Raw genomic sequence first — 68126 nt, forward strand, 5'->3', positions numbered from 1 at the left:
CAGGAATCTTGGTGGGCATGCCAAGCATCAGAGCGGGGGTCCCACGTGTCATGACAGGGTCCCAGGGATCAGAGTGGGGGTCTGAGAGGTCATGGTGGGCATCCAGGGATCAGGGCAGGGGTCCCAGGGGTCATGGTGAGTATCCCAAGGGTCATGGTGGGCATCCCAGGGGTCATGGTGGGAGTCCCAGGGGTCACGGTGGGCATCCCAGGGGTCATGGTTGGAGTCCCAGGGGTCATAGTGGGGGTCCCAAGGATCAGTTTAGGGGTCCCCGGAGTCATGATTGGGTCTTGGGGGTCATGGTGGGCATGCCAGGGATCGGGGCAGGGGTCCCAGGGGTCATGGTGGGGGTCCCAGGGGTCATGGTGGGGGGCACAGTGGGGGGCTCAGAGGGGCCCAGGGGTCATGGTGGGGGTCCCAGGGATTAGAGTGGGGGTCCCAGGGGTCATGGTGGGCATCCCAAGGGTCTTGGTGGGGACACAAGGATCAGAGTGGGGGTCCCACAGGTCATGGTGGGCATCCCAGGGGTCAGGGTGGGGGTCCTAGAAGTCATGGTGAGGTCCCAGGGGTCAGGGTGGGGGTCCCAGGGGTCATGGTGGGGGTCCCAGGGATCAGGGCAGGGGTCCCAGGGGTCATGGTGGGGGTCCCAAGGGTCATGGTGGGGGTCCCAGGGGTCATGGTGGGAGTCCCAGGGGTCACGGTGGGCATCCCAAGGGTCATGGTGGGAGTCCCAGGGGTCATGGTGGGGGTCCCAAGGATCAGTTTAGGGGTCCCCGGAGTCATGATTGGGTCTTGGGGGTCATGGTGGGGGTCCCAGGGATCAGGGCAGGGGTCCCAGGAGTCATGATTGGATCTCAGGGGTCACGGTGGGCATGCCAGGGATCAGAGTGGGGGTCTGAGAGGTCATGGTGGGCATTCCAGCAATCGGAGTTGGGGGCCCAGAGGGGCCCTGGGGTCATGGTGGGGGTCCCAGGGATTAGAGTGGGGGTCCCAGGAATCTTGGTGGCATGCCAAGCATCAGAGCGGGGGTCCCACGTGTCATGACAGGGTCCCAGGGATCAGAGTGGGGGTCTGAGAGGTCATGGTGGGCATCCCAGGGATCAGGGCAGGGGTCCCAGGGGTCATGGTGAGTATCCCAAGGGTCATGGTGGGCATCCCAGGGGTCATGGTGGGAGTCCCAGGGGTCACGGTGGGCATCCCAGGGGTCATGGTGGGAGTCCCCAGGGGTCATAGTGGGGGTCCCAAGGATCAGTTTAGGGGTCCCCGGAGTCATGATTGGGTCTTGGGGGTCATGGTGGGCATGCCAGGGATCGGGGCAGGGGTCCCAGGGGTCATGGTGGGGGTCCCAGGGGTCATGGTGGGGGTCCCAGGGATCAGGGCAGGGGTCCCAGGGGTCATGGTGGGGGTCCCAGGGGTCATGGTGGGCATCCCAAGGGTCTTGGTGGGGACACAAGGATCAGAGTGGGGGTCCCACAGGTCATGGTGGGCATCCCAGGGGTCAGGGTGGGGGTCCCAGAAGTCATGGTGAGGTCCCAGGGGTCATGGTGGGGGTCCCAGGGATCAGGGCAGGGGTCCCAGGGGTCACGGTGGGGGTCCCAAGGGTCATGGTGGGGGTCCCAGGGGTCATGGTGAGTATCCCAAGGGTCATGGTGGGCATCCCAGGGGTCATGGTGGGAGTCCCAGGGGTCATGGTGGGGGTCCCAAGGATCAGTTTAGGGGTCCCCGGAGTCATGATTGGGTCTCGGGGGTCATGGTGTGGTCAATGAGGTCAGAGTGGGAGTCCCAGGGGTCATGGTGGGGGGCACAGGGGGCTGTGAGTGGGAGTCCCAGGGATCAGAGTGGGGGTCCCAGAAGTCATGGTGAGGTCCCACGGGTCACGGTGGGTATCCCAAGGGTCATGGTGGGGGTCCCAGGGGTCATGGTGAGGTCCCAGGGGTCACGGTGGGTATCCCAAGGGTCATGGTGGGGGTCCCAGAGGTCATGGTGGGGGTCCCAGGGGTCATGGTGAGGTCCCAGGGGTCAGGGTGGGGGTCCCAGAGGTCATGGGAGGGTCCCCCAGGAGGCCCAGAGGTCCAGGGGCAGAGGTTCAGGGTCCTGGGGGGGTTTGAGAGGTCATGGGGGGTCCCGGGGGCCAGTCCCAAAGTGGCAGAGTCAGCCTGGGGTCACAATGGGGGTCCCGGGGGGTCCCAGGCCCTGGGGGGGTCCGGGGGGGGTCACACAGAGGGGGTCTCACGAGGGGGGGGGGAGGGGCAGGGCCCTCACCTCCTCCTGGTCCAGCATTTGCTGCTTGAGCTTCTCCATGATCTGACTCTGCTGGTTGATCTCGTCATCCTGGGGGGACAGGGGGGGACAGGGGTCACCGGGGGGCTGGGGGGAACTGGGGGGATCTGAGGGGAACTGGGGGGAAACTGAGGGGAGCTGGGAACCGCCAGGAGGAAACTGGGGGAACTGGGGGGAACTGGGAACTGCCAGGGGGAACTGGGGGAACTGGGCAGAACTGGGAACTGCCAGGAGGGAACTGGGGGGCACTGGGAGCTGCCAAGGGGGATCTGGGGGCAACTGGGGGAACTGGGGGGCACTGGGAGCTGCCAGGAGGGAACTGGGCAGAACTGGGAACTGCCAGGGGGAACTGGGGGGAAGTGGGGGGCACTGGGAGCTGCCAGGTGGGAACTGGGCAGAACTGGGAACTGCCAGGGGGAACTGGGAGCTGCCAGGGGGAAATTAGGGGGAACTGGGAGGAACTGGGGGCAACTGGGGGGCACTGGGAGCTAACAGGGGCTCCCAGTCCCGCCACGCTGAGGCTCTGGGGGCTGCTGGGCACACTGGGATGTCCCCGGGTGTCCTGGGGCTCTCAGGGCTGTTGGGGGTCCCTGTCATGTCTGGGGGGTCCCTGGCAGCTCCGGGGGGCCCCCTCTGTGCCGGGGGTCCCCACCTTGTCGTCCAGCTGCTTGTAGAGCTTGCGGATCTCCTCCTCGTACTTGTGGCGCTCCTCGTCCGAGATGTGGATGACGATGGAGGAGCTGTTGTCGTTCAGGGGGGGCTCCTCGGGGGCGCCCCCCGGGCCCTCGCCCGGCCCCGTGCCCGCCTCGGCCTCGCTCAGCTGCTCGGTCTCGGGCACGGCCTCGCCTGGGCAGGGGGGGCACGGCCTCAGAGACCCCCTCGAGGGATGGGGTACCCCCCGATTTTGGGGTGCCCTTCAGGAGTGAGGTACTCCCGATCTCGGGGTGTCCCAGGGGTGAGGGTCCCCCCAGTCTCGGGGTGCCCTAAGGGTGGGGATACCCCAGGATCTCGGGGTGTCCCTGGGGTGGGGTCTCCCCGATTGTGGGGTGTCCCAGGGCTGGGGGCACCCCCGATCTCCGGGTATCTCTGGGGTGGGGTCCCTGTTCCGGATCTCGGGGTGTGCCCAGGGTGGGGGAGCCCCCGAATCTCGGGGTGTCCCCAGGGCTGGGGACCCCATTCCGGATCTCGGGGTGCCCCAGGGGTTGGGGTCCCCTCCCAGCTCAGCCTCCTTCAATGAAGGACGTGGCCTCGAGGTCTCCACTGGGGGCTTTTGGGGTCCCCTTCCCACATCTGGGGTCCCTCCCCATGGCTGGGGTTCCTCACCAGACTTGGGGTCCCCTCCCCGCAGTTGGGGTCCCCTCCAGTATTTGGGGGCCCTTCCCACATCTGGGGTCCCCTCCCTGCCCAGACTTGGGATCCCCTTCCCACAATTGGGGTCCCTCTCCCTTTGGGGTCCCCCCACATCTCCTGATGGCCCTCCCGGTCCCAGGGTGCCCCCCCATGGGGGGCTGGGGGCCAGTGGGGTGCCCCAGGGTCCCCCCCAGATGTCGGGCTGTCCCCGCAATCTCGGGGTGCCTCCCCAGCTCTCGGGGTGCCCCAGGGTCCCCCCCAGATGTCGGGCTGTCCCCGCAATCTCGGGGTGCCTCCCCAGCTCTCGGGGTGCTCCAGGGTCCCCCATAGCTCTCGGGGTGCCCCCAATCTCGGGGTCCACGCCCAGATGTCGGGGTGCCCCGGAGTCCCCCCCAGATGTGGGGGTCCTCCCCCAGCTCTCGGGGTCCCCCCAGATCTCTGGTTGCCCCCAATCTCAGGGTCCCCCCCCAGGCTCGGGGTGCCCCCAGTCTCGGGGTGCCCCCAATCTCGGGTTGCCACGGAGTGCCCCCAGCTCTCGGGGTCCCCCCCAGTTTCGGGGTTCCCCCAATCTCGGAATGCTCCCTCAGCTCTCGAGGTGCCCCCAGTCTCGTGGCGCCCCCATTTTCGGGTCCCCCCATTTTCGGGTGCCCCCCCAGCTCTCGGGGTCTCCCCAATCTCGGGGTGCCCCCCAATCTCGGTGCCCCCCTATTTTTGAGGGTGCCCCCATTTTGGGGGTGCCCCCATTTTCGGGGTGCTCTCCATTTTTGGGGTGCCCCCATTTTCGGGGTGCCCCCATTTTTGGGGTGCCCCCATTTTCGGTGCCCCCCCATTTTGGGGGTGCCCCCATTTTGGGGGTGCCCCCATTTTTGGGGTGCCCCCATTTTCGGTGCCCCCCCATTTACAGGGTGCCCCAATTTTTGGGGGTGCCCCCATTTTCGCGGTGCCCCCATTTTTGGGGTGCCCTCCATTTTGGGGGTGCCCGCATTTTCGGTGCCCCCCCATTTTCGGGGTGCCCTCCATTTTGGGGGTGCCCTCATTTTCGGGGTGCCTCCATTTTCGGTGCCCCCCCATTTTCGGAGTTCCCCCATTTTCGGTGCCCCCCCATTTTCGGGGTTCCCCCATTTTTGGAGATGCCCCCATTTTCGGGGTTCCCCCATTTTCAGGGTGCCCTCCATTTTCGGGGTGCCCCCATTTTCAGGGTGCCCCCATTTTCGGGGTGCCCTCCATTTTGGGGGTGCCCCCATTTTCGGTGCCCCCCCATTTTAGGGGTTCCCCCATTTTTGGGGTGCCCCCATTTTTGGGCTGCCCTCACTTTCGGTGCCCCCCCATTTTGGGGTGCCCCCATTTTGGGGGTGCCCTCACCGCTCCTCCAGCGGCTCAGCTCCGCCTCCAGCCGGGCCAGGCTCTCTCTCAGCGCTTTGTTCTTCTCCTTCTCCTTCTCGAATTTCTTCTTCCACTGCTCGGCCGTGAGCTCCAGGTTCACCGAGGCCGTGTTCTTGATGGTCTTGGCCCTGCGGGCACCCCAAAGCTGGCACCCCCAAACTCGCACCCCAAAACTGGCACCCCAAACTGGCACCCCAAACTGGTACCCCAAAACTGGCACCCCAAAACTGACACCCCAAACTGGCACCCCCAAACTGGCACCCTAAAACTGGCACCCCAAACTGGCACCCCAAAACTGGCATCCCAAAACTGGCATCCCAAAACCGGTACCCCCAAACTGGTACCCCAAAACTGGCACCCCAAAACTGGTACCCCAAAAGTGGCACCCCAAAACTGGCACCCCAAACTGGCAACCCTAAACTCGCACCCCAAAACAGGCACCCCAAAGCTGGCACCCCAAAACTGGCACCCCAAAACTGGTACCCCAAAACTGGCACCCCAAACTGGCAACCCTAAACTCGCACCCCAAAACAGGCACCCCAAAGCTGGCACCCCAAAGCTGGCACCCCAAAACTGGCACCCCAAAACTGGTACCCCAAAACTGGCACCCCAAACTGGCAACCCTAAACTCGCACCCCAAAACAGGCACCCCAAAGCTGGCACCCCCAAACTGGCACCTCCAAACTGGCACCCCAAAACTGGCACCCCAAACTGGCACCCCAAAACTGGTACCCCAAAGCTGGTACCCCAAACTGGCACCCCACAACTGGTACCCCCAAAACTGGCGCCCCCAAACTGGCACCCCTAAACTCGCACCCCAAACTGGCACCCCAAAACTGGCACCTCAAAACTGGTACCCCTAAACTCGCACCCCCAAACTCGCACCCCAAAACTGGCACCCCAAAACTGGTACCTCAAACTGGCACCCCAAACTCGGACCCCCAAACTCGCACCCCCAAACTGGTACCCCCAAAACTGGTACCTCAAACTGGCACCCCAAAACTGGCACCCCAAACTGGCACCCCCAAAACTGGCACCCCAAAACTGGTACCTCAACTGGCACCCCAAAACTGGCACCCCCAAACTGGCACCCCCAAACTGGTACCCCCAAACTGGTACCCCAAACTGGCGCCCCCAAACTCGCACCCCAAAACTGGCACCCGGATCCTCTCACCAGGGCACCCCCAAACTGGCACCCCAAACTGGAACTCGGCTGCCGAAACTGGCACCCCCAAATTGGCACCCCCAAACTGGCAGCCTCTACTCCTCCTCACATGGCACCCCAAAACTGGCACCCCAAAACTGGCACCCCCAACCTCGCACCCCAAAACTGGCACCCAGATCCTCTCACCAGGGCACCCCCAAACTGGAACCCGGCTGCCGAAACTGGCATCCCCAAACTGGCACCCCCAAACTGGCACCCTCTACTCCTCACCTGGCACCCAGAAATGGGCACCCCTGCTCCCGAAACTGGCACCCCCAAACTGGCAGCCCGAAATGGGCACCCCCTGCCCCCTCAGCTGGCACCCCCAAACTGGCACCCCCAAACTGGCACCCCCTGCCCCCCTTCACTCCAGGGGGGTCCCCTGCCCTCCCTCCCTCCCCTCCCAGCTCTGGGGACCCCAGCGCAGCCCCTGGGGGTGCAGGGGGCACTCGGGGGGCACTGGGTGAATTTGGGGTGCACTGGGGGCAGCCAAGGTGTGGCTGGGACACCATGGGTGAAGTTGGGGTGCGCTGGGGGCCGTAGGGGTGTGGCTGAGATTCCGTGGGTGAATTTGGGGTGCAGCAGGCGCTGTTGGGGTGCACTGTGTGAATTTGGGGTGTAGCAGGCACTGTTGGGGTGCCCTGTGTGAATTTGGGGTGCAGGGGGGCACTTGGGGGGCACTGGGAGCAGTTGAGATGCGGCTGGGACACCCTGGGTGAAGTTGGGGTGCACTGGGGGCCGTGGGGGTGTGGCTGAGATTCCATGGGTGAATTTGGGGTGCAGCAGGCGCTGTTGGGGTGCACTGTGTGAATTTGGGGTGCAGGGGGGCACTTGGGGGGCACTGGGGGCAGTTGAGATGCGGCTGGGACACCACGGGTGAAGTTGGGGTGCACTGGGGGCTGTTGGGGTGCAGCAGGCTCGGTTGGGGTGCACTGGGTGAATTCGGGGTGCATCAAGGCGCTGTTGGGGCGCACTGGGAGCAGCTGGGGTGCGCTGGTACACCATGGGTGAAATTGGGGTGCCCTGGGAGCAGTGGGGGTGCCCTGAGTGTAGTTGGGGTGCAGCAGGTGCTGCTGGGGTGCAGTGGGTGAGGTTGGGGTGCACTGAGTGTAGTTGGGGTGCAGCAGGCGCTGCTGGGGTGCAGTGGGTGAGGTTGGGGGTGCACCGGCTGAATTCGGGGACAGCCAGGGTTTGTCTGGGACTCCGTGGGTGAAGTTGGGGTGCAGTGGGCGCTGTTGGGGTGCACTGGGGGCAGTCGGGGTGCACTGGGTGTAGTTGAGGTGCACTGTGTGAATTCGGGGGGCAGCAGGCACTGTCAGGGTGTACTGGGGGCAGGTGGGGTGCAATGGTACACTGTGGGTGAATTTGGGGTGCAGCGGGCACAGTTGGGGCGCGCTGTGTGAATTTGGGGTGCAGCGGGCACTGTTGGGGCGCACTGTGTGAATTTGGGGTGCGCTGGGCGCTGTTGGGGTGCGCTGTGTGAATTTGGGGTGCAGTGGGCACGGTTGGGGCGCGCTGTGTGAATTTGGGGTGCAGCAGGCACGGTTGGGGCGCGCTGTGTGAATTTGGGGTGCGCTGGGCGCTGTTGGGGTGCGCTGCCCCCCATGGGTGCCCCGAGGGGGTCTCGGGGGCTCTCGGGGTGCTCTGCGCAGGAGCGGGGGGCGGTGGCTCCATGGGGACACCCGGGGGGGGGGTGCGGTTGAACACCCCCATTCCGGGGGGAGCTCGGGGGGCTCTGGGAGGGCTCGGAGGGCAGCAGGGGGGCTCGGGGGACACCCCCATTCCGGGGGCTCAGGGGAACTCGGGGGGCTCGGGGGATACCCCCATTAAAGGGGGCTCCGGGGGGCTCGAGGTGGCTCTGGGGGTCTCGGGGGGCTCAGGGGGGGTCTCTGGGGGGGCTCGGGGTGTCTCGATGGGCAGTGTGGGGGTCTCTGGGGGGGCTCGGGGTGACTCGGGGGGCAGCGTGGGGGTCTCTGGGGGGCTCGGGGTGACCGGGGGGCTCAGGGGGGCTCTCTGGGGGGGGTCGGGGTGACTCGGGGGGCAGTGTGGGGGCCTGCGGTTGGACACCCCCATTCCTGGGGGGCTCGGGGGTCACAGGGGGGGTCTCAGGGGGGGTCTCTGGGGGTGGCTCGGGGGTGTCGGCCCCCCCCCGGCGCACCTCTGGCCGAACATGAGCGTGGATTTGGTCTCCTGGTCGTTGTAGCTGGACGGGGAGCAGCAGATGAACATGGTGGTGCGGCAGTTCCCGCCCAGCGAGTCCTGCAGGATCCGCGTCATCTTGCTGTCGCGATAGGGCACGTAGGCCTTCTGCGGGGGGAGGGGCGGCCTCAGCACCGGGACCACCGCGGGACCGGGGGACACGGGGGAGGGACACGGGGGACAGCGGGTGGGCAGGGGACTCGGGGGACGGGGGGCAGGGGGCTCGAGTTGGGGACATATGGGGACAGCGGGCTCAGGGAGACACGGGGGGACACGAGGGGACAGGGGACACACACGGGAGTGGGACACGGGGGGACAGCGGGTGGGCAGGGGGCTCGGGTTGGGGACACACAGGGGGACAGGGTATCAGGGACACGCGGGAGTGGGACACGGGGGGCGGGGGCTCAGGGACAGACACGGGGGTCTCGGTGGGGGACAGCGAGGGGGGACACGGGGGGACACACGGGAGTGGGACACGGGGGACAAAGGGCTCGGGGGAATACGGGAGGACATGGGGGGAGCAGGGGGCTCAGGAGGACACGGGGGACAGAGGGACAGGGGGCGGGGTTGGGGACATATGGGGACAGCGGGCTCAGGGACACACACGGGGGACAAGGGGCGCGGGTTGGGGACAAACAGGGGGCAAGGGCTCAGGGGGACACATGGGAGTGGGACGGGGGGGACAAGGGGCGCGGGTTGGGGACACATGGGGACAGAGAGACACACACAGGGGGGACAGGGGACACACACAGGGGGGACAGGGGCTCGGGTTGGCGACACAGGGGGTCGGGGGTGTCCCCCTGCAGGGGGCTCAGCAGGGTGGGACACACGGGGGGGCTCAGGGGGGTCTCCCCACCCCAGGACCCCCGAGGGGGCTCAGCAGGAGCGCCCCTTCCCCAGACCCGGGGGGGAGGGGAAGGATGGGGGGGCTGGGCAAGGCTCTCCCAGGACCCCGGGCTGGGGGACCCCCGAGGGGCTCGGGGGGGGCTCCGGGGGTCTCACCGTGCCCTCGGCCAGCGCAGAGATGACGTTGCCCAGCGCCGACAGGGATTTGTTGATGTTTTTGGCCTCGTCCAGCACGGCCCCCTCAGCGCCCGTCTTGCTCACCTGGGAAAGGGGGGTGGGGGGGGATGGCTCAGGGACCCCCCGTGTGCCCCCCGACCCCAGGGACCCCTCACAGGGATGGCCCCAGAGCCCAACCCAAGGGTCCCACCAGGCAGGAGACCCCCCCAGTGCCAACACCCCGCACCCAGAGACCCCCACCCTGACTGACGGTCCTGAAACCCCAATGGGCCCAAACCCCAAAAACCCCAAATCCCATTGACCCCAAACCCCAATGGCCACAATCCCCAAAAACCCCAAATCCCATTGACCCCAAACCCCAAAAACCCAAACCCCAATGGCCCCAATGGCCCCAATGGCCCCAAAAAACCTCAATGGCCCCAAACCCCAAAAACCCAAATCCCATTGACCCAAACCCCAATGGCCCCAAACCCCAAAAACCCCAAACCCCATTGACCCCAAACCCCAATGGCCACAACACCAAAAACCCCAAACCCCAATGGCCCCAAAAACCCTCAATGGCCCCAAACCCCAAAAAACCCCAAACCCCAACAGCCCCAAAAAAACCCCAATGGCCCCAAAAATCCCACTGACCCCAAACCCCAATGGCACCAGAAATGGCCCCAATAGCCCCAAAAATCCCATTGACCCCAAACCCCAATGGCCACAACACCCAAAAACCCCAAACCCCAATGGCCCCAATGGCCCCAAAAACCCTCAATGGCCCCAAACCCCAAAAACCTCAAACCCCAACAGCCCCAAAGAACCCCAATGGCCCCAAAAATCCCACTGACCCCAAACCCCAATAGCCCCAAAAATGGCCCAAATAGCCCCAAAAGCCCCATTGACCCCGAAACCCCAACATGAAGAACCCAAATGACCCAAAAATGGCCCCCAAAAACCTCAATGGCCCCAAACCCCAATGGCTCCAAAAAACCCCAATGGCCCCAAACCCCGATGGCCCTAAAAAAATCCATTGAGCCCCAAAAATGGCCCCAATGGCCCCCCAAAACCCACTGTCCCCCCAAGACCCCCGCCCTCCCAGTGTCCCACAGAGCGCCAAAGTCCCCCCAAGACCCCCCAGGCCCCCACCCTCCAATCACCCCCCCAAACCCCAAGATCCCCCCAAACTCCATGGACCCCTGCAAAATGTTCTCACCCCCCCAATGCCCCCCAAAATGCCCCCCAAAATGTCATGAAGGCCCCCAAGCTCCACCCACCAGGGGGGACACCCCCACAGTGCCCCCCCAGTCCATCCCCCCTTCCCCCTGCACCCCCGGCTCTGCATTTCTGCAACTCTGGGGTCCCCCCACATTTGGGGTGCCTCCACATTTGGGGTGCCCCACTTTTGAGGTGTCCCCCACTTTGGAATCCCCGCATTTGGTTTTCCCCCACCCCTGGAGTGCCCCCACCTATGGGGTCCCAACATTTGGGGTACCCCATCTTTGGGGTGCCCCCACCCCTGGTGCCCTCACATTTGTAGTCCACCCACCCCTGGGGTCCTCCAGCCTTGAAATCCCCCAAATTTGGGGCCCCCACCTTTGGGGTGCCCACTTTTGGGCTTCCCCTACATTTGAGGTGCCCTCTTTTGGGGTGCCCCACTTTTGGAGTCCCCCACATTTTGTTTCCTCCCCTTTGGGGTGCCCCACTTTTGGGGTGCCCCCAGCCCTGGGGTGCCCCACTTTTGGGGTCCCCCAGCCCTGAGGTCCCCCACATTTGGGGTACCCCACCATTGGGGTGCCCACACATTTGGGGTACCGGCCCCTGGCGACCCCCACCTTCTCGCTCCCCCCACATTTGGGGTCCCCACCCCTGATGTCCCCCGATTTTGGGGTGCCCCCACTTTTGGGGTCCCTCCCACCTTCTCGCTCCCCCCACATTTGGAGTCCCCACCCCTGATGTCCTCCCCTTTTGGGGTGCCCCCACTTTTGGGGTCCCTCCCACCTTTAGGGTGCCCCCACTTTTGGGGTCCCTATCTTTGGAGTGCCCCCACTTTTTGGGGTCCCCCACTTTTTGGGTCCCCACATTTAGGGCGCCTCCCTTTGGGGTTCCCCACCTTTGGGGTGCCCTCCTACTTTCGGGGTTCCCGTTTTTTGTGCCCGCACCTTCTCGCTGCCCGCCAGGTCCACCAGGTAGAGTTTCCCGCTCAGTTTCTGCTCCGTCTCCACGTTCTCCTGCTTGATGTGGATGAGGAAGATGCTGTGGCTGCGGGAGCTGTGCTCGTTCATGTCTGCGGGCACAGGGGGCACGGGTGTGGGCACGGGGCTGGCACTGCCCCCCGAAACGGGCACCGGGACCCCGCAGTGCCCCCCTGCACCCCGAAACAGCTCCGGGACCCCGCAGTGCCCCCCTGCACCCCAAACGGACACCGAGAGCTGTGCTCGTTCATGTCTGCGGGCACAGGGGGGGCACGGGTGTGGGCACGGGGCTGGCACTGCCCCCCGAAACAGCCCCGGGGCTGGCACTGCACCTCAAAACAGCATCGGGACCCCCGCAGTGCCCCCTGCACCCCGAAACAGCTCCGGGACCCCGCAATGCCCCCCTGCGCCACCCGGAGACCCCGCAGTGTCCCCCTGCACCCCATCCCCCCCGCCATGTTCCTCCATATCCCTCCATGTCCCCCCATGCCCCCCATGTCCTCCGTGCTCCCCATGTCCCCCATGTCCTCAGTGTCCCCTATATCCCCCATGACGTCCCCGTGTCCCCCCAGTGTCCCCACGCCCCCCATGTCCCCCGTGTCCCTCCCCTGTCCCCATGTCCCTCCATGCAGCCGTGCCTCCCGTGCCCCCAGTGTCCCCATGTCCTCATGTTCTCCCATGTCCCCAGTGTCCTCAGTGTCCCCATGCCCCCCATGTCCCCCTTGTCCCTCCGCTGTCCCCGTGTCCTCATATCCCCAGGGTTCCCCATGTCCCCAGTGTCCCCGCATGTCCCCATCCCCCCATATCCCCCCATATCTCCATGTGCCCCTTGTCCCTCCCCTGTCCTATCCCCTGTGCCCCTCATGTCCCCCATGCCCCCTATGTCCCCCCTGTGCCCTCCATGCCCTCAGTGTCCCCCGTCTCCCTCAGTGTCCCCCATGTCCCCCATGATGTCCCCTATGCCCCCCACGTCCCCCGTGCCCCCGTGATGTCCCCATGTCCCTGTGTCCTGCAGTGTCCCTGGTGTCCCCAGTGTCCCCCATATCCCTCCATGTCCCCCTGCCTCCCCTGCCCCCCGTGTCCCCCTTGTCCATCCCCTGTCCCCAATGTCCTCGGTGTCCCCATGTCCCCCCATGTCGCCATATCCCCCCATGCTCTCCAGTGTCCCCCATGTCCCTAATGTCCCCGTCTCCCCCATGTCCCCAGTGTCCCCAGTGTCCCCCCATGTCCCCCCTGTCTTCAGTGTCCCCATATCCCCCACGATGTCCCCATGTCCCCCACGCCCCCAGTGCCCCCATGTCCCCCACGCCCCCCCACGCCCAGCGTGTCCCCGCAGTGTCCCCTGGTGTTGCTCACCGGTGACAGCCATGGATGTCCCAGTGCCACCCCGTGTACCCCCTCTGTGTGCCCCATATTCCCCGTGCCCCCCGCGCCCCCGGTTTCCCCTGTGCCCCCCACTGTCCCCCGCGGTGTCGCCGGTGTCGCTCACTGGTGACAGCCACGTGCCGGTTGGATTTCCCCTCATCGATCACGTCCAGGATCTCCTCGGGGCTGGACACGAAGCGCTCCGTGCAGCCCTGGGGGGGGGGGGGGTGACTGGGGGGGCTCGGGGAGACCCCAGCCCATCCCCCACCCCCGGAGCGACCCCCGCCCCTCCCCCCTCCCCGATGTGCCCCCCCAGGACCCCTCCCCCCCCTCACCTTGACGTAGGGGACCCGGTTCTTGTCCTCGTGCACCGACAGGTTGGTCTTGGTCACTGCGGGGACACGGGGGGTGGGGTCACAAAGTGCTCCCAGTAACCTCCCAGTAACCTCCCAGTGCTTCCCAGTGCCTCCCAGTAACCACTCAGTGCTTCCCAGTAACCTCCCAGTGCTTCCCAGTGCCTCCCAGTAACCACCCAGTGCCTCCCAGTAACCACCCAGTGCTCCCAGTAACCTCCCAGTGCTTCCCAGTAACCACCCAGTGCTCCCAGTAACCACTCAGTGCTTCCCAGTAACCACCCAGTGCCTCCCAGTAACCACTCAGTGCTTCCCAGTAACCACTCAGTGCTCCCAGTAACCTCCCAGTGCTTCCCAGTGCCTCCAGTAACCACTCAGTGCTTCCCAGTAACCACCCAGTGCCTCCCAGTAACCACTCAGTGCTTCCCAGTAACCACTCAGTGCTCCCAGTAACCTCCCAGTGCTTCCCAGTGCCTCCCAGTAACCACCCAGTGCCTTCCAGTAACCACCCAGTGCTCCCAGTAACCTCCCAGTAACCACCCAGTGCTTCCCAGTAACCACCCAGCGCTTCCCAGTAACCTCCCAGTGCTCCCAGTAACCTCCCAGTAACCACTCAGTGCTTCCCAGTAACCTCCCAGTGCCCCCAGTGCCCCCCACTCACTGTCCAGCAGGTCCCGGATCTTGTCCAGGTAAATCTCAAAGTAGGAAACCTGGGGGGGGGGGGGGGGGGGTGGGGGGGGGGGGGGGGGGGGAGGAAAGGGGGTGGGGGTTGGGCGGCAGCGGGGGCCGATCCCACAGCGCCCCCCCCAGTGACCCCCAGTGCCCCCGGTGCCCCCCAGTGCCCCCAGTGCCCCCCCCCCAATGCTCCCAGTGCCCTCAGTGCTCCTCCAGTGCCCCCCAGTGCCCCCAGTGCCCCCCAGTGCTCCCAGTGCCCACAGTGCCCCCAGTGCCCCCCCAATGTTCCCAGTGCCCCCCAGTGCCCCCCCAGGACCCCCCCCAATGCTCCCAGTGCCCCCCCAGTAACCCCCCCCAATGCTCCCAGTGCCCCAGCGCCCCCCAGTGCCCCCCCAGTGCCCCCACAGTGCCCTCAGTGCCCCTCCCAGTGCTCCCAGTCCTTTCCAGTGCCCCCTCCAGTGCCCTCAATGCTCCCAGTGCCCCCCCCCCAGTGTTCCCAGTGCTCTGCCCGACGCCTCCCAGTGCCCCCCCCCAGCAATTCCCAGTGCCCCCAGTGCCCCCCCGTGCCCACCTTGATGTGGAACTCCAGGTTCTCATCCATGGCGTAGATGTGGTTGAAGATGTCGCGGGCGATGCGGGGGATGATCCCCATCTGCTGCGGGTCGTGCAGCTTCCCCTGGGGGGGCGGGGGGCGCTGAGACCCCCGGGGGGAGCCAGGGCCCCCCCAGGGCCCCCCAAAACCCCACCAGGGCCCCCCCAAAACCCCCAGTGCTCCCAATGTCCCCCAAAACCCCACCAGGGCCCCCCAAAACCCCCTCAATGCTCCCAGTGCCATCAATGTCCCCAGTGCCCCCAATGCCCCCCTAAAGCCTCCAGTGCCCCCCAAACCGCCCCCAGTGCTCCCAGTGCCATCAGTGCCATCAGTGTCCCCAATGACCTCCAAAGCCCCCGTACCCCCCAAAGCTCTCCCAGTCCCCCTGTGCTTCCAGTGTCCCCAGTGTCCCCAGTGTCCCCCCCAGTGCCCCCCAATCCCCGCAGTGCCCCCCGGAAGCCCCCCCCAGTTCCCCCAGTGCCCCCCACCTCCATGTCCAATCCCCGCAGTGCCCCCCGGAAGCCCCCCCCAGTTCCCCCAGTGCCCCCCACCTCCATGGTGTGGGTCTTGCCCGACGATGTCTGTCCGTAGGCGAAGATGGTGCCGTTGTACCCGGCCAGCACATCTGGGGGGGACAGAGGGATTGGGGACCCCCGGGACCCCCAAACATCCCCGGGACACTCAAACACCGCGCTGTCCCCACGCTGTCCCACCCAGGGCCGTCCCCAGGTTGTCCCTCGTGTCCCTGGGCTCTCCCTGGGCTGTCCCCACGCTGTCCCCATGGGCTGTCCCCACGCTGTCCCCATGCTCTGCCCCCTCTGTCCCCACGCTGTCCCCAGGCTGTCCCACCCAGGTTGTCTCCAGATTGTCCCCAGCTGTCCCCACTGTCCCCATGCTCTCCCTGCTCTGTCCCCACGCTGTCCCCAGGCTGTCCCACCCAGGTTGTCCCCAGCTGTCCCGCTGTCCCCAGGCTCTTCCTGCTCTGTCCCCAGGCTGTCCCCGGGCTGTCCTTAGGCTGTCCCAGGCTGTCCCACCCACGCTGTCCCCATGCTCTCCCCCCTCTGTCTCCCACGCTGTCCCCAGGCTGTCCCACCCAGGTTGTCCCAGATTGTCCCCAGCTGTTCCCCAGTGTCCCGGCTGTCCCCAGGCTGTCCCACCCGGGTTGTCCCCAGCCGTTCCCAGCTGTTCCCGCTTTCCCCAGGCTCTCCCCGCGCTGTCCCCGCGCTGTCCCCGCGCTGTCCCACCCAGGGCTGTCCCCAGACTGTCCCCACGCTGTTCCCGGTCCCTTGTGTCCCAGCTGTCCTCGCTGTCCCCAGTGTCGCTCACCCTTGACGATCTGCATGGCCACACGCGTGGTACACCTGCTCCTGCGTGGTGTTCGGGGGGAACACGCGGTCGAACACGTACGGCTTGCCCTGGCGGGGGGGACAGGGGACAGACACGGGGTCACCGGGCCGAGAAACCCCCCCGGGACACGGGGGGCACCATCCGCAGACCCCCCCCCAACACCAGCCAGAGACCCCGGCACAGACACGGGGGACACTGGCCCAAGACCCCCCCGTACCATCCACAGGGACCCTCCCGAGGCTCTGGGGGTCCCGGTAAGGGAAGGGGACCTGGGGGGTCTCATTCTGTACCCCCAGTACCCCCCCTGAACCCTCCATTCAGGGACCCAGCCCTACACACCCCCGGCCAACGATATCCACACAGAGACCCCCCCCCTCCAAATCCTCTCACAGACCTCCAGAACCTTCCAGACTTCCCCATGGACCCCCATAACTCCCATAGACCCCATAGACCCCTGGGCCCTCCGCAGACCCCCAAAACTCTCCAGACTCCCCCATAACTCCCCACAGACCCCCCACAGCCCTACAAACCCCCAAGGACCCCTCAGCCTCCTCATAGACCCCCTAGCCCCCCTCACACCACCAGAGAACAGTCAGCCCCCCACAGACCCCCATAGACCCTTCAGCCTCCCTATAGACAGCCACAGACCCCCACAGACCCCCACAGACCCCTCTGGGGACCCCAGCCACCTGAAGACCCCCCAGCCCCCCATAGCCCCCCCAGACCCCTTAGCTGCCCCCCAGACCCCCAGGGACCCTCACAGCCCCCATAAAAGCTGTGGTTTGTCAGAGCCCTCAGCTCCCCAGAGACCCCCAAAGACCCCCAATGGCCCCAGAGACCCCACAGACCCCCCCCAGAGCCCCCATAGACAGACAGACACCCCCAGACCCCCCTACTCGCCCAGAGACCCCCGGAGACCCCCCAGCTCCTCCCACTCCGGGAGCCGTCCAGGCCCCGTGCTGAGCCGGGACGCGGGACAGACGGACAATGGGGACAGACGGACGTGGGTCACACGGACAGACGGATACGGGGACATTGGACATGGGGACAGACGGACATGGGGACAGACGGACACAGGGACGTGGGGACAGACGGAAATAGGGACACACAGACATGGGGACACACGGACCCGGGGGCACACGGACACGGGGACAGACGGGGGGCTCGGAGACACACGGCACGGGGACACAGGGCCACAAGGCCATGGGGACAGACAGACATGGGGACACACGGCCACAAGGCCACGGGGACACACGGCCACAAGGCCATGGGACAGACAGACATGGGGACACACGGCCACGGCACACACGGCCACACGGCCATGGGGACAAACGGACACAGGGCCATGGGGACAGACAGACATGGGGACAGACAGACATGGGGACAAACGGGCACGGGACAGCCGGACACGGGGACACACGGACACGGGGACACACGGGGGCCTCGGGGGCTCGGGCACAGCCGGTGCCGGCACCCCTCGCCCCAGCTCCCCCCGGCCCCCCTGGGCCCCGCAGCCGCCGCAGCTCCGCGGCCCCGCCCGCCGCCGGTCACGCACCTTCCCCCCGCAACCCCGCACCCCCATCGTCCCCTGCCCGCACCCCCATCCCAGTGCCCCCCGGCCCTGCCCCACAGCCCCGACCCGCAGCGCCAACCCCGCAGCTCCCCCGCACCCGCAACCCCGCAACCCCCGCATTGCGCCGGCACCGCCGCACCGACACAGCCCCGGGCGGACAGACCCCCCCCCTCTGCATCCACGGACACCCCCGTGCATGAACCCCCCATCCACGGACACCCCCCGCATCCACGGACACCCCCCATGTATGAACCCCCCATCCACGGACCCTCCCCGCATCCAAGGACCCCCCATCTGCAGACCATCGGCACCCACGGAGCCCCCTGTGCACGGACCCCGCACCCACGGAGCCCCCAATCTATGGAGCCCCCATCTATGGACCCCCCCCCAATCCACGGACTCCACATCCATTGCCCCCCCCATGCATGGACCCCCCCCAGCACCCACGGACACCCCCCGCACCCACGGACCCCTCTGCACCCACGGACACCCCCATTTAAGGACACCCCATCCGCGGACCCCCCCCCCCCATTTACGGACCCCCCCGCGCCCCACCGGGACCGTCTCTTCCCCCCCCCACAGACCCCTCAGACAAGGGGGGCCGTTATGGGCGCCGATATTTTGGGGGTGCCGATATTTTGGGGGGCCCGATATTTTGGGGGTGACGATATTTTGGGGGGCCCGATATTTTGGGGGGCCGATATTTTGGGGGTGGCTGATATTTTGGGTGTGCCGATATTATGGGTGCCGATATTTGGGATGACGATATTTTGGGGGGGCGATATTTTGGGTGCCGATATTTGGGGGAGCCGATATTTTGAGGGTGCCGATATTTTGGAGGTGCCGATATTTTGGGGGGGCGATATTTTGGGGGGGGCGATATTTTGGGTGTGCCGATATTTTGGGGGGGCCGATATTTTGTGGGGGCTGATATTTTGGGGTGCCGATATTTTGGGGGTGCCGATATTTTGGGGATGACGATATTTTGGGGGGGCCGATATTTTGGGGGGTGCCGATATTTTGGGGGTCTCACTCCCCCCCCCCAGGATGAGCCCCTAACAAAGGGCAGGGCCGCAGCGCGGGGGGGGGCGGGGGGTCTGCGGCATCGCCCCCCCCCCCCCCGCAGCTGCTTTGGGGCCCCCCCGGGAGATCAGGGCGTGTCCGCTCCATGTAAACACCGCCCCCCCCGCACTGGGCAAACTGAGAGCGCCCCCCCCGGTACTGGGCAAAGTGGGAGCGCCCCCATCCTGCACTGGGCAAACTGGGAGTGCCCCCCCCGGTACTGGGCAAACTGGGAGCGCCCCCCATCTGCACTGGGCAAACTGGGAGTGCCCCCCCCGGCACTGGGCAAACTGGGAGCGCCCCCATCCTGCACTGGGCAAACTGGGAGTGCCGGGAGCCTCGGAAATGGGGGGGGGGGGGGGTGGCATGGGGAGGGTCCCGGGGGGCAGCGGCCACACCCAGCAGCGCTCCTCCCCCCAGAACAGGATCTGCCCCCCCCCCACAAATGACAGCGCCCCCCAAGTTGGGGTCCCCGCCCCTGCCCCCCCCCCGTGACTCACCCCCAGCACGACGCTGTCGTCCCCCTGGAACACGGGCAGGAATTTGTCGCCCCGCAGGATCTCGGCCTGGTTGAGCGGCCGGAAGCGGCACAGGACCTTGATGCTGCACTCGGAGCTGGGCTCGGCCATGCCGGGGCTCGGGGGGCTTCCACACGGGGGGGCTCGGGCCGGGGGGGGTCACCGGGGCGCTGCTCACAGCCTAAGGGACAGCGGGCACCGGCGGGCACGGCGGCACCCGGGGGTGCTGAGCGGGACCCGAGGGTGCGGGGTGATGCTCAGGGATGCTGCCCGGGTGGTACCCAGGGATGCAGGATGCCGCTCGGGTGGTACCCAAGGATGCAGGATGCTGCCCAAGGATGCAGGATGCTGCTCAGCGCTGTAGGATGTTGCTCAGGGGTGGTACCCAATGATGCAGGATGCCGCTCAGGGATGCAGGATGCCGCTCAGCACTGCAGGGTGGTACCCAGGGCTGCGGGTGGTACCCAGGGATGCAGGATGCCGCTCAGGGATGCAGGATGCCGCTCAGGGATGCGGCTCGGGGGCTGCAGGATGCGGGAGGCGGCGCCGGGCGGGGCTGACGCTCCGCAGCTGCCGCTGTCGCCGCTCCTGTGACCGCTGCTGTCGCCACTGCAGCCTCGGCACCGGCGGGTGGGGGGGGGCCGCCCCCCCCGCGCCCCCTCCCCCGCCTTAAGGTGGAGCCGCCCGCGGCTCTTAAGGTGGCCGGGACTGAGGGGGGGGCGCGATGGACCCCCCCAAAGTGCTAGAAATTCACGGCGGGGGGGGCAGGACGGGACCCCGGGGGTGCGGCTGGGGAGGGGGAGCTGGGCCAGCCCCCCCCCGGAACCCCTGCTCGGTGCCCCCCCCGCGGGAGGGCCGCGGTCCTGACTCATCCCCCCCCACCCCCGGTACAGAGGGGGCTCTGCCCGGGCCCCCTGCGGGTGACCCCCAAACATGGCAGGGGGTCCGGAGCTGACCGGGGGGGACCGGAGCTGACCCGGGGGTCTCCCGCGGGTGAGAAGGGTGGCCCCACCATGGCGGGCAGCCCGGACACCCCCATGGTGCCCCCCAGTGCCACTCGGCCTGTGCGTGCCCTCACCCGTGAGTCCGGCCCGGGTGTCCCTCCGTGTCCCCCCATCGCTGTGCTCCCCGTGTGCCCCTCGCGTGTCCTCCCCTGTGTCCCCCCCGCACTGTGAGCCCTGTGCCGCCCCCAGGTTTTCTCCTGTGTCTGCCCCGTGTCCCCCCGTGTGCCCCCCATGTGTGTCCCCGTGCGTGTCCCCGCGTGCCCTCATCCGTGTGTCACCCTCTGTGTCACCCCCCGTGTCTCCCCCCATTCCCCGCCCCTTGTTCACCCCCGGTGTGTCCCCCTTGTACCCCCGTGCCCTGCCCGTGTCCGTGTGTCCCCCGTCCCCCCATTGTCCCCCCGTGCCTATGTGTCCCCTGCCCTCTTTAATTGCCCCCACTATGCCCGTGTGTCCCCTGTCTCCCATTGTCCCCCCGTGTCCGTGGGTGCTGTGTCCCCGTGTCCCCTATCCTCCCATTGTCCCCCGTGTCCGTGTGTCCCCCATTGTCCCCTCGTGTCCGTGTGTCCCCCTCTCCCCCATTGTCCCCCCATTGTCCCCCCAGTGCCGCCCCCGCCTCGTCTGCTCGCTCAGGCCCCGCCCCCTCCCCATCAGGCCCCGCCCCATCCCCGCCCGGCCCCGCCCCATCCCCGCCCGGCCCCGCCCCTGCGCTCTCTCCCCTCGCTCCGCCCCGCGCCGCTCTCGCGAGATCGGCCCCGCCCCGGCCCTGCGCGGCCATTCCGGGACCCCCGGCACCGGCCCCCCCTGCACGGACCCCCCAACACCGACCCCCATTACTGACCCCCATTACCCACTCCCCAATACCGGCCCCCAGTACCGCCCCCGCCATGGCCGACCCCAAGTACGCCGACCTGCCCGGCATCGTGAGTAAGGGGCTGGGCCGGGGAGGAGCCGGGGCTCTGAGGGGATGTGGGAGGCTATGGGGGGATGTGAGGGGATCAGGGACCTGGGGTGCTGAGGGCTCTGTGAGGAGATCGGGAGGGCCGGAGGGATCAGGAGCCTGGGGATACTGCGGGCTCTGAGAGATCGGGGGGGGTCTGAGGGGATATGGGGGCGCCTGGGGATGATGAGGGGTCTGAGGGGATCGGGGAGGTCTGAGAGGATCAGGGGCCTGGGGGTGCTGAAGGGTGTGAAGGGATCAGGGGCCTGCGGGTGCTGAGGGGTCCGAGGGGATCGGCGGACGTGTGAGGGGATCGGGGGCCTGGGGATGCTGAGGGCTCTGAGGGATCGGAGGGCCAGGGGTTCAGGGGGATCAGAGGGGTGATGAGGGGTCTGAGGGGATAGGGGTGGTCTGAGGGGATCAGGGATCTGAGGGGTCTGAGGGGGTCGGGAGCGCCAGGGAGATCAGGGGGGTCTGAGGGGATCGGGGGCCTGGGGATGCTGAGGGTTCTGAAGGGATCGTGAGGGCCGGGGGGATCAGGGGGGTCTGAGGGGATCGGGGGCCTGGGGATGCTGAGGGATCGGAGGGCCAGGGATTCAGGGGGATCTGAGGGTTGCTGAGGGCTCTGAGGAGATTGGAGGGTTGGGGGGATCAGGGGAGCTCTGAGGGGATCGGGGCCCGGGGGTTCTGAGGGATCGCGAGGGCCGGGGGGGGATCAGCGGGGTCTGAGGGGTGCTGAGGGCTCTGAGGGGATCGGGGGAGTCAAGCGGGATAAGGGCCCTGGGGAGAATGAGGGAACTGCGGGGATTTGGGGTCTGAGGGGGCCAGGGGGTCTCAGAGGGGACTGGGGGGTCTGAGAGGGCCGGGGAGTCTGAGGGGGCCTGAGGGGGCCAGGGCATCTCGGAACAGGAGGGGACCGGCGGGACGTGGAGGGACTGGGGAGGTGGGAGAAGGGCGGCTCTGAGAGGGTCTGAGGGTCAGAGCAGGCCGGGGGGATCCGAGGGTGCTGTGGGGTGTCTCAGGGTGGTGAGGGGATCCGGGGGAATCTGCAGGATTTGGGGGGAATCTGCAGGGATTTGAGGATGTGAGGGTGCCATGGGGTGTCTCAGGGTGATAAGGGGGTCCTGGGGAATCTGCAGCGGTTCAGGGATCTGCGGGCACTGGCAGGGGCTGGGGGTTCTGAGTGGTTTGGGGGGATCTGAGGGGATTGGGGGACTCAGGGGTCCTGAGGTGGTCCAAGGGCACTGGAGGGGCTGAGGGGCTGCAGGGACTGAGTCAATTTGGGGGGTCTGAGATTGGAATGACTGACAGGGTCTGGGGAGCAGGGGGATTTGGGGAATCTGGGGGGTTGTGGGTCTGTGAGAAGATCTGGGGGTGAGCTGAAGGGTCAGTGGGGTGTGGGGGTTGGCAACGTTTGGGGTGTTTGTAGGAATGGGAGGGGGTTTGGGGTGCCAGGAAGGACCTGTCTGTCTGTCTGTGGGTCTGTCCATGGGGTGAACACAGATCCCCGGGGGGTGGGAGCACCCCGTGTGTTTGGGGTGACTGTGGGAGCTGGGGGAGGCCAGGGGACAGGGGCAGTGAGTCGGGGTGCTGGGGGGACATTGGGGTGTGTGGGGGCAGTCAGCAAGGGCTGTCAGGACATTGGGGTGTCCAGGGGGAGGTGTGGCCCATCAGAGGTGTCCATGGGGATGAGGTGTGGGGACACTGGGGTGTCCAGAGGGAGATCAGAGGTGCCCATGGGGATGAAGTGTGGGGACACTGGGGTGTCCATGGGTAGGTGTGCCCATCAGAGGTGCCCATGGGGATGAGGTGTGGGGACACTGGGGTGTCCATGGGTAGGTGTGCCCATCAGAGGTGTCCATGGGGATGAGGTGTGGGGACACTGCGGTGTCCATGGGGAGTGTGCCCCATCAGAGGTGCCCATGGGGATGAGGTGTGGGGGTGAGCTGGGGGTCCCAGCCCAGCCCCTGGTGCCGCAGGCCCGGAACGAGCCCGACGTGTACGAGACCAGTGACCTGCCCGAGGATGACCAGGCCGAGTTCGAGGCGGTAAGGCCCGGCCGGGGGGGGAGCAGCAGCTGGAATGGACCCCCGGGACCCCCAGGAGTGGCACCGGGGCAGGGAACCGGCCCCCACCGCCCATGCACCCAGCAGCAGCACAGCCTGCACCGGGGACAGAGCACCCACAGGGACAGAGCACCCACGGGGACACAGCACCCATGGGGACACAGCACCCATGGGAACACAGCAGCCATGGGGACAGAGCACCCCACGGGGACACAGCACCCCACGGGGACAGAGCACGCACGGGGACACAGCACCCACAGGGACAGAGCACGCACGGCGACACAGCACCCACAGGGAAAGAGCACCCCATGGGGACACAGCACCCACAGTGACAGAGCACCTCATGGGGTCACAGCACCCACGGGGACACAGCACCCACGGGGACACAGCACCCCATGGGGACACAGCACCCACAGTGACAGAGCACCTCATGGGGTCACAGCACCCACGGGGACACAGCACCCACGGGGACACAGCACCCCATGGGGACACAGCACCCACAGTGACAGAGCACCTCATGGGGTCACAGCACCCACGGGGACACAGCACCCCATGGGGACACAGCACCCACAGTGACAGAGCACCTCATGGGGTCACAGCACCCACGGGGACACAGCACCCCATGGGGACACAGCACCCACAGTGACAGAGCACCTCATGGGGTCACAGCACCCACGGGGACACAGCAGCCATGGGGACACAGCACCCACAGTGACAGTGTCTCTCCACAGTGACACATCACCTCACAGTGGCAGTGTCCCCCCCGCAGTGTGTCCCCCCACAGTCCCAATGTCCCTCCACAGTGACAGTGTCCCCTGCAGTGACATTGTCCCCTGTGACAGTGTCCCCCCACAGTCCCAGTATGACATGTTGACAGTGACATGGTGACAGTGTTCCCCTGCAGTGACAGTGTCCCCCACAGTCCCAGTGCCACCCCAGTGACAGTGTCCCCTGCAGTGACAGTGTCCCCCAGAGTCCCAATGTCCCCTGCAGTGACTGTGTCCCAATGTCCACCACAGTCCCAATCTCCCCACACGGTGACAGTGTCCCCTGCAGTGACAGTGTCCTCCACAGTCCCAGTGCCACCCCAGTGACAGTGTCCCCCAGAGTCCCAATGTCCCCTGCAGTGACAGTGTCCCCACAGTGACAGTGTCCCCTGCAGTGTCCCCCCATCCCCTGTGTCACCCTGCCTGTGGGGCAGGAAGGGGAGATCAGCACAGCCCCCCCCCACAGGCTGGCTGTCCCTGGCCTTGCTGTCCTTGTCCCCAAGAGGAACAGGGCTGCCAGTGCCCCAGCCCCACCCCGAGGGGAACAAGGGGGACCCCCTAAACCTGCTGTGAGTACTGGGGTGTCCCCAGCCTGGGCTGAGGCCAGGGGAGGTCAGTGTGCAGTGATGGGGGGTCCATCCCTGTGGGACCCCCAGAGTGGGAGTGACCCAGAGCCCCATCACTGAGGGGCCCCAAGGACCCCCAGGGCCCGTGGGGTGACACTGGATCTGTCCTTGAGGCCACACGGCGGAGAGGACCCCCAGGGATGTGGGGTGACCCCCCAGAGGTGTGGGGTGACCCCCAGGTGTGCTGGGGAGGACAATGGGGGTTCAGGGGTCACAGCCTGAGGAGTGACTCGGTGCCCCCCCAAGACACTGAGGGGGTGCCAGGCCTTGGGGGTGCAGGGGGTGCAACCAGCCCCCCTCTGCCTTCAGTGCCATTGGTGTTTCTGGGGTGCAGGAGATTGGCACAGGTCCCTGGCAGGGAGCAGGGGCCCACCAGGTACCCCCAAATCCTGAGGGGGGCAAAGAGACCCCCCCAGTGAGGGCCAGAGCAGCAAGGTGGGCTGAAACAGGGGTTGGAGCCCAAAGTCCTGAGGTGACCCCTACTGTGGTGGGAGGTGACAGATGGGGGGTCCTGAGTCCCCCCTGCCTCGGGGAGCCCTTCACCAGCTCTGGGGTGCTGGGGGGTCCTTCCTCCCCCTCGGGGAGCCCCCAAACTGACCAGGGCTCCCCCCGCTTCCCCCCCGCTCCCGCCTGGCCTGGACTCAGTTTGCACAAGTAAGCGCGGCCCTGCTTTGGGGTGCATGGGGGGGCACTGCTGCATGTGCATGGGGGTTTTGGGGTGCCCTGCACTGCCCCCCGCTCTGCCTTGCCCTCTGCATCCTCTGCCTGCTGCCTGCACTGCCCACCTGGCCTTGGGACCCCCGGGACCCCCGGGCTGGGTCTCATTGTCCTGGGGCCCTGCCTGGGCATGGGGGGGCCGTGCTGAGCCCCCTCCCTGCTGCCAGCATTGCACGGGGCAGCTGCGGGGCTGGGGCAGCCCCTGGCCCTACAGAGCCCCCCCAGGCTCCCCGGGGGTCCCGCTGGGTGTTGGGGTCCCGGGGGGAGCACCTGGCTGCACTCACATCCCCCCAGCCTGGGCAGGAGCTGGAGCTGCTGAGGGGAGTTATGGGGTGATCCCCAAACTCTGCCAGTCCTGCTCCCCTCCAGGGCACAGCCCTGCTGCTCCATCCCTGGCTGTCCTGGGTCTGTCCCACTGCCCCTCGTCCTGCGGGGGTCCCCAGCCCTCGGAGGTCCCCAACCTCGGGGGTCCCCATCCCTCAGGGCTCCCCAGCCCTTGGGGGTCCCCATCCCGTGGGGTTCCCTGTCCCTCAGGGGTCCCCATCCCATGGGGTTCCCTGTCCCTCAGGGGTCCCCAGCCCTCGGGGGGCGGCGGGCGCGGGCCGGACCTTCTAACGCGGATTTTGTCTCTCTCTCCCCTCTCTAACCTTGCTCTGACTTTCTCACCTCTGGGAAACGCCAGGAGCTGGTAAGCGCCCATGTCCCAGCCACTGCCACTGTCCCTCAGCCACTGTCACCCGCTGCCACCCACCGCAGCCCCCTAACGCTGCCAGCGCTGCTCCTGCTGCTCTCACTGCCTGCAGCCAACCAGGCGCTGATCCACCGGGGCCAGAGCCCTGATCCACCGGGGCAGAGCCCTGATCCACCGGGGCAGAGCCCTGATCCACCGGGGCAGAGCCCTGATCCATCCAGGCCAGAGCCCTGATCCACCCGGGCCAGAGCCAACCGGGCCCTGATCCACCGGGGCAGAGCCCTGATCCACCCGGGCCAGAGCCCTGATTCACCCGGGCCAGAGCTCTGATCCACCGGGGCCCTGATCCACCCGGGCCAGAGCCAGCCAGGGCCCTGATCCACCTGGGCCAGAGCCCTGATCCACCGGGGCAGAGCCCTGATCCACCCGGGCCAGAGCCCTGATCCACCCGGGCCAGAGCCAGGGGCTGCACAGGGGCACAGGGGGTCCTTTGGGTCCCCCCAGAGCTCTGCTGAGCTGGGGACACCCTTGAGGGCAGCAGAGGGTGAGGGACACACCGGCTGTGCCCACCCTGCCTGGCACAGGGCACAGCCCCTGGACTGGGGATCTGGGGGCTTACACTTCCCACTGCCCCCCTGATGAGCCCCAAAGGCAACCAGAGGGCAGTGCCAGCCCCAGGGGGCCGGGGGTCACCCTGGGAAGGAGGTTGTCCTGCCAAAACACAGCTGGGGGTCAGTGACAGTCCCAAGGGGACAGGGATCACCCTGGAGGGACCAGCAGTGGGTCCTGGTGCTGGCCAGGGGCTGCTGGAATGTTCCACACTTTGGGATAGGCTGAACCTTGGGGGACTCTGAGCTGGGCCAGGCCAGGGGCCCGAAGTCCTGACACATCTTTGGGGGACCCTGTGTGCTGGGCTAGGCCAGACCAGGGCCCAGTGTCACCAGGGCCCAATGTCACCAGGGCCCAGTGCCACCAGAGCCCAGTGTCAGCAGGGCCCAGTGTCAGCAGGGCCCAGTGCCACCAGGGCCCAGTGTCACCGGGGTGGTGTCACCAGGGCCCAGTGTCACCACACTGGGCCAGCCTGGGGTCTGATATCCCCACTCCAGACTCTTGAGGGTACCTGCCCTGGGCCAGGCCACTCAGGGGTGCCATGTCCCCACCCTGGCCCCTTGGGGACGTGCCACATCTCTGCCAGCAGGGCCCTCACCGGGCCGCACTGGGGGCCTGTCCTGGGGAGGAGCAGCACCTCCAGCCCTGCCCACACTGTGTGCTGGGGGTGGTGGCAGCCTTGGGGCTCCCCTGTCCCCATCCCTGTCCGTGCTGGGGGGCTGGTGGCAGTCTGGGAGCGCCCTGTCCCTGTCCCTGTCCCTGACATGGCTCCGTGTGCAGGAGGAGCTGAGCAGCACCAGCGTGGAGCACCTGATCATCAACCCCAACGCGGCCTACGAGAAGTTCCGGGACAAGCGCCTGGGCACCGAGGGTGTGGGTGAGCTGGGGGGCCTGGGGGGCTGGGCACGAGCCAGGGGACCACTGGGGCACCAAGCCAGGGGGCACTGAGCCCCCTGGTCACACCTGGCTCTGCCTCCTGCAGATTTCTCTGACCGCATCGGCCGCACGCGCACGACGGGCTACGAGGCTGGGGAGTATGAGATGGTGAGTGGGCAAGAGACACCCCCTCCTCACGCAGTGCTGGCACACTCCTGGGTGCCACAGGTCCCCGGGGTCACCTGCTGCAGCCCCCAGGAGCTGTGTGCCAGCTCCAGCAGTGCCCTGCTGGTCTCTGCCCAGTCCAGCCCAGTCTGCCACGCTGGGAGCCCCTGTGCCCAGCACAGACCCCTGAGGGTGCTCGGGACAGCGCTGTAACCAAGTCCAGGGTGGAGCTGTGGGGGACCCAGGGGTCTCAGGGTAATCCTGGCTGGCTCATGTTCAGCCTGGTGTCCCCAGGACCCCCGGGCCTCTCCTGGGTACCCCCATGTTCTGGGGTCTGTATCCCCCCAGCAGGGCCCTGCCTGTCCTCTCTGACTGCAGTTCTGTCACCCCAATTCCCTAGGCTGTCCCAGTTCCTCTGCTCCCTCAGGACCCTCGGGGTGGGCTGCAGTCCCTGGCACCCAGGGCCAAAGGGGAGAAGGTGGCTCTGGTCACCTGGCTCCTTCTTGGCCTGCTGGGGGGGTGACAGCTGTGTCCCCTGGGCTGGTCATTGTCCGGCCAGGCCATCACCCCCCAAACTGGCCCAGCCCAGGTTTGCTCTGGGAGCAGCTGGGTTTGGGCAAAGAGCAGGGAACCCCCACATTGCACCGGGGGCACAGCAGCACCCAGAACCACCCCACAGCTGTAGAGCTCCGGGAGGAGGAGGAGGAAGAGGAGGAGGAGGAGCTCTAAGATGGGAAATCCATGGGGGTGGTGATGAGGAACTTCATGTGGGTGAGGATGAGGAGTTCCATGGGGGTGAAGGTGGGGAGCTCTGAGTGTGAAGATGAGGAGCTCCGTGAGGATGAAGATGAGTTCCAGTGCACTCCCTCTCCCTGTGGGTTCAGGACCCTCCTGGGCTGCTCCTGCCCTGCCCCACTGACCCCACCAGGTTCCCTTTAGGTGCCACCTGAGGCTGCTCTCACCTGTCCCTGCAGGCCTCACCTGCTCCTTCTGCTTGGTGCCAGGTCCTGCCAGCACCTGTGAGCCCCCTGAGCCCTCTGTGAGACCCCTGAACCTCCATGACCCTTCCACCATCCCATGAGCTCCCCTGGCCCTGTGTGAGCCCCCCCTGAGCCCCCTGACCCATTTCTCCCCCAGCTGGGTGAGGGTCTTGGTGCCAAGGAGACGCCACAGCAGCGATTCCAGCGGTTACAGCACGAGGTGCAGGAGCTGCTCCGGGACGTGGAGCAGATCCAGGTGAGCTCCCCCCTTTCCTGGGGAATAGCTTGGGGGTGACACAGCACCTGTGTGTGCAGATGAGCCCCCATCTGCCCCAGGTGAGCCCCCCCATCCCAGGGTGTGTCCCAGGGGTGACATGTCCCCTGTGTGTCCCCCAGAGCTCGGTGAAGGAGTCGGGGGCAGAGGAGGAGCTGACGCCCATGGCCCTGGCCAGGCAGGTGGAGGTGCTGAAGCAGCAGCTGCTCAGCTCCCACCTGGAGAAGGTTCTGGGCCCCGGTGCTGCCGTCGACTTCGCTGACCCCGAGGGTGCCCTGGCCAAGTGAGTGGGGGACAGGACCCCGCGGGGCTATGGCAGTGTCCCCATGGGGTGGCACAGCTTGTCCCCTGCCCGCCCTGCCCCTGTGCCCACGCTGTCCCCTCCGGGCTGTCCCCAGGCGGCTGCTGCAGCAGCTGGAGGTGGCCAAGTGCAGCAAGGCCGCCCCGGGGAAGGGCCCCGCGCGGGCCGCACCCACTGCCGGTGACGCTGTCACTTTCGAGCTCTACTGGAGGCCCGAGCAGGACCAGTTTGCCCAGTCTGCCAAGGTGAGGGGGCTGCTGGAACCACAGGGGGGCACCACACCTGGCACCCGGCCCTGCAGCGCGGTCCCAGCAGCTCCCCCCAAACCCCACAGGTGTCGGAGCTGGAGAAGCGCCTGGCACAGCTGGAGGCGGCCATGAGGTGTGAGCCTGACAGCCAGGTGAGTGCCCAGGTGTGGGCCTGACAGCTAGGGCAGGGCCCAGGTGTGAGCCTGACAGCCAGGGCAGGGCCCAGGTGTGAACCTGACAGCCAGGTGAGTGCCCAGGTGTGAGCCTGGCAGCCAGGGGAGGGCCTGACAGCCAGGAGAGGGCACAGGTGTGGGCCTGACAGCCAGGGGAGTGCCCAGGTGTGGGCCTGGCAGCCAGGGGTGGGCACAGGTGTGGGCCTGACAGCTAGGGGAGGGCACAGGTGTGAGCCTGACAGCCAGGTGAGTGCCCAGGTGTGAGCCTGACAGCCAGGGCAGGGCACAGGTGTGGACCCAGATGAGGGGGGGCTGCCCACTCTCCCTCCCTCCTGCCACTTTCCTGCCCTCCCCCTTCACCTGGCGCTACTGACACCGTTTCCCCCACAGAACCCGCTGCTGGTGGGAATGAAGGGCTCCAGTCTCATGGTGAGTTGGGCAAGAGGGGTTTGGGGGAGCCCCTGTCTCCCCCTTGCCCCCAGCGCTTTGGGGGGGCTGCTGTACCCCCCTCACCTGCCCCCCCTCCCCAGGACACGGTGCAGGTGCTGCAGGCCAAGGTGAACGTTCTGGATGTGGCTGTGCTGGACCAGGTGGAGGCTCGGCTGCAGGTGAGGGGAACTGGGGGGCGCTGCTGGGGTTAAACTGGGAGACATTGCTGGGTTTGGGGCCCACTGCTGCATTTGGGGTTTCTGTCTCCCCCACCCCAGAGCGTCCTGGGCAAGGTGAACGAGATTGCCAAGCACAAGGCCACGGTGCAGGATGCTGACACCCAGAGCAAGGTATGGGCTGGGGGGCCCAGAGGCCGGGGGGGGATCCGGAAAGGCCCCCCCAGGCTGTGCTGACCCCCCACCCCACGTGTGCCCCCCAGATCCACCAGCTGTACGAGACGCTGCAGAGCTGGGACGCGGTGGCCAGCGCCCTGCCCGACGTGGTGCAGCGCTTGGTGACCCTGAGGGACCTGCACGAGCAAGGTGAGGGCCGGGGGGAGCTGGGGGGCACCGGGTGGGGGTCTCTGCCTGCCCTCCCCAGCACTCAGGTGTGTGCCCCCACAGCCACCCAGTTCGGGCAGGTGCTGGTGCACCTGGACACCACACAGCAGGAGATCGCGGGGGCTCTCAAGGACAACACGGTGCTGCTGGCTGAGGTGGGACCCCTTGGCCCCCCATTGCCCCCATCCCCAGTGACCCACGCCACCCATCCCTGCCTGCTCTATCCCCACTGACCCCATCAGCCCATCCCCCCCACCCCCATGCCCCCCTGCCCCCCATCACCCCATCCCCACTTAGCCACATTTCCCATCCCCCCCTGCCCCCATCCCCACTCACCCCCACCCCCTCTGCCCCCCCAGGTGCAGAAGACCATGAAGGACAACCTGGCCATCGTCGAGGACAACTTTGCCGACATCGACGCCCGCATCAAGCGGCTGCAGAAGTGACCAGACCCCAGGACCACCCCCCCCTGAGGACATCCCCGTGCCCCCCCAGGACCCCCTGGGCCCTGTGCCCCCCCCGCAGGTCCCAGCTGCTGCTTGTAAATACCCTGGCTCGGCCCCCCCATCCTCTGCCCCCCTCAGTTCCCTGGGGGTCCCCCCTGCTCCCCCACCGGGGGTCTCTGGTCCCCCCGTACCCCAATAAACAGCTCAGCTCCCAGCGTGTGTGTGTCGGTGTCTCTGGGGGGCGGCAGGAGCAGCGCCCCCCCAAACTAGGGGTGGCAGTGCTGGGACTGGGGGGACACGGGGGGAGCCTGTGGGACCCCACAGGGATGGGGGGCTGGGGGCAGCCGGACCCCGCAGTCAGGGGAGGGGTCCCGGGTGTGCCCCGGCCCTGCAGCCGCCACCCACAGCCGGAGCACGCCCATGGCGCCAGTTCGGCCCCCACAGGTGCCCCCAGCTACCCCCAGGACCCCCCCGGTGCCGCCCCCTCGCCCCAGTGCCCCCCACGTGCAATGGAGGGGAGGGGATGGGGGGGCTGAGACCCCTTTCCTTTCCCCCTCCCGCCTCTCCCGTTAGTCCCGGGCGGGGAGAACGAGACCCGAGGCACCGAGGCCCCGCCCACTCCTGTAATCCCCGCCCATTTCCGGACAAGCCCCGCCCCTCGCCCCGTGCCAGCCGGGGGGCGTGGCCCATTTCCCGCCATTGCATCATCCCCGCGTGACCCCCCGCGCGCCCCTCCCTCGCCCTGGGCGGTGCCGTTCGTCCCGCCCCTGCCGCACTTCCATTGGTTCGTGCTCTCCTGCCAGTCACAGATTCCACGCGCTCATTGGCTGCTGCCGGCGCGAGCGTTGCGTCATGGTGTACATAAAGCGGCGCGGCGCGGGGGGCGGGGGCAGCGCGGGACGATGCGGACGAGGATGAACCGGGGGCAGCGAGCGGAGCGGGGCCGGGGGGAGCCGGGACCACCCAGGAAGGTGCGGGGGGAGCGCGGGGACCGGCCCCGAGGGGCGCGGGGGGCGCTGGCCGAGGGTTCCCGCTCGGTGCCGGGAACCGGAGCGCCCGGAGCCGTCTCCGCGGGATGAGGGCCCCGAGCCCCGCACTCGGGGGTCACCGGTCCTGAGAGCACCCCCTTCTCCTTCCCCAGGCATCGAGGAGAAAGTGTATCCTCACTGACCACCACACCTGAGAGCAGGTAAGGGGCCACCCCCGCCGTGCGCACCCCCTTTGTGCACCGGGGGTCCCGCCCGGGTCACCCCTCACTCCGCTCCCGTCCCTCCCGCAGCCCGCGCCGGGCCCGAGGTGACGATGGCGGCCGAGGGGCTGTGGGGGCCGGGCGGCCCCCCCGGCTGGGAGCTGGACGGGTGGTACCAGGACCTGCAGGAGGTGCTGGCGGCGGAGCCCCCCGGGGCCGCCCCCGCCTGGGGAGCCGAGCAGGTGAGCGCGGGGCCGGCAGCGCCCCCGGGGCGGTAGCGCGGGGTGCGGTGCCCCCTCCATCCATCACCGGCCCCGGTTCCGCTGTGTCCGCAGGAGGAGCCGGGCCCGGGCGGCTGCGGGCTGGACCTGGCTCTGGCCGAGGAGCTGCTGCAGCTGCTGGGGCCGGAGGGAGCGGCTCCGGATGAACCCCCGGCCGCGGCCCCCGGCGGGAGCGGCCCAGCCCGGCCCGGCCCCGCCGAGGAGGCGGAGGAGGAAGAGGAGAAGGCGCGGGGGGCGCGGAGGAAGCGGCGCGGCGGCGCCGGGGCCCCGCGGCAGCGGGACGGGGAGCGGCGGGTGCGGGAGCTGACGGCGCACAACGAGCGGCTCCGCGCCGAGATCCAGCGGCTGAGCGCCGAGGTGCAGCGCACCCGGGCCGCGCTCATCGACCGCATCGTCAACCTGCGCCAGCTGTAGCGGCTGCCCCGGGACAGGACCGGGACACGGACCGGGCACAGCGACAGCGGGACAAGGACTCTGCTGCCCCACGGACTGCGGGGGCAGCCCCATGGACAGATGGACACTGCGGACAGACAAGTGGATGCAGCTGCTCCACGCCGTTGTACAGCTCTTGTCGTTTATTACACGTATCCAACCACACCCAGCACGGCCCAGTTTGGTTACTGGAGGCGCTGGGGCTGCTCCTCGGGATGTCCCAGTTTGGAACTGGGGCTACTTCTTCCGTTTGCCCTTGGGCACCTCGGGGCTCCGTCCTTCGGCCAGCGCCAGCTGCCGCTTCAGCTCCAGCAGTTTGGCAACCTGGGCGTCCACCTGGGCCTTCTCCACCTGGGCAGCCTTCAGCTGCCTCACCAGGTTGCCCTGGACAGGTGGGAGGAAGGATTTGAGGGTGTGATGAGGATTTTGGGGGTTAAAGGCATGACAGAGCACGTGTCCCATGCCCTGTCCCCCCTCACCTGCTGGGCCACCTGCTCTGTCAGCTCCTGGATCAGTTTGGGGTCACCTGGAGCCGCGGGGGTGTTGGGGGCTGGAGGGGGGGCTGAGGCCGGGGGATGCTCTTTGGCCTGAAAGAGATGGGGAGAAGCCCCCTCACTGATGTTCCAGGCAGGTGCAGCTCACCTGGGGCAGCACCAGGAGATACCTGGGGCTCTACAGCAGCACCTTTGCACTGGGAATGGGGAGGGGAGGGATGGAGCTGCAGGTGCCCAAAATGAAGTGAGGGAGCTTTGGGGGGCACCTGAGCCCCCACTCACCTGCCCTCCCCCAAAGCGCTGCCGCAGGGCTTCCACCTGCTCAGGCTCCAGCTTCTGGAACAGGGGGCTCACCTGGCCACAGCAGGGACAGAGGGGTCACACCTGGGGGGCAGCACCTGCGGCTCCCACCCAGGCAGGGCCTGCCCTCCCCGGGGGCACAGGCCGTGCCGTACCGTGCCCACGCGGTGCCCGGCGGGCAGGGTGCAGGTGAGGCCGGGCCCGAGCCCGCAGCGCTCGGGGGGGATGCAGAGCTGGGCCTGGATGGCGGCGCTGACCCCGGGCACGAAGGGCTGGAGCAGCGCGGCCAGGGCGGCCGCCAGGTTCACTGCCACGCCTGTCACCGTCCCTGCGCGCTGCCTGCGGGGAGACAGCTCGGTGACACCTCTGTGACCCTCCCTGCTCAGTGACTCCCGTGTCCTGCCTAGGGTGGGGACAGCTCGGTGACCCCCCTGTGACCCTCCCAGATCAGTGACTCTCGTGTCCTGTGCCCTCCCTGCTCAGTGACCCCCGGGCCGTGTGCCTGTGCACTGCCTGGGGGGACAACACCTCAGTGCCCATTGTGCCGCTGTGTCCCACCCTCGCCCCCCTCCCTTGTCACTGCCCGTGGGAGGGGCCAGCAGGGACTTTCCAGTGTCCCCCCAGCTCCTGGCTTCACTCCATGCCTGCCCTGTGCCCCCCACCAGTGCCGGCCCAACCCTGACAAGAGCCAGGTGTGGGGACCTCCAGTCACCCCCCACCCCCTCAGATCATGGCTGTGCCCCCCTCCAGTTCCCCCAATCCCAGCTGTAACCCCCCTCCTGTCCCCAGGTGCTCCATCCATCCATCCATGTCCCTCTCATGTCCCCCTCCAGTGCCCCCAATGCCCCCCTGTGCCCCGTCCCTGTCCCCAGGTGTCCCCTCCCTCCCTCCCTACCTGTCCCTCTCGTCACCCTTGATGCGTTTCCAGGGCTCGTTCACCTGGATGTATTGGTTGCCATGGCGGGAGATGCCGAGCACGCACCTGAGAGCATCCCGGAGCCTGGGGGGCACAGGTGGGGCTGAGCACCTGCAGGGCAGCCCCTGCACCCCTCCCCCCCGGGTCTGGGACCCCCAGCACCCACCGGACCCTCTCCATGAGCTGGTGGTACTGGCGCATCTCCAGCGTCACCCGTGCCAGCAGCCGCTGGTCCTCGGCTGTGAGCGCCATGGCGGGCACGGTGCCCCCGAAGAACTTGCACACGAACATGCCGGCCCTGCACGGGGGGGGGACAGGTGTGAGAACAAGCAGGGACAGGTGGGGACAGCTCTGGGACAGGTGTGAGTGCAGCCAGAGACAGGTGTGAGCACAGCCCTGGGCAAGGGGGGGACAGGAGTGAGCATAACCAGGGACAGGTGTGAGCACAACCGGTGTCAGGTGTGAGAACAAGCAGGGACAGGTGGGGACAGCCTTGGGACAGGTGTGAGCACAGCCAGGGACAGGTATGAGCACAGCCCTGGGATAGGTGGGGACAGGTGTGAGAACAATCAGGGACAGGTGTGAGCACAGCCCACAGACAGGCTGGGGACAGGTGTGAGCACAGCCTGGGGACAGTCTGGGACAGGTGTGAGCACTGCTCAGGGACAGGCTGGGGACAGGTGTGAGCACAGCCGAAGGACAGCTTGGAGACAGGTGTGAGCCTGGGGACAGTCTGGGACAGGTGTGAGCAGAGCCCAGGGACAGTTTGGGGACAGGTGTGAGCAGAGCTGTGCCCAGCCCTCTCCCCAGCAGTGCCTCACCTGTTGATGAAGTTGCCCAGGTTGTTGAGCAGCTCCGAGTTGTTCTTGAGCATGAGGTCGGCCCAGCAGAAGGCGCTGTCCTGGCCCTCGGGCCGCAGGTAGAGCAGGTAGAAGCGCCACACGTCGGCCGGGATCCCGGTGTCCTTGGCCATGTCCCCGAACACGCCCACGCCGCGGCTCTTGGAGAACTTCCCGTCCTCGTAGTTCAGGTACTCTGGGACAGGTGAGCACCCACCTGGGGCTGCGCCCTCCCAGGGCAGGAAACGGCCCCAGGCATGGCAGGGGGAGCGGGGACCCCTCACACCTGGGGATCCCCAACACCTGGGGACCCTCACACCTGGAGACCCCCCCCAGCTGAGGATCTCCAACACCTGGGGACCCCCAACACATGAGGACCCACCTCAGCTGGGTCTCCTCAACACCTGTGTCTCCCCTGGGGACCCGTCACACCTGGGGATCCCAAACACCTGGCGACTCCTCACACCAGGGACTCCCCAACATCTGGGGCTCCCCACACCTGTGGCTCTCTGGCTCCCCACCCTTGGGACTCCCTAGCACCTGGGGACCCTCCCCACCCCTGTGTCCCCCCCGGCCGTACCTGTGGCGATCAGGTGATTCACCAAGGTGTAGTTGTCATCGGCGCCCAGCAGCGAGCAGGGGAACACCACGCTGTGGAAGGGGACGTTGTCCTTGGCCATGAAGTTGTAGAGCTCCACCTGGCAGGTAACGGGGACAGGTGGGGATGTCAGCCAGGTGTCCTGCTCTGTCCCCACCTGCACCATCACCTGGCTGTCCCACCTGCTGGGGGTTCTTCCACCAGCGCTCCCAGTGCTCGGTGTAGTTGGCGGTGATGGACAGGTACCCGATGGGGGCGTCGAACCACACATAGAACACCTGGGGAGGGGGGGATCCACCTGAGCAGGTGAGCCCGGCAGGGAGGGCAGGACCGACCTGAGCAGGTGAGCCCGGCAGGGAGGGCAGGACTGACCCGAGCAGGTGAGCCCGGCAGGGAGCGCAGGACTGACCCGAGCAGGTGAGCCCAGCAGGGAGGGCAGGACTGACCCGAGCAGGTGAGCCCAGCAGGGAGGGCAGGACTGACCTGAGCAGGTGAGCCCAGCAGGGAGGGCAGGACTGACCTGAGCAGGTGAGCCCAGCAGGGAGGGCAGGACTGACCTGAGCAGGTGAGCCCAGCAGGGAGGGCAGCACCTGAGCAGGTGAGCCCAGCAGGGAGGGCAGCACCTGAGCAGGTGAGCCCAGCGGGGAGGGCAGGACTGACCTGAGCAGGTGAGCCCGGCAGGGAGGGCAGGACTGACCCGAGCAGGTGAGCCCAGCAGGGAGGGCAGGACTGACCTGAGCAGGTGAGCCCAGCAGGGAGGGCAGCACCTGAGCAGGTGAGCCCAGCAGGGAGGGCAGCACCTGAGCAGGTGAGCCCAGCAGGGAGGGCAGCACCTGAGCAGGTGAGCCCAGCGGGGAGGGCAGGACTGACCTGAGCAGGTGAGCCCGGCAGGGAGGGCAGGACTGACCTGAGCAGGTGAGCCCGGCAGGGAGGGCCCAGCAGGGGCACCTGGGGGCTGGGGGGGACTCACCTTGTCCCGGAAGCCGTCGAGGGGCACGGGGGTGCCCCAGGTGAGGTCGCGGGTGATGCAGCGCGGTTTGAGCCCATCGCGCAGCCAGGTGCGCGTGATGTGCCGCGCGTTGGCCGTCCACTCACCTGCGGCCCAGGTGCGCTCCAGCCACGCCTCCAGCTGCCCCTCCAGCTGTGGGACACACGGGTGAGACACCTGGGCACCCTGGTGGGACCTGTGCCCACCTCAGTGCCCCCCCCCGGGTGCTGCTCACCTTGGGCAGGTCCAGGAACAGGTGCTGGGTGGGCGTCACCACCGGGGTCCCACGGCACAGCTTGCACTGCGGGTTCTGCGGGAAACGGGGGGCCCCAATGTGGGGGGGGTCCCACAGGTGAGGGCAGTGGGGGTCCCAACAGGTGAGGAGAGTGGGAGTCCCCATAGGTGAAGTGGGGGGGTCCCCACAGGTGGGGTAAGGGGCCAAAGCAGGAGAGGAAGGCTCAGAGTGAGTTAAGGATGTCCGCAAAGGTGAGGTGGAGTGGGGGTCCCCACAGGTGAGGGGTCCCCAAAGGTGGAGCTGAGGCCTCCCCACAGGTGGGGCAAGGGGCGTTACCAAAAGTGGGAGGGGAAGGCTCAGGGTGAGTTAGGGAGGTCCTGAAAGGTGAGGGGGTCTCCACAGGTGGAGTTGGGGGGGTCCCCAAAGGTGAAGTGGGGGTCCCCAAAAGTGGAGCTGGAGGCTTCCCACAGGTGGGGCAAAGGGCGTTACCAAAAGTGGGAGGGGATGGCTCAGGGCAAGTTAGGGAGGTGCATACAGGTGAGGGGGTCCCCAAAGGCCATAGGGTCCCCACAGGTGGCACAGAGGGTCCCACAGGTGGCGTGGGGGTCCCACAGGTGGCGTGGGGCTCCCACAGGTGGCACAGAGGGTCCCACAGGTGGCACAGGGAGTCCCAGGTGCGGCCCACCTGCAGCTCCACGGCGTTGATGAGCTTCCCGCAGCGGTCGCACTGGTCCCCGCGGGCCTCGCCGTAGCCGCAGGAGGGGCAGGTGCCCTCCACGAAGCGATCAGCCAGGTAGCGCCCGCAGCGCTCGCACCTGAGCTGCTCCAGCGTGTCCTGCAGCAGGAACCCCCGCGCCAGCAGCCGCTGGAAAATGTCCTGGGCGATGCTGTGGGAGGGAGGGAATGTTGGCACAGGTACCCCGGGGCAGGTGGGCTCAGCTGCTCTGCGGGCTCAGCTGGTCCCCAGGGACTCACCTGGTTAAAATGGCCTCACCTGGTCTGGTGGCTCACTTGGTCTGGGGGCTCACCTGGTTAAAATGGCTCATCTGGCCTGCAGGGACTTACCTGGTCTGGGGCCTCACCTGGTCTGGGGCCTCACCTGGTCTAGGAGCTCACTGGCCCTCAGGCACTCACCTGGTCTGCTGGGGGTCACCTGGTCTGGGGCCTCACCTGGCCCTTAGGAGCTCACCTGGCCCTTAGGAGCTCACCTGCCCCTCAGGCTCTCACCTGGTCCCCAGGCTCTCACCTGGCCTGCTGAGGCTCTCACCTGCCCCTCAGGCTCTGACCTGGTCTGGGGCCTCACCTGGTCTAGGAGTACACCTGGTCTAGGAGCTCACCGGCCCTCAGGCACTCACCTGGTCTGCTGGGGGTCACCTGGTCTGGGGCCTCACCTGGCCCTTAGGCTCTCACCTGGTCTAGGAGCTCACCTGCCCCTCAGGCTCTCACCTGGCCTAGGGGCTCACCTGCCCCTCAGGCTCTCACCTGGCCCCCAGGCACTCACCTGTTCTGGGGGCTCACCTGGCCTAGGCTCTCACCTGGTCTAGGCTCTCACCTGTTCTGGGGGCTCACCCGGTCTAGGCTCTCACCTGGTCCCCAGGCTCTCACCTGGCCTGGTGAGGCTCTCACCTGGCCCCCAGGCCCTCACCTGCCCCTCAGGCTCTCACCTGGCCCCCAGGCTCTCACCTGGCCCCCAGGCCCTCACCTGGTCTGCTGGGGCGTGGTGGTGCGGCCAAAGTGGTCGAAGGAGATGCGGAACCAGGCGTAGATGTCGGCGTGCAGGGCGTGGTAGCGGTCGCAGAGCTGGCGCGGGCTCAGCCCCTCCTGCAGCGCGCGCGTCTCCGTGGCCGTGCCGTACTCGTCCGTGCCGCACACGAACAGCGTGTTCCAGCCCCGCAGCCGGCTGTACCTGCAACACCTGGGGCTGAGTACGGGCACGCCTGGCATGGCTGGCACACCTGCGCTCAGTACCTGCAACACCTGCGCTCAGCACGGGCACACCTGGCATGGCTGGCACACCTGCGCTCAGTACCTGCAACACCTGCGCTCAGCACGGGCACACCTGGCATGGCTGGCACACCTGGGCTCTGTACCTGCAACACCTGCGCTCAGCACGGGCACACCTGGCATGGCTCGCACACCTGCGCTCAGTACCTGCAACACCTGGGGCTGAGCATGGGCACACCTGGTATGGCTGGCACACCTGCTCAGTATGGGCACACCTGAGCTCAGTACCTGCAACACCTGTGCTCAGCACGGGCACACCTGCTCACTATCTGCACACACCTGCATTCAGTGCTGGGCACACCTGGGCTCAGTACCTGCAACACCTACGGCTCAGCATGGGCACACCTGGCACACCTGGGCTCAGTACCTGCGCACAGCTGTGCTCAGTGCTGGGCACACCTGGGCTCAGCACGGGCACAGCTGGCATGGCTGTGGTCAGCACTTGGCACACCTGGCCTCAGCACCTGGAATGCCTGGCACACCTGAGCTCAGTTCTGGGCACACCTGACCTCAGCACCTGGCACACCTGGGGCTCAGCACTGGGCACACCTCTGGGGGACCTGGCACAACTGGCGGTGAGCACCTGGCACACCTGTGTGTGGGCAGCTGTCACACCTGCAAGGACACTTGTCACACCTGGGCATGGATACCTGTGATACCTGTGCAGGTGTGCAGGCAGCACAGCCCCCCCAGACGCACACCTGTAACACCTGGACAGGTGTTCACACAGCACAGCCCCTCCAGGTGCACACCTGTAACACCTGGACAGGTGCTCACACAGAACAGCCCCCCCAGGTGCACACCTGTAACACCTGGACAGGTGTTCACACAGCACAGCCCCCCCAGGTGCACACCTGTAACACCTGGACAGGTGTTCACACAGCACAGCCCCTCCAGGTGCACACCTGTAACACCTGGACAGGTGTTCACACAGCACAGCCCCTCCAGGTGCACACCTGTAACACCTGGACAGGTGTTCACACAGCACAGCCCCTCCAGGTGCACACCTGTAACACCTGGACAGGTGTTCACACAGCACAGCCCCCCCAGGTGCACACCTGTCCCACCCGTGCAGCCCCAGCCCAGGGTGCCCGGGCTCACCTGGCGAAGGTGTCGGCGCTGAGCACGCAGCCGATGATGTTGCCCAGGTGAGGGACGTTGTTGACATAGGGCAGGGCGCTGGTGATCAGCACGTTCCGCTCACCTTCCACAGGTAACCTGCCCGGGAGGGGGGTCAGAGCAGCGCCCACCTGCCCACACCCCCCTCAGTGCCACCTGGGCACTCCCTCCCTCCCTCATTCACTCCCACAGGTGAGTACCCCTGGCACACCTGTCCCATACCTGTCCCTTCCTCACTCCCATAGGTGAGCACCACCTGGGCACACACACACTCCTGGACGTCAGGTATCACACCTGTCCCTCACACAGGTGACTGTCCCCGGGCACACCTGTCCCCACACCTGTCCCTGACTCACACAGGTGTCCGTGGCTCCGTGGGTGTCAGTGTCACACCTGTCCCACACCTGCCCCTCACCTGTCCCACACTCACACAGGTGTCTGTGGCTCCCTGGCTGTTAGTGTCACACCTGTCCCTCACACAGGTGTCTGTGGCTCCCTGGGTGTCAGTGTCACACCTGTCCCACACCTGTCCCACACTCACACAGGTGTCCGTGGCTCCGTGGGTGTCATCTGTCCCTCACTCACAGAGGTGTCTGTGGCTCCCAGGCTGTCAGTGTCACACCTGTCCCACACCTGTCCCACATTCACAGAGGTGTCTGTGGCTCCCTGGGTGTCAGTGTCACACCTGTCCCACACTCACACAGGTGTCCGTGGCTCCGTGGGTGTCAGTGTCACACCTGTCCCACACCTGTCCCCACACCTGTCCCACACTCACACAGGTGTCCGTGGCTCCGTGGGTGTCAGTGTCACACCTGTCCCACACCTGTCCCACACCTGTCCCTCACTCACACAGGTGTCCGTGGCTCCGTGGGTGTCAGTGTCACACCTGTCCCACACCTGTCCCACACTCACACAGGTGTCCGTGGCTCCGTGGGTGTCAGTGTCACACCTGTCCCACACCTGTCCCTCACTCACACAGGTGTCTGTGGCTCCGTGAGTGTCAGTGTCACACCTGTCCCACAACTGTCCCTCACTCACACAGGTGTCCGTGGCTCCGTGGGTGTCAGTGTCACACCTGTCCCACACCTGTCCCTCACTCACACAGGTGTCTGTGGCTCCCTGGCTGTCAGTGTCACACCTGTCCCACACCTGTCCCTCACTCACACAGGTGTCCGTGGCTCCCGGGGCGGGGGCAGTGCCGCAGGGCCCCGTGCCCAGATCTCCACGGCCGCCGCAATGTCGTCGTCGGTCAGCGCCCGCTCAGGGCTCTCCTCGTCCTGCTGCGGGCACCAGGTGAGGGGGGCGGTGCCCACCTGCGCCCCACCCTCCCCCCCGGGGCGGGGCCGCACCTGGGGCTCGCGGGGGGGCCCGGGCAGGTGCGGGGGGTGCTGGGCCAGGTGTGCCCGGAGCTCCCGCAGCGCCTCCGGCAGCAGCGCGGCCGCCGCCCGGCACGGCTCCAGCGCTGACACGGCCCCGAACCACGAGCGCAGCACCTGCAGCTCACCTGGGCAGGGGGGGACAGGGGGGGTCAGCCCGGCCTGGCAGGGACAGCCCCGGACTCCCCCTGCATCCCCCCCGGGCCGCTCTTACTGGGCAGACTGGTCTGGTCCTGCAGCACGGGGAACAGGCTGCCCCACACCACGACATCAGCCACCGAGGCGGCGTCCTGGGGACACACGGACATGGAGGGACTGGGGACACTGGGGGCACTGGGAGGGACTGGGAGCACTGGGAGTGTGAACTGGGGGCACTGGGAGGGACTGGGAGCACTGGGAGTGTGAACTGGGGGCACTGGGAGGGACTGGGAGCACTGGGAGTGTAAACTGGAGCACGGGGAACAGGCTGCCCCACACCACGACATCAGCCACCGAGGCGGCGTCCTGGGGACACACGGACACGGAGGGAGGGACTGGGGACACTGGGAGTGTGAACTGGGGGCACTGGGAGGGACTGGGAGCACTGGGACAGACTGGGACTGTGAATTGGGGGCACTGGGAGGGACTGGGAGCACTGGGAGTGTGAACTGGAGGGACTGGGAGTGTGAATTGGGGGCACTGGGAGGGACTGGGAGCACTGGGAGTGTGAACTGGGGGCACTGGGAGGGACTGGGAGCACTGGGAGTGTGAATTGGGGGCACTGGGAGGGACTGGGAGCACTGGGAGCACTGGGAGTGTGAACTGGAGGGACTGGGACAGACTGGGAGTGTGAACTGGGAGCACTGGGAGGGACTGGGAGGGAGTGTGAACTGGGGGCAGTGGGAGAGCCATGCAGGATGAACAGAGACAGACTGGGACAAACTGGGGACACTGGGAGGACACTGGGTGGTGCTGCCAGGTGAAGGCAGCACTGGGAGCGGCAGGGTGGCACTGGTTGGCACTGGGAGGCACTGGGGCCATTTTCCACCCCGGGGTCAGCAGTGTCCCACCCTCCCCTCCCTCAGGCACACCTGGGCACAGGGCTGGGGACACACCTGGGGACAGCACTGGGGACACAGCTGGGGCCATCCCCGTCCCGCAGGTGACATCCAGCCCCTCCCCACCCCCAGGCCCCCCTCACTCACCCCGGCCAGGTGGGAGGTGCCGCTCCGGGCCAGCTGCTGCTCCAGGTGAGCCAGGAGGGGCTGCAGGAGCCCCAGGGCCTCAGGCCCCGCCCGGCCCTGAACCAGCCGCAGGTACAGGGCAGCGGCCACTGCCGGCTGGGGACACAGGGGACAGCGGGGTCACATTGGGGGACACAGAGGGGACATAATGGGGTCACATTGTGGGGACACAGCAAGGGATGGAGGGGACATAACATGGTCACATTGGGGGACACAGAGGGGACATAACGGGGTCACATTGTGGGGACAGAGAGGGGACATAATGGGGTCACACAGAGGAGACAGTGGGGACATAACGGGGTCACATTGTGGGGCACAGTGGGGACAGCAGGGTCACATTGGGGGGACACAGCAAGGGATGGAGGGGACATAACATGGTCACATTGGGGGACACAGAGGGGACATAACCGGGTCACATTGTGGGGACAGAGAGGGGACATAATGGGCTCCCACAGAGGAGACAGTGGGGACATAACGGGGTCACATTGTGGGGCACAGTGGGGACAGCAGGGTCACATTGGGGGACACAGAGGGGACATAACGGGGTCACATTGTGGGGACAGAGAGGGGACATAATGGGGTCACACAGAGGAGACAGTGGGGACATAACGGGGTCACATTGTGGGGCACAGTGGGGACAGCAGGGTCACATTGGGGGGACACAGCAAGGGATGGAGGGGACATAACATGGTCACATTGGGGGACACAGAGGGGACATAACCGGGTCACATTGTGGGGACAGAGAGGGGACATAATGGGCTCCCACAGAGGAGACAGTGGGGACATAACGGGGTCACATTGTGGGGCACAGTGGGGACAGCAGGGTCACATTGGGGGACACAGAGGGGACATAACGGGGTCACATTGTGGGGACATAGAGGGGATATAATGGGGTCACACCGGGGGGACACAGAGGAGACAGTGGGGACATAATGGGGTCACATTGTGGGGCACAGTGGGGACAGCAGGGTCACATTGTGGGGACACAGCAAGGGATGGAGGGGACATAACACGGTCACATTGGGGGACACAGAGGGGACATAATGGGGTCACACCGTGGGGACACAGAGGGGACATAATGGGGTCACATTGTAAGGACAGCGGGGACATAACCGGGTCACATCAAGGGGCACGGCAGGGACAGCGGTGTCACATTGAGGGGACACAGCGGGGACATAAAGGGATCACATTGTGGGGACACAAAGGGACATAACGGGGTCACATTTTGGGGACATAATGGGATCACATTGAGGGGGACACAACGCGGTCACACAGTGGGACACAGCAGGGGACAGCGAGGACACAACAGGGTCACATAATGAGGTCACACTGGGGGACAGAGCAGGGTCACACCCAGAGGGACACAGGAGGGTTCACACCAAGGGGATACAGCAGGGAGGACAGTGGGGACAGCAGGGTCACACCAGGGGGGACAGTGGGGTCACACTGCAGCAGACAGGGAGCACAGAGCCTCAGAGACACAGCGGGGTCACACCGGGGACACAGCAGGAGACACAGCAGGGTGACAGCAGGGTCACATTGTGGGGACACAGCAGGGTCACAGTGTGGGACAGCAGGGTCACATCAGTGGGACACAGTGGGGTTACACTGGGGACACAGCAGGGAACAGTGGGGACATAATGGGGTCACAGCAGGGGACACAACGAGGAGGACAGTGGGGGACAGCAGGGTCACATGGGGGGCACAGAGGGGTCACAGCAGCAGGACACAGCACGGGACACAGCGGCGGCCAGTGGGGACATAATGGGTCACATTGTGGGGACACAGCGGGGTCACACTGGGGGGGACAGCAAGGGGGCCAGGGAGCACAGAGCCCCAGGGGAACAGTGGGGTCACACTGTGGGGACAGGGCAGCACAGAACCTCGGGGACACATCGGGGGGACAGGGAGCAGAGTCCCGGGGTCACACCGGGTTACACCAGGGTCACACTGGGGACACACAGGGGCACACTGGGTCACACCAGGTCACACTGGGGACACACCGGGGCACATTGGGGTCACACCGGGGTCTCTCACCTGCAGCTCCGTGGCCTCCCATTCCAGCCACTGCGTGGTGAGGTCGGTGGGCTCCTCCCCCCGGCACAGGTAAAAATACCTGGGGGGGCGATAAGGGGGGGTCGGGGCAGGTCCAGAGGGGTTTGGGGGAGCTTTGGGGCGGCTTTGGGGCATGCACGGGGGTGTAGGAGGATAAGGGGATGTCAGAGGAGGTTCTGGGGGTGGCTTTGGGGCAGGGCCAGGGAGGGAAGCTGGGGGCTAAGGGGGTGTCAGGGCAGGTTCTGGGGGTTTGGGAGGCTTTGGTGCAGGGCTGGGGGGAATCAGAGCAGGTTCTGTGGGGTTTCAGGGAGGTTTGTGGGGCTTTGGGGCAGGACTTGGGGGATCAGGGGAAAGGGGGGGGGTCTGGGGAGATTCTGAGGGTTTGGGGAAGGTTTGGGGTGTTTTTGGGGCAGGTTCTGAGGGGTTTGGGGCAGAGCTCGGGAGATCAGGGTAGGTTCTGGGGGTTTGGGGTGCTTTGGGGCAGGTTCTGGGGGGGCTTTGGGGCAGGGCTCGGGGCAGGTTCTGGGGATCTGGAGGGCCTTTGGGGCACGTTCTGGGGGTTTGGAGGAGGTTTGGGGGGCTTTGGGGCAGGACTGGGGGGGTCGGAGCAGGCTCTGGGGGTTTGGGGGTACTTTGGGGCAGGGCTGGAGGGATCAGGGCAGGCTCTGGGGGTTTGAGGGTACTTTGGGGCAGGGCTGGAGGGATCAGGGCAGGCTCTGGGGGTTTGGGGGGCTTTGGGGCAGGGCTGGGGGGGGCGGAGCAGGCTCTGGGGGTTTGGGGGGCTTTGGGGCAGGTTCTGGGGGCGCTGCCGGGCCCCCCGCACTCACTGGCAGATGGCGTTGGGAGAGAACAGCACGGTACCGCTGTCCAGCTCCAGCCGCAGCTCCAGCTCCGGCGCGGGGTTCTGAGGCCGCTCTGTGGGGAGGGACCGGGACCGGGACAGGCTCAGGCTCCGGCTCGGGCTCGGGCCCTCACGGGGGCAGGGCCGGGGTCAGGCCCGGGGGCGGCGGGCGCGGCCGCGCGGCCCGGGGCGGGCGTGGCGGTGCCGGTCTCACCTGCGGGGCCGCCCAGGTGCGGGCGCACGGGCGCGGGGGCGGCGGCGGCGGCCGCGAGCACCTTGAGGGCGGCGGGAGCGCCCGGCGGGACCCGGAGCTGCATGGCGGAGAGGGCGGGGCCAGCGCCGCGCGGCGGGAGGGGCCGCCATGCCCGGGGGGGCGGGGCCAGCGCGGATCGCTCCGCCACCGGCACGCCCCTCTCGTCACGCACACGAGTCTCGCGAGAGCGCGGGCGGAGGGGTCGCCATGGCAACGGGGACGCGGCTGCGGGGCCGCCATGGCCGGGATGGGGGAAAGGGATAGCGGGAAAACGGGACAGGGGGATAGCGGGAAAACGGGATAACGGGATAGCAGGGTAACGGGGTAGCGGGGTAGCGGGGTAACGGGGTAACGGGATAGCGGGGTAGCGGGGTAGCGGGGTAACGGGGTAACGGGACAGGGGGATAGCGGGAAAACGGGGTAACGGGATAGCGGGGTAACGGGATAGCGGGATAGCAGGGTAACGGGAAAACGGGGTAACGGGATAGCGGATAGAGGGATAATGGGATAGTGGGGTAACAGGATGGGGGATAGCGGGATAAGGGATAGAGGGATGGCGGGATAGCGGGATGGCAGGATGGGATAACGGGACTGTGGGATAACGGAGTAACAACAGGGATGGCATAACGGGATGGGAACTTGGATCAGAACTGGGATGGGATGATGGAATCAACGGGATGGGGTGGGAACTAGGATGGGATCCGTGAGATAACGGGATGGGAACTGGGATGGGAATGATGGGAATGCTGGGACTGGAACTGGGATGGGATAATGGGATGGGGTGGGATGGAAATGATGGGACTGATGGGATGGGATAATGGGATAAGGGGATGGGATGGGACCCATGGGATGGGATAATGGGATGGGGTGGGATGGAAATGATGGGAACGATGGGATGGGATAATGGGATGGGAATGATGGGATAAGGGGAAGGGAATGATGGGATGGGGTGGGATGGAAATGATGGGACTGATGGGATGGGATAATGGGATGGGATAATGGGATAAGGGGATGATGGGATGATGGGAACGATGGGATGGGATAATGTGATAATGGGATGATGGGAACAGTGGGAATGATGGGACTGATGGGATGGGACCCATGGGATGGGATAATGGAATGGAAATGATGGGATGGGATAATGGGATAAGGGGATGGGAATGATGGGAACGATGGGATGGGACCCATGGGATGGGATAACGGGATGATGGGAACGATGGGAATGATGGGAACGATGGGATGGGATAATGGGATGGGATAATGGGAATGATGGGATGATGGGATGATGGGATGGGACCCATGGGATGGGATAATGGGATAAGGGGATGGGAATGATAGGATGATGGGAACGATGGGAATGATGGGAACGATGGGATGGGACCCATGGGATGGGATAATGGGATAATGGGATAATGGGATAGGAATGATGGGAACGATGGGATGGGATAATGGGATGATGGGATGGGATAATGGGATAAGGGGATGATGGGAACGATGGGATGGGATAATGGGATGGGATAATGGGATGATGGGAATGATGGGAATGATGGGAACGATGGGATGGGATAATGGGATGGGATAATGGGATGGGGTGGGATGGAAATGATGGGATGATGGGATGATGTGATGAGATGTGGTAGCTAGGGAAGAGGCGCTGCAGAAGATTGCCGCGATGTCATGGAAAGCCAGGACCCTCTGTTTCCCGTAGATAAGACCCTCAGTTACTCATAGATAAGAAACTAACAATAGGAATGTGGCCCCACTAACAATAGGAGTGCTGCTCCTCTAACTGTAAAGTCAGCAACTCTTTACTCCTTACTCAGTACTTTTCCATTCCCTACTAACCATGGATAAGGAAGACAAACCCCTTTTGACGTAGAGACCCCTAAGACTATAAGACCCCAGGAGAAGAAGTAATAAATACCATTTGACCGTCCACCACATTGGTGTCTGCGTGTGTCATTGGTCCGAACGGCCCTGGAGAGTGGGCTGTCGAGCTGTACCTCAGAACCAGGTCGCATGCCTTGATATAGAAGGCAACACCCAGTACTCCAAGCACACTGCAGCTGTTCAAGGCATCCCAAGGGGAGTGCAAAACCGACACAACTTGGCTGCCTCTGCTGCTATTTCCATGAGACCATCCCGAACCATAGGCTGATTTCCTTCCTAGGGTAAGGGTTAGAGTTACGCCTAGGGTTAGGGTTTTATTAACCAGAAAGCCCTGAGTTCCAAGAACACAGCAGCTGCCAAGGACTACCCAAGAAGAGCACAAAAGTACCACAACATGCCTGCCTCCACAGCTTTTTCCTTGGGAACATCCCTAATTCCTGGCTGATTTGCCTTTTTCGTCTTAGGGTTGGGGTTCAGCCTAGGGCGAGGATTTTGAAAATCAGGAAGCCCAGACCTCCAGGCACACTGGAACTGTGAAAGGCATCCAAAAGGGAGTGCAAAAGTGCCACAACATGGCTGCTTTCACGGCTTTTTCCTTGGGAAGAAGCATAACACCAGGCTGATTTACCTTCCTAGGCTAAGTGCTACGCTTAGGCCTAGGGCTCGGATTTTTTAAACCAGGAAGCCCTGTGCTCCAAGCACACTGCAGCTGTGAAAGTCATCCCAAGGGGAGTACAAAAGTGCAACAACACGGCAGCTTTCACAGCTTTTTCGTTGGCACCATCCCTATACCAAGGCGGATTTATCTGCCTAGGGTTAGGGTTAGGGTTCAGCCTAGGGCTAGGATTTTTTGAACCAGGAAGCCCTGAGTTCCAGGCTTACTGCAGCTGCCAAAGGCATCCCAAAGGGAGCGCAGAAGAGCCACAACATGGCTGCTTTCACGGCTTTTTCTTTAGGAAGAACCCTAATACCCGGCTGATTAACCTTCCTAGGCTTACTGTTAGGCTTAGGCTTAGGACTTTGAAAACCAGGAAGCCCTGTGCTCCAGGCACACTGCAGCTGTTCAAGGCATCCCAAGGGGAGTGCAAAAGTGACACAACTTGGCTGCCTCTGCTGCTATTTCCATGAGACCATCCCGAACCATAGGCTGATTTTCTTCCTAGGGTTAGGGTTAGAGCTAGGCCTAGGGTTAGGGTTTTATTAACCAGAAAGCCCTGAGTTCCAAGAACACAGCAGCTGCGAATGACTACCCAAGAAGTGCACAAAAGTACCACAACATACCTGCGTCCACAGCTTTTTCCTTGGGAACATCCTTAATTCCGGGCTGATTTGCCTTCCTCGTCTTTGTGTTGCGGTTCAGCCTAGGGCTAGGATTTTTAAAATCAGGAAGCCCAGACCTCCAGGCACACTGGAGCTGTGAAAGGCATCCAAAAGGGAGTGCAAAAGTGCCACAACATGGCTGCTTTCACGGCCTTTTCCTTGGGAAGAAGCATAAGGCCAGGCTGATTTACCTTCCTCGGCTAAGTTGCTAGGCTTAGGCCTAGGGCTAGGATTTTTTAAACCAGGAAGCCCTGTGCTCCAAGCACACTGCAGCTGTGAAAGGCATCCCAAGGGGAGCGGAAAAGTGCCACAACATGGCTGTCTCCACAGCTTTTTCCTTGGGATAATTCCTAAACCCAGGCTGATTTAAATGACCAGTGTTAGGGTTAGGGTCAGGGTTACGCCTAGGTGTAGAGCTTTTTAAACCAGCAAGCTCTGAGCTGCAGGCACACGGCAGTTGCGAAAGGCATCCCAAGGGGAGTAAAAAAGTGCAACAATATGGCAGCTTTCACGGCTTTTTCCTTGTCACCATCCCTATACCAAGGCTCATTTATCTGCCTAGGGTTAGGGTTAGGGTTCAGCCTAGGGCTAGGATTTTTTAAACCAGGAAGCCCTGTGCTCCAAGCACACTGCAGCTGTGAAAGTCATCCCAAGGGGAGTACAAAAGTGCAACAACACGGCAGCTTTCACAGCTTTTTCCTTGGCACCATCCCTATACCTGGGCTGATTTGTCTGCCTAGGGTTAGGGTTGGGGTTCAGCCTAGGGCTAGGATTTTTTGAACCAGGAAGCCCTGAGTTCCAGGCATACTGCATCTGCCAAAGGCATCCCAAAGGGAGCGCAGAAGTGCTACAACATGGCTGCTTTCACGGCTTTTTCCTTAGGAAGAACCCTAAAACCCGGCTGATTTACCTTCCTAGGCTTATTGTTAGGCTTAGGACTTTGAAAACCAGGAAGCCCTGTGCTCCAGGCACACTGCAGCTGTTCAAGGCATCCCAAGGGGAGTGCAAAAGTGACACAACTTGGCTGCCTCTGCTGCTATTTCCATGAGACCATCCCGAACCATAGGCTGATTTTCTTCCTAGGGTTAGGGTTAGAGCTAGGCCTAGGGTTAGGGTTTTATTAACCAGAAAGCCCTGAGTTCCAAGAACACAGCAGCTGCGAATGACTACCCAAGAAGTGCACAAAAGTACCACAACATACCTGCCTCCACAGCTTTTTCCTTGGGAACATCCTTAATTCCGGGCTGATTTGCCTTCCTCGTCTTTGTGTTGCGGTTCAGCCTAGGGCTAGGATTTTTAAAATCAGGAAGCCCAGACCTCCAGGCACACTGGAGCTGTGAAAGGCATCCAAAAGGGAGTGCAAAAGTGCCACAACATGGCTGCTTTCACGGCCTTTTCCTTGGGAAGAAGCATAAGGCCAGGCTGATTTACCTTCCTCGGCTAAGTTGCTAGGCTTAGGCCTAGGGCTAGGATTTTTTAAACCAGGAAGCCCTGTGCTCCAAGCACACTGCAGCTGTGAAAGGCATCCCAAGGGGAGCGGAAAAGTGCCACAACATGGCTGTCTCCACAGCTTTTTCCTTGGGATAATTCCTAAACCCAGGCTGATTTAAATGACCAGTGTTAGGGTTAGGGTCAGGGTTACGCCTAGGTGTAGAGCTTTTTAAACCAGCAAGCTCTGAGCTGCAGGCACACGGCAGCTGCGAAAGGCATCCCAAGGGGAGTACAAAAGTGCAACAACACGGCAGCTTTCACAGCTTTTTCCTTGGCACCATCCCTATACCAAGGCTGATTTATCTGCCTAGGGTTAGGGTTAGGGTTCAGCCTAGGGCTAGGATTTTTTGAACCAGGAAGCCCTGAGTTCCAGGCTTACTGCAGCTGCCAAAGACATCCCAAAGGGAGCGCAGAAGTGCCAAAACATGGCTGCTTTCCCGGCTTTTTCCTTAGGAAGAACCCTAATACCCGGCTGATTAATCTTCCCAGGCTTACTGTTAGGCTTAGGCTTAGGACTTTGAAAAGCAGGAAGCCCTGTGCTCCAGGCACACTGCAGCTGTCAAAGGCATCCCAAGGGGAGCGCAAAAGTGACACAACATGGCTGCCTCTGCTGATATTTCCATGAGACCATCCCGAACCATAGGCTGATTTTCTTCCTAGGGTTAGGGTTAGAGTTAGGCCTAGGGTTAGGGTTTTTTAACCAGAAAGCCCTGAGTTCCAAGAACACAGCAGCTACGAAGGACTACCCAAGAAGAGCGCAAAAATACCACAACATGCCTGCCTCCACAGCTTTTTCCTTGGGAACATCCTTAATTCCGGGCTGATTTGCCTTTCTCGTCTTTGTGTTAGTGTTCAGCCTAGGGATAGGATTTTTAAAATCAGGAAGCCCAGACCTCCAGGCACCCCAGAGCTGTGAAAGGCATCCAAAAGTGAGTACAAAAGTGCCACAAAATGGCTGCTTTCACGGCTTTTTCCCCGCGGAAGAAGCCTAACACCAGGCTGATTTACCTTCCTAGGCTAAGTGCTAGGCTCAGGCATAGGGCTAGGATTTTTTAAACCAGGAAGCCCTGTGCTCCAAGCACATTGCAGCTGTGAAAGGCATCCCAAGGGGAGTGCAAAAGTGACACAACTTGGCTGACTCCGCTGCTATTTCCATGAGACCATCCCGAACCATAGGCTGACTTTCCTTCATAGCATTGAGGTTTGAGATACGCCTAGGGTTAGGGTTTTTTTAACCAGAAAGCCCTGAGTTCCAAGTACACAGCAGCTGCCAAGGACTACCCAAGAAGAGCACAAAAGTGTTGTATTCATATTGTTGCATATCATATTTCCAGAGCCTCATACCTTCTGGGTGGTTTTGTCACAGCAGATCTTCACAGCCATGGTGTTGTTGCTTCTCAGTCAGGGCGCCTCTCCAAAGCTCTCCCTGACCACCCCGCCCCCTTTTATCTCAGTTACCTCCATGGGCTACAGCTGCTGCCCAATCAAGGACATCACAGCTGCAGCCCATTTGCAATAACTAGAATCAGGGCAGGGTTACTAATACAATACAAAGATCCTTCACTGCCATACATATATTTACAATACATACATTTAGTCAGGTCCCTACACAAAAGTACCACAACATGCCTGCCTCCACAGCTTTTTCCTTGGGGATATCCCAAATTCCTGGCTGATTTGCCTTTCTCGTCTTAGGGTTGGGGTTCAGCCTGGTGCTAGGATTTTTAAAATCCGGAAGCCCAGACCTCCAGGCACACTGGAGCTGTGAAATGCATCCAAAAGTGAGTACAAAAGTGCCACAACATGGCTGTCTCCACAGCTTTTTCCTTGGGGACATCCCTAAATCCTGGCTGATTTGCCTTTCTTGTCTTAGGGTTGGGGTTAGGTAGGCCTTGTGCTAGGATATTGAAAATCAGGAAGCCCAGACGTCCAGGCACACTGGAGCAGTGAAAGGCATCCAAAAGAGAGCGCAAAAGGTCTACAACATGGCTGCTTTCACAGCTTTTTCCTTGGCACCATCCCTATACCTCGGCTGATTTATCTGCCTAGGGTTAGGGTTCAGCCTAGGGCTAGGATTTTTTTAACCAGGAAGCCCTGAGTTCCAGGCTTACTGCAGCTGCCAAAGGCATCCCAAAGGGAGCGCAGAAGTGCCACAACATGGCTGCTTTCACAGCTTTTTCCTTAGGAAGAACCCTAATACCCGGCTGATTTCCCTTCCTAGGGTTACTGTTAGGCTTAGGCCTAGGACTTTTAAAACCAGGAAGCCCTGTGCTCCAGGCACACTGCAGCTGTTCAAGGCATCCCAAGGGGAGCGCAAAAGTGACACAACTTGGCTGCCTCCACTGCTATTTCCATGAGACCATCCCGAACCATGGGCTGATTTTCCTTCATAGCGTTGAGGTTTGAGATACGCCTAGGGTTAGGGTTTTTTTAACCAGAAAGCCCTGAGTTCCAAGTACACAGCAGCTGCCAAGGACTACCCAAGAAGAGCACAAAAGTGTTGTATTCATATTGTTGCATATCATATTTCCAGAGCCTCATACCTTCTGGGTGGTTTTGTCACAGCAGATCTTCACAGCAGTGGTGTTGTTGCTTCTCAGTCAGGGCTCCTCTCCAAAGCTCTCCCTGACCACCCCGCCCCCTTTTATCTCAGTTACCTCCATGGGCTACAGCTGCTGCCCAATCAAGGACATCACAGCTGCAGTCCATTTACAATAACTAGAATCAGGGCAGGGTCACTAATACAATACAAAGATCTTTCACTGCCATACATATATTTACAATACATACATTTAGTCAGGCCCCTACACAAAAGTACCACAACATGTCTGCTTCCACAGCTTTTTCCTTGGGGATATCCCAAATTCCTGGCTGATTTGCCTTTCTCGTCTTAGGGTTGGGGTTCAGCCTAGGGCTAGGATTCTTTTAACCAGGAAGCCCTGAGTTCCAGGCTTACTGCAGCTGCCAAAGGCATCCCAAAGGGAGCGCATAAGAGCCACAACATGGCTGCTTTCACGGCTTTTTCCTTAGGAAGAACCCTAAAACCCGGCTGATTTACCTTCCTAGGCTTATTGTTAGGCTTAGGACTTTGAAAACCAGGAAGCCCTGTGCTCCAGGCACACTGCAGCTGTTCAAGGCATCCCAAGGGGAGTGCAAAAGTGACACAACTTGGCTGCCTCTGCTGCTATTTCCATGAGACCATCCCGAACCATAGGCTGATTTTCTTCCTAGGGTTAGGGTTAGAGCTAGGCCTAGGGTTAGGGTTTTATTAACCAGAAAGCCCTGAGTTCCAAGAACACAGCAGCTGCGAATGACTACCCAAGAAGTGCACAAAAGTACCACAACATACCTGCCTCCACAGCTTTTTCCTTGGGAACATCCTTAATTCCGGGCTGATTTGCCTTCCTCGTCTTTGTGTTGCGGTTCAGCCTAGGGCTAGGATTTTTAAAATCAGGAAGCCCAGACCTCCAGGCACACTGGAGCTGTGAAAGGCATCCAAAAGGGAGTGCAAAAGTGCCACAACATGGCTGCTTTCACGGCCTTTTCCTTGGGAAGAAGCATAAGGCCAGGCTGATTTACCTTCCTCGGCTAAGTTGCTAGGCTTAGGCCTAGGGCTAGGATTTTTTAAACCAGGAAGCCCTGTGCTCCAAGCACACTGCAGCTGTGAAAGGCATCCCAAGGGGAGCGGAAAAGTGCCACAACATGGCTGTCTCCACAGCTTTTTCCTTGGGATAATTCCTAAACCCAGGCTGATTTAAATGACCAGTGTTAGGGTTAGGGTCAGGGTTACGCCTAGGTGTAGAGCTTTTTAAACCAGCAAGCTCTGAGCTGCAGGCACACGGCAGCTGCGAAAGGCATCCCAAGGGGAGTACAAAAGTGCAACAACACGGCAGCTTTCACAGCTTTTTCCTTGGCACCATCCCTATACCAAGGCTGATTTATCTGCCTAGGGTTAGGGTTAGGGTTCAGCCTAGGGCTAGGATTTTTTGAACCAGGAAGCCCTGAGTTCCAGGCTTACTGCAGCTGCCAAAGACATCCCAAAGGGAGCGCAGAAGTGCCAAAACATGGCTGCTTTCCCGGCTTTTTCCTTAGGAAGAACCCTAATACCCGGCTGATTAATCTTCCCAGGCTTACTGTTAGGCTTAGGCTTAGGACTTTGAAAAGCAGGAAGCCCTGTGCTCCAGGCACACTGCAGCTGTCAAAGGCATCCCAAGGGGAGCGCAAAAGTGACACAACATGGCTGCCTCTGCTGATATTTCCATGAGACCATCCCGAACCATAGGCTGATTTTCTTCCTAGGGTTAGGGTTAGAGTTACGCCTAGGGTTAGGGTTTTTTAACCAGAAAGCCCTGAGTTCCAAGAACACAACAGCTACGAAGGACTACCCAAGAAGAGCGCAAAAATACTACAACATGCCTGCCTCCCCAGCTTTTTCCTTGGGAACATCCTTAATTCCGGGCTGATTTGCCTTTCTCGTCTTTGTGTTAGTGTTCAGCCTAGGGATAGGATTTTTAAAATCAGGAAGCCCAGACCTCCAGGCACCCCAGAGCTGTGAAAGGCATCCAAAAGTGAGTACAAAAGTGCCACAAAATGGCTGCTTTCACGGCTTTTTCCCCGCGGAAGAAGCCTAACACCAGGCTGATTTACCTTCCTAGGCTAAGTGCTAGGCTCAGGCATAGGGCTAGGATTTTTTAAACCAGGAAGCCCTGTGCTCCAAGCACATTGCAGCTGTGAAAGGCATCCCAAGGGGAGTGCAAAAGTGACACAACTTGGCTGACTCCGCTGCTATTTCCATGAGACCATCCCGAACCATAGGCTGACTTTCCTTCATAGCATTGAGGTTTGAGATACGCCTAGGGTTAGGGTTTTTTTAACCAGAAAGCCCTGAGTTCCAAGTACACAGCAGCTGCCAAGGACTACCCAAGAAGAGCACAAAAGTGTTGTATTCATATTGTTGCATATCATATTTCCAGAGCCTCATACCTTCTGGGTGGTTTTGTCACAGCAGATCTTCACAGCCATGGTGTTGTTGCTTCTCAGTCAGGGCGCCTCTCCAAAGCTCTCCCTGACCACCCCGCCCCCTTTTATCTCAGTTACCTCCATGGGCTACAGCTGCTGCCCAATCAAGGACATCACAGCTGCAGCCCATTTGCAATAACTAGAATCAGGGCAGGGTTACTAATACAATACAAAGATCCTTCACTGCCATACATATATTTACAATACATACATTTAGTCAGGTCCCTACACAAAAGTACCACAACATGCCTGCCTCCACAGCTTTTTCCTTGGGGATATCCCAAATTCCTGGCTGATTTGCCTTTCTCGTCTTAGGGTTGGGGTTCAGCCTGGTGCTAGGATTTTTAAAATCCGGAAGCCCAGACCTCCAGGCACACTGGAGCTGTGAAATGCATCCAAAAGTGAGTACAAAAGTGCCACAACATGGCTGTCTCCACAGCTTTTTCCTTGGGGACATCCCTAAATCCTGGCTGATTTGCCTTTCTTGTCTTAGGGTTGGGGTTAGGTAGGCCTAGTGCTAGGATTTTGAAAATCAGGAAGCCCAGACGTCCAGGCACACTGGAGCAGTGAAAGGCATCCAAAAGAGAGCGCAAAAGGTCTACAACATGGCTGCTTTCACAGCTTTTTCCTTGGCACCATCCCTATACCTAGGCTGATTTATCTGCCTAGGGTTAGGGTTCAGCCTAGGGCTAGGATTTTTTTAACCAGGAAGCCCTGAGTTCCAGGCTTACTGCAGCTGCCAAAGGCATCCCAAAGGGAGCGCAGAAGTGCCACAACATGGCTGCTTTCACAGCTTTTTCCTTAGGAAGAACCCTAATACCCGGCTGATTTCCCTTCCTAGGGTTACTGTTAGGCTTAGGCCTAGGACTTTTAAAACCAGGAAGCCCTTTGCTCCAGGCACACTGCAGCTGTTCAAGGCATCCCAAGGGGAGCGCAAAAGTGACACAACTTGGCTGCCTCCACTGCTATTTCCATGAGACCATCCCGAACCATGGGCTGATTTTCCTTCATAGCGTTGAGGTTTGAGATACGCCTAGGGTTAGGGTTTTTTTAACCAGAAAGCCCTGAGTTCCAAGTACACAGCAGCTGCCAAGGACTACCCAAGAAGAGCACAAAAGTGTTGTATTCATATTGTTGCATATCATATTTCCAGAGCCTCATACCTTCTGGGTGGTTTTGTCACAGCAGATCTTCACAGCAGTGGTGTTGTTGCTTCTCAGTCAGGGCTCCTCTCCAAAGCTCTCCCTGACCACCCCGCCCCCTTTTATCTCAGTTACCTCCATGGGCTACAGCTGCTGCCCAATCAAGGACATCACAGCTGCAGTCCATTTACAATAACTAGAATCAGGGCAGGGTCACTAATACAATACAAAGATCTTTCACTGCCATACATATATTTACAATACATACATTTAGTCAGGCCCCTACACAAAAGTACCACAACATGTCTGCTTCCACAGCTTTTTCCTTGGGGATATCCCAAATTCCTGGCTGATTTGCCTTTCTCGTCTTAGGGTTGGGGTTCAGCCTAGGGCTAGGATTCTTTTAACCAGGAAGCCCTGAGTTCCAGGCTTACTGCAGCTGCCAAAGGCATCCCAAAGGGAGCGCAGAAGTGACACAACATGGCTGCTTTCACGGCTTTTTCCTTGGCAAGAAGCCTAACACCAGGCTGATTTACCTTCCCAGGGTTAGTGTTTGTAGATTTTCATGTTTCTCTTGCTGACTGATTTATGCTTGTTGGTTTTCTGTTCTGTTTCTCCCGGCTGATTTATGACCGGAGATAGCTCAGGGATGCCACTTGCTCGGTTTCTTGGCTGTTTTAAAGTCTTGGAGAGGGCCAGAGTGGCCTTGGGCAGTCCGGCGCTTCAAAGGACGAGGAGAGACTTCTGATCTTGTTTCGGTCTCGGTGTTTATTAATTGTTTATCTAAAAGATTTTCTTTCAGCCCGACACAGGTCCGCACAGCAAGTCAGCCATGGGCACACTCCGCAACCCCTGGGGCGGTCACTTATCTTTATACCCGAAGTTACGTGTACAATATTTATAATTTTTCTCCAATACCTTCTACTCTTATTAACCGGTGCACGTCTAGTAAAGACCAATCCCAAAGTGCCACCATCACCACAGAAGATGGAGGCCAAGAAGAAGAAGAAGAAGGACAGGACACGCCCCAATTCTTCCATCTTACTTCTCTAGACCCCCCTGTACAGAAATCCTAAACCCTGTGTTTTATGGTCTAACTAACTTATCCCTTCACCATTCACCAAGTAAAATCCCCCCAGTCCTCATACAGGTGTCATCTCCTGTGTAGGATCAAAGTCCAGCCACCAGACACTTCTGGCAACATTCCAGGACAACCGAGCCCCCCAAGGGTGGTCTCGGCCACTCTGCACCTTTATCCTGAGTCACACAAGTGTTAGGCTTAGGCCTAGGCCTAGGATTTTTAAAACCTGGAAGCCCTGTGCTCCAGGCACACTGCAGCTGTTCAACGCACGCCAAGGGGAGCACAAAAGTGAAACAACTTGGCTGCCTCCACTGCTATTTCCATGAGACCATCCCGAACCATAGGCTGATTTTCCTTCCTAGCGTTGAGGTTTGAGATACGCCTAGGGTTAGGGTTCTTTGAACCAGAAAGCCCTGAGTTCCAAGAACACAGCAGCTGCGAAGGACTACCCAAGAAGAGCACAAAAGTACCACAACATGCCTGCCTCCCCAGCTTTTTCCTTGGGGACATCCCTAATTCCTGGCTGATTTGCCTTTCTCGTCTTAGGGTTGGGGTTAGGTAGGCCTAGTGCTAGGATTTTGAAAATCAGGAAGCCCAGACCTCCAGGCACACTGGAGCTGTGAAAAGCATCCAAAAGGGAGTGCAAAAGTGCCACTACATGGCTACTTTCACAGCTTTTTCCTTGGCACCATCACTATACCTAGGCTGATTTATCTGCCTAGGGTTAGGGTTAGGGTTCAGCCTAGGGCTAGGATTTTTTTAACCAGGAAGCCCTGAGTTCCAGGCTTACTGCAGCTGCCAAAGGCATCCCAAAGGGAGCGCAGAAGTGCCACAACATGGCAGCTTTCACAGCTATTTCCTTAGGAAGAACCCTAATACCCGGCTGATTTATTTTCCTAGGGTTACTGTTAGTCTAAGGCCTAGCACATTTAAAACCAGGAAGCCCTGTGCTCCAGGCACACTGCAGCTGTTCAAGGCATCCCAGGAGAGCCTCAAAAGTGACACAACTTGGCTGCCTCCACTGCTTTTTCCATGAGACCATCCCGAACCATAGGCTGATTTTCCTTCCTAGCGTTGAGGTTTGAGTTAGGCCTAGGGTTAGTGTCCTTTTAACCAGAAAGCCCTGAGTTCCAAGAACACAGTAGCTGCGAATGACTACCCAAGAAGAGCACAAAAGTACCACAACATGCCTGCCTCCACAGCTTTTTCCTTGGGGACATCCCTAATTCCGGGCTGATTTGCATTTCTCGTCTTAGGGTTGGGGTTAGGTAGGCCTAGTGCTAGGATTTTGAAAATCAGGAAGCCCAGACCTCCAAGCACCCTGGAGCTGTGAAAGGCATCCAAAAGGGAGTGCAAAAGTGCCACAACATGGCTGCTTTCACAGCTTTTTCCTTGGCACCATTCCTATACCTAGGCTGATTTACCTTCCCAGGGTTAGGGTTAGGGTTCAGCCTAGGGCTAGGATTATTTTAACCAGGAAGCCCTGAGTTCCAGGCTTACTGCATCTGCCAAAGGCATCCCAAAGGGAGCGCAGAAGTGCCAAAACATGGCAGCTTTCACAGCTTTTTCCTTAGGAAGAACCCTAATACCCGGCTGATTTACCTTCCTCGGGTTACTGTTAGTCTTAGGCCTAGGACTTTTAAAACCTGGAAGCCCTGTGCTCCAGGCACACTGCAGCTGTTCAAGGCATCCCAAGGGGAGCGCAAAAGTGACACAACTTGGCTGCCTCCACTGCTATTTCCATGAGACCATCCCGAACCATAGGCTGATTTTCCTTCCTAGCGTTGAGGTTTGAGTTAGGCCTAGGGTTAGTGTCTTTTTAACCAGAAAGCCTTGAGTTCCAAGAACACAGCAGCTGCGAATGACTACCCAAGAAGAGCACAAAAGTACCACAACATGCCTGCCTCCACAGCTTTTTCCTTGCGGACATCCCTAATTCCTGGCTGATTTGCCTTTCTCGTCTTAGGGTTGGGGTTAGGTAGGCCTAGTGCTAGGATTTTGAAAATCAGGAAGCCCAGACCTCCAGGCACCCTGGAGCTGTGAAAGGCATCCAAAAGGGAGTGCAAAAGTGCCACAACATGGCTGCTTTCACGGCTTTTTCCTTGGCAAGAAGCCTAACACCAGGCTGATTTACCTTCCCAGGGTTAGTGTTAGGCTTAGGCCTAGGCCTAGGATTTTTGAAACCTGGAAGCCCTGTGCTCCAGGCACACTGCAGCTGTTCAACACACCCCAAGGGGAGCGCAAAAGTGACACAACTTGGCTGACTCCACTGCTATTTCCATGAGACCATCCCAAACCATAGGCTGATTTTCCTTCCTAGCGTTGAGGTTTGAGTTACGCCTAGGGTTACTGTTCTTTTAACCAGAAAGCCCTGAGAACCAAGAACACAGCAGCTACAAAGGACTACCCAAGAAGAGCAGAAAAGTACCACAACATGCCTGCCTCCCCAGCTTTTTCCTTGGGGACATCCCTAAATGCGGGCTGATTTGCCTTTCTCGTCTTAGGGTTGGGGTTAGGTAGGCCTTGTGCTAGGATTTTCAAAATCAGGAAGCCCAGACCTCCAGGCACACTGCAGCTGTTCAAGGCACCCCAAGGGGAGCGCAAAAGTGACACAACTTGGCTGCCTCCACTGCTATTTCCATGAGACCATCCCCAACCATGGGCTGATTTTCCTTCCTAGTGTTGAGGTTTGAGTTAGGCCTAGGGTTAGTGTCCTTTTAACCAGAAAGCCCTGAGTTCCAAGAACACAGCAGCTGCGAAGGACTACCCAAGAAGAGCACAAAAGTACCACAACAGGCCTGCGTCCACAGCTTTTTCCTTGGGGACATCCCTAATTCCGGTCTGATTTGCCATTCTCGTCTTAGGGTTGGGGTAGGTAGGCCTAGTGCTAGGATTTTGAAAATCAGGAAGCCCAGACCTCCAGGCACACTGGAGCTGTGAAAGGCATCCAAAAGGGAGTGCAAAAGTGCCACAACGTGGCTGCTTTCACGGATTTTTCCTTGGCAAGAAGCCTAACACCAGGCTGATTTACCTTCCCAGCGTTAGTGTTAGGCTTAGGCCTAGGCCTAGGATTTTTATACCTGGAAGCCCTGTGCTCCAGGCACACTGCAGCTGTTCAACGCACCCCAAGGGGAGCACAAAAGTGACACAACTTGGCTGCCTCCACTGCTATTTCCATGAGACCATCCCGAACCATAGGCTGATTTTCCTTCCTAGCGTTGAGGTTTGAGATAGGCCTAGCGTTAGTGTCCTTTTAACCAGAAAGCCTTGAGTTCCAAGAACACAGCAGCTGCGAATGACTACCCAAGAAGAGCACAAAAGTACCACAACATGCCTGCCTCCACAGCTTTTTCCTTGCGGACATCCCTAATTCCGGGCTGATTTGCCTTTCTCGTCTTAGGGTTGGGGTTAGGTAGGCCTAGTGCTAGGATTTTGAAAATCAGGAAGCCCAGACCTCCAGGCACCCAGGAGCTGTGAAAGGCATCCAAAAGGGAGTGCAAAAGTGCCACAACATGGCTGCTTTCACAGCTTTTTCCTTGGCACCATTCCTATATCTAGGCTGATTTACCTTCCCAGGGTTAGGGTTAGAGTTCTGCCTAGGGCTAGGATTTTTTTAACCAGGAAGCCCTGAGTTCCAGGCTTACTGCAGCTGCCAGAGGCATCCCAAAGGGAGCGCAGAAGTGACACAACATGGCAGCTTTCACAGCTTTTTCCTTAGGAAGAACCCTAATACCCTGCTGATTTACCTTCCTAGGGTTACTGTTAGTCTTAGGCCTAGCACTTTTAAAACCAGGAAGCCCTGTGCTCCAGGCACACTGCAGCTGTTCAAGGCATCCCAAGGGGAGCGCAAAAGTGACACAACTTGGCTGCCTCCACTGCTATTTCCATGAGACCATCCCGAACCATAGGCTGATTTTCCTGCCTAGCGTTGAGGTTTGAGTTAGGCCTAGGGTAAGGGTTCTTTTAACCAGAAAGCCCTGAGTTCCAAGAACACAGCAGCTGCGAAGGACTACCCAAGAAGAGCAGAAAAGTACCACAACATGCCTGCCTCCCCAGCTTTTTCCTTGGGGACATCCCTAATTCCTGGCTGAATTGCCTTTCTCGTCTTAGGGTTGGGGTTAGGTAGGCCTTGTGCTAGGATTTTCAAAATCAGGAAGCCCAGACCTCCAGGCACACTGCAGCTGTTCAAGGCCCCCCAAGGGGAGCGCAAAAGTGACACAACTTGGCTGACTCCACTGCTATTTCCATGAGACCATCCCGAACCATAGGCTGAATTTCCTTCCTAGCGTTGAGGTTTGAGTTACGCCTAGGGTTAGGGTTTTATAAACCAGAAAGCCCTGAGTTCCAAGAACACAGCAGCTGCGAAGGACTACCCAAGAAGAGCACAAAATTACCACAACATGCCTGCCTCTTCATCTTTTTCCTTGGGGACATCCCTAATTCCTGGCTGATTTGCCTTTCTCATCTAAGGGTTGGGGTTAGGTAGGCCTAGTGCTAGGATTTTGAAAATCAGGAAGCCCAGACCTCCAGGCACAGCGGAGCTGTGAAAGGCATCCAAAATGGAGTGGAAAAGTGCCACAACATGGCTGCTTTCACAGCTTTTTCCTTGGCACCATCCCTATACCTAGGCTGAATTATCTGCCTAGGGTTAGGTTTAGGGTTCAGCCTAGGGCTAGGATTTTTTTAACCAGGAAGCTCTGAGTTCCAGGCTTACTGCAGCTGCCAAAGGCATCCCAAAGGGAGCGCAGAAGTGCCAAAACATGGCAGCTTTCACAGCTTTTTCCTTAGGAAGAACCCTAATACCCGGCTGATTTACCTTCCTCGGGTTACTGTTAGTCTTAGGCCTAGGACTTTTAAAACCAGGAAGCCCTGTGCTCCAGGCACACTGCAGCTGTTCAAGGCATCCCAAGGGGAGCGCAAAAGTGACACAACTTGGCTGCCTCCACTGCTATTTCCATGAGACCATCCCGAACCATAGGCTGATTTTCCTTCCTAGCGTTGAGGTTTGAGTTACGCCTAGGGTTAGTGTCCTTTTAACCAGAAAGCCCTGAGTTCCAAGAACACAGCAGCTGCGAAGGACTACTCAAGAAGAGCACAAAACTACCACAACATGCCTGCCTCCACAGCTTTTTCCTTGGGGACATCCCTAATTCCTGGGTGATTTGCCTTTCTTGTCTTAGGGTTGGGGTTAGGTAGGCCTAGTGCTAGGATTTTGAAAATCAGGAAGCCCAGACCTCCAGGCACCCTGGAGCTGTGAAAGGCATCCAAAAGGGAGTGCAAAAGGGCCACAACATGGCTGCTTTCACGGCTTTTTCCTTGGCAAGAAGCCTAACACCAGGCTGATTTACCTTCCCAGGGTTAGTGTTAGGCTTAGGCCTAGGCCTAGGATTTTTAAAACCTGGAAGCCCTGTGCTCCAGGCACACTGCAGCTGTTCAACGCACCCCAAGGGGAGCGCAAAAGTGACACAACTTGGCTGACTCCACTGCTATTTCCATGAGACCATCCCGAACCATAGGCTGATTTTCCTTCCTAGCGTTGAGGTTTGAGATACGCCTAGGGTTAGGGTTCTATTAACCAGAAAGCCCGGAGTTCCAAGAACACAGCAGCTGCGAAGGACTACCCAAGAAGAGCACAAAAGTACCACAACATGCCTGCGTCCACAGCTTTTTCCTTGGGGACATCCCTAATTGCGGGCTGATTTGCCTTTCTCGTCTTAGGGTTGGGGTTAGGTAGGCCTAGTGCTAGGATTTTGAAAATCAGGAAGCCCAGACCTCCAGGCACACTGGAGCTGTGAAAGGCATCCAAAAGGGAGTGCAAAAGTGCCACAACATGGCTGCTTTCACGGCTTTTTCCTTGGCAAGAAGCCTAACACCAGGCTGATTTACCTTCCCAGCGTTAGTGTTAGGCTTAGGACTAGGCCTAGGATTTTTAAAACCTGGAAGCCCTGTGCTCCAGGCACACTGCAGCTGTTCAATGCACCCCAACGGGAGCGCAAAAGTGACACAACTTGGCTGACTCCACTGCTATTTCCATGAGACCATCCCGAACCATAGGCTGATTTTCCTTCCTAGTGTTGAGGTTTGAGTTAGGCCTAGGGTTAGTGTCCTTTTAACCAGAAAGCCCTGAGTTCCAAGAACACAGCAGCTGCGAAGGACTACCCAAGAAGAGCACAAAAGTACCACAACATGCCTGCGTCCACAGCTTTTTCCTTGGGGACATCCCTAATTCCGGGCTGATTTGCCTTTCTCGTCTTAGGGTTGGGGTTAGGTAGGCCTAGTGCTAGGATTTTCAAAATCAGGAAGCCCAGACCTCCAGGCACACTGGAGCTGTGAAAGGCATCCAAAAGGGAGTGCAAAAGTGCCACAACGTGGCTACTTTCACGGAATTTCCTTGGCAAGAAGACTAACACCAGGCTGATTTACCTTCCCAGCGTTAGTGTTAGGCTTAGGCCTAGGCCTAGGATTTTTATACCTGGAAGCCCTGTGCTCCAGGCACACTGCAGCTGTTCAACGCACCCCAAGGGGAGCGCAAAAGTGACACAACTTGGCTGCCTCCACTGCTATTTCCATGAGACCATCCCGAACCATAGGCTGATTTTCCTTCCTAGCGTTGAGGTTTGAGATACGCCTAGGGTATGGTTCTTTTAACCAGAAAGCCCTGAGTTCCAAGAACACAGCAGCTGCGAAGGACTACCCAAGAAGAGCAGAAAAGTACCACAACATGCCTGCCTCCCCAGCTTTTTCCTTGGGGACATCCCTAATTCCGGGCTGATTTGCCTTTCTCGTCTTAGGGTTGGGGTTAGGTAGGGCTTGTGCTAGGATTTTCAAAATCAGGAAGCCCAGACCTCCAGGCACACTGCAGCTGTTCAAGGCCCCCCAAGGGGAGCGCAAAAGTGACACAACTTGGCTGACTCCACTGCTATTTCCATGAGACCATCCCGAACCATAGGCTGAATTTCCTTCCTAGCGTTGAGGTTTGAGATACGCCTAGGGTTAGGATTTTATAAACCAGAAAGCCCTGAGTTCCAAGAACACAGGAGCTGCGAAGGACTACCCAAGAAGAGCACAGAAGTACCACAACATGCCTGCCTCCCCAGCTTTTTCCTTGCGGACATCCCTAATTCCGGGCTGATTTGCCTTTCTCGTCGTCGGGTTGGGGTTAGGTAGGCCTTGTGCTAGGATTTTCAAAATCAGGAAGCCCAGACCTCCAGGCACACTGCAGCTGTTCAAGGCACCCCAAGGGGAGCGCAAAAGTGACACAACTTGGCTGACTCCACTGCTAATTCCATGAGACCATCCCGAACCATAGGCTGATTTTCCTTCCTAGCGTTGAGGTTTGAGTTACGCCTAGCGTTAGGGTTTTTTTACCCAGAAAGCCCTGAGTTCCAAGAACACAGCAGCTGCGAAGGACTACCCAAGAAGAGCACAAAAGTACCACAACATGCCTGCCTCCACAGCTTTTTCCTTGGGGACATCCCTAATTCCTGGCTGATTTGCCTTTCTCGTCTAAGGGTTGGGGTTAGGTAGGCCTAGAGCTAGGATTTTGAAAATCAGGAAGCCCAGACCTCCAGGCACCCTGGAGCTGTGAAAGGTATCCAAAAGGGAGTGCAAAAGTGCCACAACATGGCTGCTTTCACAGCTTTTTCCTTGGCACCATCCCTATACCTAGGCTGAATTATCTGCCTAGGGTTAGGTTTAGGGTTCAGCCTAGGGCTAGGATTTTTTTAAACAGGAAGCCCTGAGTTCCAGGCTTACTGCAGCTGCCAAAGGCATCCCAAAGGGAGCGCAGAAGTGCCAAAACATGGCAGCTTTCACAGCTTTTTCCTTAGGAAGAACCCTAATACCCGGCTGATTTACCTTCCTCGGGTTACTGTTAGTCTTAGGCCTAGGACTTTTAAAACCAGGAAGCCCTGTGCTCCAGGCACACTGCAGCTGTTCAAGGCATCCCAAGGGGAGCGCAAAAGTGACACAACTTGGCTGCCTCCACTGCTATTTCCATGAGACCATCCCGAACCATAGGCTGATTTTCCTTCCTAGCGTTGAGGTTTGAGTTAGGCCTAGGGTTAGTGTCCTTTTAACCAGAAAGCCCTGAGTTCCAAGAACACAGCAGCTGCCAAGGACTACCCAAGAAGAGCACAAAAGTACCACAACATGCCTGCCTCCTCAGCTTTTTACTTGGGGACATCCCTAATTCCTGGCTGATTTGCCTTTCTTGTCTTAGGGTTGGGGTTAGGTAGGCCTAGTGCTAGGATTTTGAAAATCAGGAAGCCCAGACCTCCAGGCACCCTGGAGCTGTGAAAGGCATCCAAAAGGGAGTGCAAAAGTGCCACAACATGGCTGCTTTCACGGCTTTTTCCTTGGCAAGAAGCCTAACACCAGGCTGATTTACCTTCCCAGGGTTAGTGTTAGGCTCAGGCCTAGGCCTAGAATTTTTAAAACCTGGAAGCCCTGTGCTCCAGGCACACTGCAGCTGTTCAACGCACCCCAAGGGGAGCGCAAAAGTGACACAACTTGGCTGACTCCACTGCTATTTCCATGAGACCATCCCGAACCATAGGCTGATTTTCCTTCCTAGCGTTGAGGTTTGAGATACGCCTAGGGTTAGGGTTCTATTAACCAGAAAGCCCTGAGTTCCAAGAACACAGCAGCTGCGAAGGCCTACCCAAGAAGAGCACAAAAGTACCACAACATGCCTGCCTCCACAGCTTTTTCCTTGCGGACATCCCTAATTCCGGGCTGATTTGCCTTTCTCGTCTTAGGGTTGGGGTTAGGTAGGCCTAGTGCTAGGATTTTGAAAATCAGGAAGCCCAGACCTCCAGGCACCCTGGAGCTGTGAAAGGCATCCAAAAGGGAGTGCAAAAATGCCACAACATGGCTGCTTTCACAGCTTTTTCCTTGGCACCATTCCTATATCTAGGCTGATTTACCTTCCCAGGGTTAGGTTTAGGGTTCAGCCTAGGCCTAGGATTTTTTTAACCAGGAAGCCCTGAGTTCCAGGCTTACTGCAGCTGCCAGAGGCATCCCAAAGGGAGCGCAGAAGTGACACAACATGGCAGCTTTCACAGCTTTTTCCTTAGGAAGAACCCTAATACCCTGCTGATATACCTTCCTAGGGTTACTGTTAGTCTTAGGCCTAGCACTTTTAAAACCAGGAAGCCCTGTGCTCCAGGCACACTGCAGCTGTTCAAGGCATCCCAAGGGGAGCGCAAAAGTGACACAACTCGGATGCCTCCACTGCTCTTTCCATTAGACCATCCCGAACCATAGGCTGATTTACGTTCCTAGCGTTGAGGTTTGTGTTAGGCCTAGGGTTAGTGTCCTTTTAACCAGAAAGCCCTGAGTTCCAAGAACACAGCAGCTGTGAAGGACTACCCAAGAAGAGCACAAAAGTACCACAACATTCCTGCGTCCCCAGCTTATTCCTTGGGGACATCCCTAATTCTGGGCTGATTTGCCTTTCTCATCTTAGGGTTGGGGTTAGGTAGGCCTAGTGCTAGGATTTTCAAAATCAGGAAGCCCAGACCTCCAGGCACACTGGAGCTGTGAAAGGCATCCAAAAGGGAGTGCAAAAGTGCCACAACATGGCTGCTTTCACGGCTTTTTCCTTGGCAAGAAGCCTAACACCAGGCTGATTTACCTTCCCAGCGTTAGTGTTAGGCTTAGGCCTAGGCCTAGGATTTTTAAAACCTGGTAGCCCTGTGCTCCAGGCACACTGCAGCTGTTCAACGCACCCCAAGGGGAGCGCAAAAGTGACACAACTTGGCTGCCTCGACTGCTATTTCCATGAGACCATCCCGAATCATAGGCTGATTTTCCTTCCTAGCGTTGAGGTTTGAGTTAGGCCTAGGGTTAGGGTTTTTTTAACCAGAAAGCCCTGAGTTCCAAGAACACAGCAGCTGCGAAGGACTACCCAAGAAGAGCACAAAAGTACCGCAACATGCCTGCCTCCCCAGCTTTTTCCTTGGGGACATCCGTAATAGCGCGTTGATTTGCCTTTCTCGTCTTAGGGTTGGGGTTAGGTAGGGCTTGTGCTAGGATTTTCAAAATCAGGAAGCCCAGACCTCCAGGCA

General features: G+C 61.5%; 4 protein-coding genes across 5 annotated transcripts; 2 read left to right on the plus strand and 2 right to left on the minus strand.

Annotated features, from left to right (window-relative positions):
* Positions 1–1916: 1916 nt before the first annotated feature.
* On the minus strand, positions 1917–19702 carry KIF5A (kinesin family member 5A). Its single transcript, XM_063147728.1, is given in 15 exon segments — positions 1917–2094; positions 2234–2331; positions 2933–3126; positions 4993–5141; positions 8376–8524; positions 9419–9523; positions 11584–11708; positions 13106–13193; positions 13317–13372; positions 13996–14044; positions 14581–14685; positions 15153–15226; positions 15928–15946; positions 15948–16016; positions 19084–19702. Coding segments are annotated over 15 exon segments (1587 nt in total). The 5' UTR covers positions 19213–19702.
* A 1215-nt stretch (positions 19703–20917) lies between these two features.
* On the plus strand, positions 20918–31184 carry DCTN2 (dynactin subunit 2). Its single transcript, XM_063147749.1, has 14 exons — positions 20918–21025; positions 23022–23090; positions 27299–27395; positions 27501–27562; positions 28697–28795; positions 28936–29096; positions 29212–29359; positions 29449–29514; positions 29926–29964; positions 30066–30143; positions 30243–30314; positions 30404–30506; positions 30588–30679; positions 30884–31184. The coding sequence occupies exons 1-14, from the start codon at positions 20990–20992 to the stop codon at positions 30968–30970; spliced, it is 1209 nt and encodes a 402-aa protein (XP_063003819.1). The 5' UTR covers positions 20918–20989; the 3' UTR covers positions 30971–31184.
* Positions 31185–31854: 670 nt separating this feature from the next.
* On the plus strand, positions 31855–33037 carry DDIT3 (DNA damage inducible transcript 3). The gene is made up of 4 exons (XM_063147727.1): positions 31855–31941; positions 32112–32159; positions 32250–32401; positions 32495–33037. The coding sequence occupies exons 3-4, from the start codon at positions 32273–32275 to the stop codon at positions 32852–32854; spliced, it is 489 nt and encodes a 162-aa protein (XP_063003797.1). The 5' UTR covers positions 31855–31941; positions 32112–32159; positions 32250–32272; the 3' UTR covers positions 32855–33037.
* Positions 32976–46177, minus strand: MARS1 (methionyl-tRNA synthetase 1). 2 transcript variants are annotated; one of them, XM_063147726.1, is made up of 21 exons: positions 46075–46177; positions 45847–45934; positions 45002–45080; positions 42926–43060; positions 41956–42031; positions 41715–41869; positions 41530–41642; positions 40348–40464; positions 38945–39148; positions 37928–38129; positions 37243–37317; positions 36990–37160; positions 36202–36297; positions 36002–36119; positions 35404–35617; positions 34749–34880; positions 34562–34666; positions 33822–34005; positions 33649–33720; positions 33352–33459; positions 32976–33256 (listed from the first exon to the last, which is right to left on the minus strand). In XM_063147726.1, exons 1-21 carry the CDS (start codon positions 46175–46177, stop codon positions 33110–33112), a joined length of 2694 nt encoding a protein of 897 aa, XP_063003796.1. In that variant the 3' UTR covers positions 32976–33109. The 2 variants fall into 2 exon arrangements, with proteins under 2 accessions (XP_063003796.1, XP_063003795.1); XM_063147725.1 differs by having other exon boundaries at positions 41530–41645.
* Positions 46178–68126: the final 21949 nt, after the last annotated feature.

Source organism: Melospiza melodia, unplaced genomic scaffold, assembly GCF_035770615.1.
Source record: "Melospiza melodia melodia isolate bMelMel2 unplaced genomic scaffold, bMelMel2.pri scaffold_48, whole genome shotgun sequence".
Taxonomy (NCBI): Eukaryota; Metazoa; Chordata; class Aves; order Passeriformes; family Passerellidae; genus Melospiza; species Melospiza melodia.

Excerpts from the sequence above, each read along its gene's own strand:
- MARS1 (XM_063147725.1), bottom strand. The coding sequence starts at position 46,177 with ATGCAGCTCCGGGTCCCGCCGGGCGCTCCCGCCGCCCTCAAGGTGCTC. Across the intron at positions 37,161-37,242 it reads TGTTCCTGGACCTGCCCAAG|CTGGAGGGGCAGCTGGAGGC; the intron begins GTGAGCAGCACC and ends TGTGTCCCACAG. Across the intron at positions 34,006-34,561 it reads AAGGGTGACGAGAGGGACAG|GCAGCGCGCAGGGACGGTGA; the intron begins GTAGGGAGGGAG and ends GTCTCCCCGCAG.
- DCTN2 (XM_063147749.1), top strand. The coding sequence starts at position 20,990 with ATGGCCGACCCCAAGTACGCCGACCTGCCCGGCATC. Across the intron at positions 27,563-28,696 it reads AGGCTGGGGAGTATGAGATG|CTGGGTGAGGGTCTTGGTGC; the intron begins GTGAGTGGGCAA and ends TTTCTCCCCCAG. Across the intron at positions 28,796-28,935 it reads GGGACGTGGAGCAGATCCAG|AGCTCGGTGAAGGAGTCGGG; the intron begins GTGAGCTCCCCC and ends TGTGTCCCCCAG.
- DDIT3 (XM_063147727.1), top strand. The coding sequence starts at position 32,273 with ATGGCGGCCGAGGGGCTGTGGGGGCCGGGCGGCCCCCCCGGCTGGGAG. Across the intron at positions 32,402-32,494 it reads CCGCCTGGGGAGCCGAGCAG|GAGGAGCCGGGCCCGGGCGG; the intron begins GTGAGCGCGGGG and ends CTGTGTCCGCAG.